Here is a 72089-nt window from a genome sequence, read left to right on the forward strand (position 1 = left end):
GGCGCCGGGGATCGAACCCGGTTCCTTGGTTCTACGTACCAAGCGTTCTGACCACTGAGCTACGCCGAATTCAATCCACAGCCTCAAATATTAATTGTCAATATTACAGATATTATTCTGTATGGCAAATTAATAAATCTATAATATTCTCATAGCTGCAGTGCATATGTCTGTACAGATTACTGTGCACTTAACTGCGGAATCCCGGCCAAACAAGTCACTCAGCTGAGTGCGCTCCTAGTATAATGGCAGTTGACATTGGACATATACGTCAACATATATGCCTAACTTCGAGTCAGGCCACAAAGGGAAACACTGAAGGAGGAGAATTCGGTCCGGTGCTGTGGATTGAATTCGGCGTAGCTCAGTGGTCAGAGCGCTTGGTACGTAGAACCAAGGACTCGGGTTCGATCCCCAGCGCCGGAGCGAATTTTTCTCCTCAAATATTAATTCAACATTCTGTTTTGGATTATGTGAAATATAAGCAGTTGACCTGGTATGGGCATGTGAGAAGAATGCCAGAAGGAAGGTTAACTAAAATGGTGCTGGAATGGTGTTCGCCTGGAGAAGAAGGAAAGGGAGACCTCGAAATTCTTGGTTACAAGAGATAAGAACATGGATGAGTGAGTGCAGACTGAACGACATGGATTGGATGGATAGAGAAGAGTGGAGAACAAGAATAAGACTTTTAGGCACAGAAAGATGTGTAAACATTAGAAATCTGTATATAAATAAAATTATTATTATTACTGTTATTATTATTATTATTATTATTATTATTATTATTATTATTATTATTATTATTATTATTACCGGTCCGGTCGTAGTAGCAGCCACAAGCAGCAGCTTCCTTCACGACTGACTGAGCAGATTTAACACGTCTGAAGGTCCGAGATTCTGAGTGCAATAAATAATGATTTTGTTTTCTGTAACAAGAGTTCAATTAAGCTGAGAGTACATTGACCCTTACATCAAGAGTGACGTATGACCACCAATAAGAAGCCGCCATCAATATCCCAGCAAGCTTCTGCACCAGTTCAATAAATCTCTGGGAAGCAGAGCAGAATTCTACTGCCGTCTCCTTTTTCTTCTGGATATGAATTAGGTTGGCTGCATGAAATTCCATGCCAGCGTGCATGGAGCATTCTTAGCTGATGGCACAACTTGCATTCAGTTGCAGTGCTTACTGGAGACTGCATTTCTTTACACTTCATAACACCGTGTATGTTCCGCTTCGTAATATTACGTTCTGGGTCGTCAATTGTTTAATTGGACGATGATTATTATTGTTATGAAGAAGCTAGTACTGCTAGGTAATTAACGTTAATACAGGATAATCCAGCAAAAAGAAGACAACTCCAGTCGTGCGTAAATTAAGTTTATAAATAATGTATTTATTTCAAATAGAATTCAATACTAGATTTACCATTGTTCTGTAGACTTCCTTAAAGCATGTTATACACATACATATTAAAGAACTGTTCAGAAACTTAAGAGTTCAATTTATGGTTGCGAGAAAAAAGGCTTGATCTTTGGGTAAGAATTTCTTTTTTAAGTAAAGGTTATTAAAAAATTACTTCAAATTTTAAATCGTTATAAATATTCAAGCATTAGGCAAACAATGGTGTTTCGTTTTTACAAAATATTGATAATATTTGCGCCTTCTTTTGTTTAACAAATGCCGCTCCTGCAACAACATGCACAACATTTCGGAGGCAATGTCTTGAACTATTCCCAATTTCCTACGATTTTATTTGCCACAAAAACTCGTTCTAGGTAACTTCACAACCAAACGTCGGTCGGATTGAGATCTGGAGATAGTGAAAGACATATTATTTGACAGTTCCTACAGGTGACATAATTGCAAAGATTTGTTGTAATTAGTTATTTTGCAGGAGTGGTACTCCATCTTCCATGAAGATTATGTTCTCCAGGTCATGTTTCATTAGTCTAGGAGAGATGAAACTCTTAACATATACTGTAGTAGCGCTCCACGTTTACTGTCAGTCTATTATTCTATTGTTGTTTTCCTGGAAGAAATATGGGCAAATGATGAATTGTGAAGTGAATATAATAGGGTAATATACCATATTGACAGACGGTATTGTTTCGATACCTGTGTAGGGTAATATACCTTATTGACAGATGATACTGTTTCGACACCAGTGTAGGGTAATATACCTTATTGATAGACGGTACCGTTTCGATATCGGTCTAGGATAATATACCTTATTGACAGACGGTACCGTTTCGATATCGGTCTAGGATAATATACCTTATTGACAGACGATACCGTTTCGATATCGGTCTAGGATAATATACCTTATTGACAGACGGTACCGTTTCGATATCGTTCTAGGATAATATACCTTATTGAGAGACGGTACCGTTTCGATATCGGTCTAGGATAATATACCTTATTGACAGATGGTACCGTTTCGATATCGGTCTAGGATAATATACCTTATTGACAGACGGTACCGTTTCGATATCGGTCTAGGATAATATACCTTATTGAGAGACGGTACCGTTTCGATATCGGTCTAGGATAATATACCTTATTGAGAGACGGTACCGTTTCGATATCGGTCTAGGATAATATACCTTATTGACAGACGGTACCGTTTCGATATCGATCTAGGATAATATAACTTGTTGACAGACGGTACCGTTTCGATATCGGTCTAGAATAATATACCTTATTGAGAGACGGTACCGTTTCGATATCGGTCTAGGATAATATACCTTATTGACAGACGGTACCGTTTCGATATCGGTCTAGGATAATATACCTTATTGACAGACGGTACCGTTTCGATATCGGTCTAGGATAATATACCTTATTGACAGACGATACCGTTTCGATATCGGTCTAGGATAATATACCTTATTGACAGACGGTACCGTTTCGATATCGTTCTAGGATAATATACCTTATTGAGAGACGGTACCGTTTCGATATCGGTCTAGGATAATATACCTTATTGACAGATGGTACCGTTTCGATATCGGTCTAGGATAATATACCTTATTGACAGACGGTACCGTTTCGATATCGGTCTAGGATAATATACCTTATTGAGAGACGGTACCGTTTCGATATCGGTCTAGGATAATATACCTTATTGAGAGACGGTACCGTTTCGATATCGGTCTAGGATAATATACCTTATTGACAGACGGTACCGTTTCGATATCGATCTAGGATAATATAACTTGTTGACAGACGGTACCGTTTCGATATCGGTCTAGAATAATATACCTTATTGAGAGACGGTACCGTTTCGATATCGGTCTAGGATAATATACCTTATTGACAGACGGTACCGTTTCGATATCGGTCTAGGATAATACACCTTATTGACAGACGGTACCGTTTCGATATCGATCTAGGATAATATACCTTATTGAGAGACGGTACCGTTTCGATATCGATCTAGGATAATATACCTTGTTGACAGACGGTACCGTTTCGATATCGGTCTAGGATAATATACCTTATTGACAGACGGTACCGTTTCGATATCGGTCTAGGATAATATACCTTATTGACAGACGGTACCGTTTCGATATCGGTCTAGGATAATATAACTTATTGACAGACGGTACCGTTTCGATATCGATCTAGGATAATATACCTTATTGAGAGACGGTACCGTTTCGATATCGGTCTAGGATAATATACCTTGTTGACAGGCGGTACCGTTTCGATATCGGTCTAGGATAATATACCTTATTGACAGACGGTACCGTTTCGATATCGATCTAGGATAATATAACTTGTTGACAGACGGTACCGTTTCAATATCGGTCTATGATAATATACCCTATTGACAGACGGTATCGTTGCGATATCGGTCTAGGATAATATACCTTATTGAGAGATGGTACCGTTTCGATATCGGTCTAGGATAATATACCTTATTGACAGACGGTACCGTTTCGATATCGGTCTAGGATAATACACCTTATTGACAGACGGTACCGTTTCGATATCGGTCTAGGATAATATACCTTATTGACAGACGGTACCGTTTCGATATCGATCTAGGATAATATACCTTATTGAGAGACGGTATCGTTTCGATATCGGTCTAGGATAATATACGTTATTGACAGACGGTACCGTTTCCATATCGGTCTAGGATAATATACCTTATTGACAGACGGTACCGTTTCGATATCGATCTAGTATAATATACCTTGTTGACAAACGGTACCATTTCGATATCGGTCTAGGATAATATACCTTATTCACAGACTATCGTTGTGATATCGGTCTAGGATAATATACCTTATTGACAGACGGTACCGTTTCGATATCGATCTAGGATAATATACCTTATTGACAGACGCTACCGTTTCGATATCGGTCTAGGATAATACACCTTATTGACAGACGGTACCGTTTCGATATCGGTCTAGGATAATATACCTTATTGACAGACGGTATCGTTTCGATATCGGTCTAGGATAATACACCTTATTGACAGACGGTACCGTTTCGATATCGATCTAGGATAATATACCTTATTGACAGACGGTACCGTTTCGATATCGGTCTAGGCTAATATACCTTACTGACAGACGGTACCGTTTCGATATCGGTCTAGGATAATATACCTTATTGACAGACGGTACCGTTTCGATATCGATGTAGGATAATACACCTTATTGACAGACGGTACCGTTTCGATATCGGTATAGGATAATATACCTTATTGACAGACGGTATCTTTTGGACAACGGTGTAGTATACTGTAGTATACTCAATAAACAATTACAATTCAGAACACATACATTATCTGATCTAATTTAATACACAACATAAAAACAACCCCTACCACCATAAGAGTAGCATACCTCCATTACTGACGACAGCAATCGCCGAAAAGCAAGACAGCAGGAACCGCAGTAGTTCGAGAGACACAGGTATAACAATATGATTTTAACACTTTCTGAAGTTTTAATTTTTATGAAATTTTTATATTAGTAGGCCTATTCTTCTTTACTTAGTTGGGAGACCGGAGGGAAAAAGACCTTTGTGGAAGCCGAGACGTAGATGGGAGGATACTATTAAAATGGATTTGAAGGAGGAGGGATATAATGATAGAGACTGGATTAATCTTGCACAGGATAGGGACCGATGGCGGGCTTATGTGAGGGCGGCAATGAACCTCCGTGTTCCTTAAAAGTCATTTGTAAGTAAGTAAGTATTCTTCTTTACTATTTTAAAATACATTGTACTAAATAGCCTGCTTGATATACAGGTGTTTCCGGGCTGATGTTACAAACTTTCAGGAATGAAGGGGAAGGGCACATGTATCAATTTGAGATAAGGAACCCTGGTCCGGAAATGATTGAGTCCAAAGTTATAAGCAAAAATAGTTGTGTGGAAATGGAATTGTAATTTCGCACCACGTGCACTCCTTCCCTTAACCTTTGGAACAGTCGTGGAAAGATGGTATTGGCCAGATGTCTCCTACGTAGGTACTTGTCCCGATATAATCTGTGAGCTTGTCTATTTTTCCCATTGGCTCATCCGTATTCGAAAATCACGTCTGCATATTCCACTCTCGTGTACTCCTCCATTTCACTAGGACTGATCGACTGGACACTGCAACTTGTACACATACACTGCTGTCTACAGACGTGCATATCAGGACCGACCATGTCCGTTACACATTACGCTATCTGCATTGATTTAGTGTAGTTTCCTGTCCCCACCTCTCAGACAGCGCACTGAATGAAATACTGTAAGTAGAAAACGTAAACAATGTCAGATGTAAGCCTGCAGATAAATACACATAAATAAGGTATACAGAGGAATAAAATTATTTCATTTCCACAGAACTATTTTTGCTTGTAATTTTCGACTCAGTTATTTCCGGACCAGGGTTCTTTATCTGAAATTGATACATGTGCCCTTCTCCATCATCCCTGAAAGTTTGTAACACTAGCCCGGAAACACCCTGTATACTTGGGGTATGACCAGTTGAAGCGGAACAAAACGTATGAAGTGGTGGGTGTATCGAAGAAATGCCGTAAAAATTGCTTCTTTAATAACATTTGATTGATTGTCTTCGCCTGAGTTCAATTCGCAAAATTCTACTATCGAGAATGAGATATAAGTGAGGATGTATGTTAAGATATTGAACAATTTAAATGAAACAATGTGAAGAATTCGAACAGTACCAAGAGCTAGCGGAATAGAAAACTGAAGCAAACACAGAAGGGGTGAAAGAAATAAAAAGGTAAATAAAGGTAAAGGTATCCCCGTAACATGCCATGAAGGCACTTGGAGGGCATGGAGGTAGAGCCCCATGCATTCCATGACCTCGGCACTAGAATGAGGTGGTGTGGTCGGCACCACGCTCTGACCGCCTTTTACCCCCGGAAAAGACCCGGTACTCAATTTTATAGGAGGCTGAGTGAACCTCGGGGCCGTTCTGAAAGTTTGGTAACGAGAAAAAATCCTGTTACCACCTGGGATCGAACCCCGGACCTTCCAGTCCGTAGCCAGCTGCTCTACCAACTGAGCTACCCGGCCGCCCCTGAAAGAAATAAACTATAAAGAAATCGAGCATGAAAAAAAAAATCAAGTGACAAGTCAGAAGCAGAAAGAAAGAATATAAGAGACTGCAAAAAATGGACGTAGCCTACAAATATAAACTCCCTACGGAAGTTAAATAAAATAAATAACACAATTGCGTATGTAAGAATTTTAATCCATAAGTTATCACATAATAATTTATGCGATGTTATTTTTATGCAACTGAACATTATGATTAGGACTTCACCTGCTATGAAGTAATTAATCACTAAGATTAATTTATATTGCTTGATTGCACGATACCGGTACTTAAAATGTAGATCGTTGAAAAAAATTTATAATGTATTTTTAATTTCTACACTTTTCGTTGCTTTGGGCAAAATTATGCGATTTAGTGATCCAGATGTCTTTTGGATGATTTATTGTTGACTAAAACAAGCGACAGGGAGCTGGGCGTGCGCGCTAGCTCTCAGCCATGGACGCGGACTTTGATATGTCACATTAGACTTTCGTTGTGATTAAAGTGGTAGCCTTTGGACTATTCTATTATCCATGTGCTAAAAAGATAAATGTTCATCTTCTCTCTTGCTTAAAAAAGTCCCTTGTGCAGACGCTTGTTTTTCCCTGTTTTGACTATGCTGACATTTTACTGACTGACCTCTCCAGCGACAACAAAACGAAACTTCAACGTGCTCATAATTTGTGTGTACGTTTTGTAAGCAAAGTTCACAAATATGATCATATTACCCCATCCCGGAAGCAATATGTTGGCTTAAATTAGGTAAGAAAATAAATTTACGTTCACTCCTCCTTCTCTTGAAAATATTGAACTCTTCTATTCCTTCGTAGGCAACCTGTCGTCTCGCTTCACTTACCTTTCTTCCCACCACAATCTGAACACACGCTCTCGCCATGAAACAATACAAACAATACCATCCCATCACACCTCCTCATACTCATCCTCTTTCACAATAGTCTTGCCAAGACTCTGGAATTCGCTACCTGCTAGCATCAGGGACGCAAACTTACTAGACTAGACGGCATTTCGGAAGGCGGTCAGCTGCTACATGCGCCGTAGCATTTCTGGTACGTGACGTCACAAACTTGTACAGTAGAACCAATCAGAATCAGTCTGTAACAAGTACTTCCAGAGTTCGTTTGTTCACGTGTGAGTGTTTCAATACATTGACTAAGTAAAACTAACATTTACTGTATATGTGTGAGATAAATAAATGGAAGAAGAGACTGTAAAAAGACAAGTATTGCACAGGCAGGCGCGGAAAATAGTATTTAAGATGTATAATTATTTTTAAAACGTTGACGAGCAGAACGCTGCCGGCCATCTTGATGCTGACTGCAACGTTGCCAACGCACAAAAACGACTGCAGAAGCATGTGGTGTGGGAATGAGAAACGTGTAAAGAATATTGTTAGTTTAGGAAAGAGGGTTTGTTTGGTGTGATGGTTACAGTAATCAACGGCTAAGGTCATTATTGTCTTTTGATAATTTAAATTCTCTCCTGCGCTATTTGTATTGCACGTGCGCGTGAAGAAGGATGTGGCAATGTTGTACGCTGCCTTGCTCTCACTATCTGTCTCTCTTGACGCAAACGCTAGCAGACTACCGCCTTCCGAATTGCCGTCGACTCTAGGCATTTGGTCAGTAACTGAGAGTTGTTCAGACATGGCTTCTTGTAAATAGTTATCTTATTCTATCACAAAATATTTCAATATCCGTTAATTTCATCACTATATATTTTTATTATCCTAGGTTTAATTTGTACTTAAGTAAAAAAAAAATCTTTCTTTGTTCTTAACTTCTATATTAAATTGTCTAATCTTTATTAATCATGTAATCTTTTAGTACTTTGATTTATATTGCAATTGTAAATTTAATATTAATTGTAATTGTTTTCTTAATATTCTAGTTGTAATCCCATGGTAGAGGAGAAGAGAAGGTCTGATGGCCTTATCTCTACCAGGTTAAAAATATATATAGTACAGTGTTACTAATAAACCGTGCATAGTTTTTATACGAGACTTATGCAGAGTTGAGAGAGAAAACTTTACTAATAAACCATGCATTAGCAATGGATGTATAAACAGGCTGTAACTATACAATGGGAATTGCTTTGCAGTAGTTATATACACGAAACCCCTTGTTTAAGCGTTGCATATAGAGAAAAATGGCCGCCCCTCTAACAGCTGTTCGTATCGACTGTCATTTTATGATGATTTTTGCCTGTAACCACAGAAGAATAAACCAAAGAGCACAAAATAATTAGAATAATATTGCTGTAGCTTGTACTCTTTGACAAAACTATAGTGTTTTAATCGATTAGAGCCAGTTGTAGCCCCATCGATACTTAACACGGCACACTAGAGCGCTCTACCGGATGCAATAGAGAACCTCAGATATTCTATTACCTTTCGTAATGAAGTAATGACGAAACTATGACGTAGATGTGCAACAGTTATACTGTTATACACGACGTATGTAGTGATTATTAGTAAGGAATGGAATTAGTAGTGGAATATGGTGCTGCATGTCGGGATTCTTACAGATTAGAACATATTAAGACACTGGAAAAGATTCAAAAACGGGCTCTCAAGTGTTGTCGGAAAAACTCACCATTAAAATGGGACACACTCAAGGACAGGAGAACGCGAATTCGATTAAGCGCACTGTTCAAAACATACACAGGTGAGCCTGCCTGGAGAGAAATAAAAAATAGGTTGCAACCGCCAAATTACTCTTCACGGAACGACCACTCATATAAATTGAGGGAAAGAAGACAGAGGACGGACACTGGAAAGTTTTCTTTTCTCAATCGTACTATCAGGGACTGGAATGCTTTACCTGCAGACTTACTAAAGGCTTTACCAACAACCAAAAACGTATTTAAAAATAGGCTTAAGGACTTTACTAATAGACGATAATTATACACAGTATGTAAAGGATGTAAATGATATTTTGTTATTGAAGTGTTGTATCAGTGAAGAATTATGTTGTGTCAGTGAAGTGTGTTGTGTCAGTGAAACGTGTTCCTGTCAGGGAAGCTTTATAGTTTATAGTGGCAGTGCAAAGTATTTGAACAGTGAAATGTGTTTGAAGTGTTAGTGAAATCAGGATAGAATCAGTGAAATGTGTCGTAGTTCCAGTGCAGTGAGTGAGTTGACAGCGAAATGAGTGTAATGTGGAAAGGTACTTGTGCAGATATGAACATATCATACTCGTGGGTTTTAGTTCGAACTTAGATTTAAGATAAAAATTAGATTTATTTTAAATGTTATTTTAAGTGATCGTGCTTCATTTAATTTAGGATGCTCCTTGTTATTATTCTTATTTTATTATTATTATTATCATTATTATTATTATTATTATTATTATTATAAATTATTGTTAGTATTAATTATTTGTATTAATTATTGGTATTATTATTAAGTGTATTTTTAATTAACAAGTTTATTATTGTCATTATTGAGTGTAATTAGTTACCACTGCCACCGGGTATATACCCATTGCAGTGTGAATACATACATACATACATACATACATACATACATACATACATACATACATACATATATACAAGGAATTTACACACGACGTATAAACGAGTTACTCATTGTAGGTATAAGTTAAACGTCTGTATATAGAGTTTTTATTAGTAAGACCGTAAATATGTAGCGGATCTAGTTTCTGTTCTTTTCAAACAAGTAGGGCTTTATCTCTCTTACGTGAAGTCTTGTGAATATTTTGTGTTTATTCCGTATTGTCTTTAACAATACTTACGTCAAGCTGACAAAGATATCCTGTCACATGCGACTTTCTTTTGGTAATTCATAATCCTCACTACATGAAGTCTGTAATAAGTTAAAACTCTTAAATTAGACCTGAAAGGACAATGATTTATCAACACTTAAGTTTATTAGATGGAAATTATACCAAATGCGAACATAAATACTTCATTACATGGCGCCAGTACGTTCATCCATCTCAAAAAATAAGAAAATAAAAAAGACACTAATTTCTTTCTGACAACTGGTTGGACGAAACTGGTTTCATTTAGGTTGTTGCTTTAATGTGACATAACATCCGTGCAAAATGTCACAACATTTAGGTAATGATCAAAAGAATTTAAGGCTATGTTTTCCATTTTGAGAAGCTGAATTAGAAGTTAAAAAATTGTAGTTATCAAGATTCTGATTGTAAGTTACCACATTAGAGTATTCAGAAGTTAACACTGCTCTAGGAATAGCGGTCGAGTGGTCAAAATTTGTATAACCACTCGTTTTGACTTTATTAAGGGGTTAGGTACAGCTTACAGCAGTAACATTTTTGGAAATATCAACATTTTTTTTCTCCATTAATGTATTCTTGTACAATAATATGAAAATTGGTATGTGTAAAACACTGGCCTTCTGCTAAATGAAAAAAAATATTTTTACGATTAAAAAAAATATTATTTTTTTTTTCAAAATTCAAAATAATGACAGTATACTGTGCAGTTATGAAGCTTTTCCCTCATAACTCATAAACTTGTTAACTTTTTCATGTTCTCTCTCTTTTATTTATTGCTGAAACTCATATTTATAATATCATGCTCTTTCAACTAAGTTCCTTAATAAATCATGTTTATTTTATTTTGTGTTAGAAGAAAATACTGATATGTGACCATTTTAAAAATGAATTTATTTTTTATCAGAAAATCTATCAAAGACAGAGAAGTGTTCTTGCATCATATTGTAGATATGACATGTATAATTACACACAAAAAATTTCATCACAGAATGTTGGATAGTTTTTGAGTTATGAGGGAAACGCTTCATCACTGCACAGTGAACTGAATTTTGAAAAAAATGTAAATAATTTTTTTAAATCGTAAAAGTATTTTTTTCAATATAGCGGAAGGACAGTGTTTTAATACTGATTTTCATTATTGTACAAGATACAGTAGGGGAGAGTCGGGTAGTATCGGACATCGGGTAATATCGGACAGTGAGTTTCTTTCATCTACCACACGATGATAGTACCTGATTGACATGGTTACGTTTCTGTGATGTCGCATAGAGAAACGTAACCATGTCAATCAGGTACTACCATATGGTGGTAGATGAAAGAAACGCACTGTCCGATACTACCCGACTCTCCCCTAATGGAAGGAAAAAATGTTGAATATTTAAAAAAAATTACTGTTGTAAGCTGTACCTAACCCCTTAACATGGGTGAAGAAAAAATTAACTTTTTTATCTGCCCCCATCAGAGCTTGTGAGCTAGAGACGTACTGCTTGAGATTTATATTTCGACCCATAACATTTTTTTTTTTCCCATGCGCTAAGGATTTCTAACGCCCTTAAAAAATTCATTACTCTCGCCAGGGTATGAACTCACGAACCCTGGATATAATGCCAAGTATAAATTATCTTACATGAAAGGTCATGCTGTAGGATTAACATTAATCATTAAAATGATATTCGTGTTATTTTTAAAACGATCAAATTTATTGATTAATACATCAGTATTATAAAAGATTTCAATCTTTTAATCGATTGACAACACAAAATGCTAGTTGAAGTTATTACAAACTCCGCTATTGTCTGGCACTGTATAAGGCTATCTTATTCATATATTCTGGCTTGTATTCCAGCAAATCCGTCAGCGGGAAGAGATCCCGCCTTGAATGATACATAACCCCTTACGTTATTTCATCTTGTATTCATCTAGTGAAATATACTATACCTTGCGCCATGTATGGTATTCCTAAATGCAATTCATCTTGCTTAACAATCTGTCATTATCTTATATTTGGAACATATATTAGGAAATTATGTAGCGGCTCGAAGCATTCGGTTGTTGGAATCAAAACCTCCAGTCACGCACGTTAAACCCCCACGAGTTCTCTTTCTCCTTATGAGATTCATAGAGGAAATGTTTTGTCTAGCAATTACTTCAGCTTCGGTTACAAATCATCGTATGTCCAGCCACGCACCGGGGTATAAACCCAATACTACTCCTATATAGCGGATTATGTCTTTCAGAAAAAAAGGTCGTTTATTAAAGGAGGAATATCTTTAAAAGTAGTCAGTAATATATACGTTACCTCTAAATGACATAATGTTTATACCTCAGGATATTTTATAATTGAGAGATACCGATTCAATAAGTGCTCGACTTAATTGTAATGATCTAAATAAGTGTTACATAAAACAAGATAAATTAAGAAAAGACACTGAAATAAAGTACCACGAAGTTGTTACTGTTCTAATTTTGAATTGTGGGTGTGGAAAAGGGGTGCAAGAAACTGTTATTAAATACAAGCACGTTGAAATTAATTATTTTAGACACCAATTCCTAAAAGTAGACATTTTAAAACTAGGCAATCGTGTTAAAAATGAATAATCTGATGAAACAAGGACGAAAAATGACTGTAATTTGGATCCCTTCTCATCAGGATATTCAAGGTAATGAAGCTGCAGATGATATTTTCAGTTTCTCCATCATAGGTCACTCAATTCATGTTAAAAACGTCAACATCCAAAAATGCATATGTCTTAAATTTTAGTCTTATTAATAAACCGTGTATACTTTTTATATTAGACTTATGCAAAGTTGAGACAGAAAACTTTACTAATAAACTATGCATAAGCGATGGATGTATAAACAGGCTGTAACTATACAATGGGAATTGCTTTGCAGTAGTTATATAGCCTACACGAAACCCCTTGTTTAAGCGTTGCATATAGAGAAAAAATGGCCGCCCCTCTAACAGCTGTTCGTATCGACTGTCATTTTATGACGATGGTTGCCTTGTAACCACAGAAGAACAAACCAAAGAGCACAGAATAATTAGAATAATATTGCTGTAGCTTGTACTCTTTGACCAAAATGTAGTGTGGTAATCGATTAGAGCCAGTTGTACTATCGATACTTAACACAGCACATTAGGGCGCTCTACCGGATGCAATAGAGAACCTCAGATATTCTATTCCCTTTCGTTACGAAGTAATGACGAAACTATGACGTAGCTGTGTAACAGTTATACTGTTATACACGACGTATGTAGTGATTATTAGTAAGGAATTCACACACGACGTATAAACGAGCTACTCATTGTATAAGTATAAGACAGTTAAACGTCTGTATATAGAGTTTTTATTAGTAAGACCGTAAAAGTAATAACAGTAAAACAGGTACATCACATTAAAAAAATTAATGTATGTATAAAAATGTATTAGGTTTAATTTGAAATCTTGCCTTCAGTATAATACAACAAAGCACAACTGATAACCACATCTTTTGAATTACGTAACACATTTAAATACAAAATTTATGATTAATTAAATTGATTTCTAATATAATAACACAATCAACACACTTGAACAACTTCTCGTCCAGTACCGTAATTACCGTCACATATACAGACTAACCAAGGATGTGGATATGCTGTAGTTTACCCTGATCACACGATGTTGTACACATTGCCATCTCTTTATTCAGTCTTCACATCTGAGTTATACGCCATCAAAAAAAAAAGCTTTAGAATATATTCTGGAAACAGAGACTGATAAATCTTATCTTCTTCACACTGATTCTCAATCAAGTTTACAAGCTCTTCTAGATATATTCTCTACCAACGCACTAATTCAAGAAATACATCAGCTCCTCACTGACTTGATAAAACAAGGACGAAAAATAACTCTAATATGGATCCCTTCTCATCAGGGCATTCCTGGAAATGAAACTGTAGATGCCGCAGCAAAAGAAGCTACACGACTTCCATTGCATTTTTTAACGTCTATTCCTCACACAGACGCCATTAAATACATATCCAGAAAACTGCACAACCATTGGCAAACATCATGGACAGAGTCATCATTCAGCAAACTTCACGGAATAGTACAGCATTCCAGAATGAAAGATCCACTACAGAATTTTAAACGTCAAGATCAAGTAATAATCACCAGATTGCGAGTTGGCCACACCAAAATTACACATTCTTATCTTCTAGACAGAACTCCTCCTCCAACATGCACCAATTGCCACAGTAGGATTTCTGTACGCCATTTAATTTCTGAATTTCCACTATATCACCTTCATCGAGATCAATTCCATATACCAACAGACTTATCAACAGTTCTAAACAACCCATCATTCACTTCAAACTTAATTAAATTTCTGAAAGCTATCAACATTCACAAATGTATCTACAATGATTATTGTAATACAGTAAACTAATGTAAACTGTAAGAATTGTTTATGTACTGTCGCGATATGACTTCCTACGTTAAAGCGACATAAAATAAATAAATAATAAAAAAAAACTTCTCATCCACACATAGTAGTCACATCGCAGTTCAGTTAAATGACTGATATGATTGGTTGTAATTTAGTCTTATTTTGTTTTTGTAAAAATATGCATATTTAATAATTCTACAAATTTAAATAGTAGTCCATAATCATTTTTTTCATGTAGGCCTACGTAACACATTAAAACACAATTTTTGTATTCTATTTAAATTATTCTTAATATGGCAATACAAGTGATATATGCATTTGATTAACAGTATCCATGTGCATTTATTTTAGCATAATATGATATGGTTACTCAACTTAATTCCGATTAAATATGCATATTTGAAATTTGATTTTAATTGGTACATCTAAGTGTTTCACCGTTTTTAAACTTTTTTTTTTTAATATTGACATCAACAATCTACGTATACTTTGATATTATGTAAAATTCTTTACTAAAATTTTAATTAGTGCTGTTGATCGATCAAAATATTTAACTATTTGAATTTAATCGATTAATCGATAGATTAATAGAGCTCTGATCGAGTTGAAAAAATGTTTTAATATACTGTAATACACAATTATTGTTAAATTTAACTTGTGTTCGGTGATAAGCATAAGTATTAAATGTTGTATATCTGTATATATGTATCGTTATATTACAAAACAACTATTTTAATTACTTACTAACATACATATTATGAGGCTTACAATTTATTGTGTCAATTTCTCCGGGAATTTTTGAGACAAACATAAATAACAAAAAGTATGAAGATTCACGTAGTTAATTCTGCTTCATCCATGATTTTAAACATGTGAGTGCATTCACATGCTCCGAATTAAGTGCCGCTCTACGTTTAGTAACAATGTCTCCTGCATCACTAAACACGAAAATTTTTTTTTCTGTCAAGCTCTTCTCCACGATCGTTCAATTTAAAACCAAACTTCACCAAATTTACCTCTCAAATTCTCATATGACATAATGGAGTTTACACTTTTCACAAATCTCAGAAAACTGATTTTTTTTCTTTATCAAACTAAGCACACAACCTTCATTTACAAACTCAATACAGAAACTACAACTGCAAAAGTACAGCGGTGGAAACAGTCGAAGACTTGCCCCTATTGTAACCGAATTACCAGATTTTAGAAAGAGAAGAAGGTAGTTACACTCTCACTTGCACACAGTGTACACATGGCTACTTTATAAGAGATGAGGGGGACGAATCCCAGAAAAGTACGTATTTCATATGCTACGAAGATGAGCTGACAATAAGGTGGAAGTTTTCTTGAAAAACCATAAAACTTAATAAGGGTTTCGCATTGTGTTTCAACTTTCAATAGAGGTAGACTAGGTCACTGTCCTCATATCTCCATCTCTTTCTGAAGTGTTTGTGCAAAGATTTTCCCTACACTACCTGGTTTACAATTAGAAAATAACAGTACCATTGTGCTTTTAAATGAGCAATTTCCGAAAGAGAAATATTGTTGGAATTTTTAATATGAGAAACAACAGAAATTGATTGATTAATCTATTAAATCCCACAAAACTAATTTTAATGCAATGTTTTTTCGTAAGATATCTCTAATTAATTATTTATCAATGCCTGAAGATGCCATACTGAATGGTGAAAATTTTAACAATTTTTAAATAAATGTAAATTTATAATGGCATAATTTACATTAAAGATAAGTCATATGATTGAATACAGTAGAACCTCTATTATCCGTGGTAATGAGGGGGGGTGGAGTGAACGGTTAATCGAAAAATTGGATAATCCATATTATAAAAGATTTTCATAAATTAAATGCATAATACCCTACCCAGTGACATCAGAGACTGTCGGAATTTAGTAGCGTTCAAAAGCAAGCTTATTAAGCATTTTATTACTGCGTAGAATAGGTTCAATTTGTACTTAATCAATAAAAGAATTGCTTCTCTCTTCTTAACTTCTACAATAAACTGTCTAGCTTTTATTAATCAGTTAATCTTTTAGTACTTTGATTTTTATTGTATCTGTAAATTTAATATTAATTGTAAATAATAATTATAATTGTAGTTGTATTCTTAATATTGTAGTTGTAATCCCCTGGTAGAGGGGAAGGGAAGGTCTGATGGCCTTATCTCTACCAGGTTAAATAAATAAATTAAATAAATAAATAAATAAATAAATAAATAAATAAATAAATAAATAAATAAATAAATAAATAAATAAATAAATAAATAAATAAATAAATAAATAAATAAATAAATAAAATACTGTTTCGTAATTTCCTCCGGTGATCTTTTGTTTTAATACGCTAGATAGTGAATCAGAAGTTCACTAATTTAAGTCTGAGTTTCAACGACCGGTTTTTAATGAAACTCCTTATGACGGCTGACTGTGGAAATATAGGAATAGTACACGTCTCATGTTGTAGATTTATATACCGATACTGTACAGGTATACACTTTATATTTGGTTTTCATTAAATCGCGCACAGTTGTAATTTTGTTTCATATTCTGATGCGAGATGAACCACAGTTTCTCTTCCCCCAAACTACTCAATTACTTGCACTTTTTTTTGTAGCACAATACTTTTTTTTTTTACATATGTGGAAGACATTTTGCATAGAAGTTAGACAGTACGGCCACTCGAAGAGTAGATGATACTGTGTAAGGGTAGGCCTAAAGGTTTAAAAAAAAAAAAAACATTGTATAGAAAAAAAATGTATACCAATATAATGCACAGTACTTTATATTTTTTCTGCATAAAAGGAAAGAGCGAGAGAGAAATACAGTCGGATAATCCACCAATCGGTTAATAGGGTGATGGAAAATCAGGGTTCTACTGTACCATTCTTTTTTAATTTATCACCAGTTATTTTCCCATTTATAATGTAATATGTAATTCATTTATCAGAACGGTCACTGAGATGAGCCGAGATGTTGCAACGTCGCCTTTTACCTTTAACTTCAGTTCATGTGACCTTACAAAAAGTTAAGTCACATAATGCTAAATGTATGCATTTCATAAGCTTTAACAGTATCGCAGTATCTACATGTGAAGTTTTCCCAATAACTTCTTCCTTTTATAGCAGCATTAAATAAGCCATAGACCACAGAACGTACATCTCAATCATCACGAATCTTTGCTCATTACCCACTGCATTCTTATTTCATTATATAGAGGTAATGTGGAACATAGTTCCTTGCGAAGGTTTACAATTTTTATGATATTGCTGATATTGTTGTGAATCATAGGACCACACACGTGATTGTGTTCCTTTGGTTCGTACAAACATCTGTGCATGGGCGAGTAATAGGGAACGAGAGAGAGAAAAAGAGAGAGAGAAAGAGAGAGAGACAGGAGAAAGAGAAAGAGAGAGAGAAGCTACGTGCCTTGATTTCTAGTTTCAACTTTACAGTAGAATGGAATTAAACCTAACAAAAAAATACAAAGAAACAAAAATAACAATATTCTTCAGTCATCAAAACAAACCGCGCACATTGATCGGCAATTGTCATGAACAGCGCATGCGTGTCTCATGTCTAAAGATGGCGATACTCAATTCCTAAAGAGCAGTTGCATTTTCTATTATCAAATGCAAGACATATCTTCTCTCGACTTGAAACCGAGAGAGAGTATATATAAAAAAAGATATATAAAACCTTCAGCTCCAAAATGATTTCCAGCGGAGGGAAACGTTACGAATCGCTGATAACTGACGGTAAAGTTGATGTTAAATTGATGAGTTCTGTTTCTCAGCAAAAGTTCAACGAACTGTATATTAGATGTTTCAACTCTTTCAGTATCCAAAGAGCGTATAACCGTAGATCGTCAAGCGTTTATTTGCTCGTAGACGTTGACAAGCCCCACCGGCGGGGCGAAAGTAAGATGGTGCACATGAGAAATGGATTAGATTTGTCTCCGGTTCAACTTTCTTATTCTAACACATATGCGACAGTCGTTTTTCTTTGCACTTCTCACCTTTTTGTTTGTCCGGTTTCTACAATACAGTGATATAGGAGGTCGAGACAAGATTTGCACCGAGTTCTTCTCTTGGATTGCCACTGCTATATTTCTATGTCTTAGGGTGTTGCTTTTCTCACCACATTTGCTTCCTCGAAGTGCTTTCGAACAAAGGCTCCTGTAATCCGCCAGATGTTAACCAACCACATGCCACACTTAAAAGCTGTTGCAATATTCTGTAAATAATATGTCATATATACGTTCCTTATTGCCAGCAGTGCATTCTATGATCAATGAAAAAAAAACAACTGACTTTTTTTTATAAAACGATGACAACGCCGTTGTTAACATAACATGGCAATAAATCTTATGTTAATCGTGAAACACAAATAGCAGAATACTTACTTATGGCTTTTAAGGAGCCCGGAGGTTCATTGTCGCCCTCACATAAGCCCGTCATCGGTCCCTATCCTGAGTAAGTTTAATCCAGTCTCTACAATCATATCCCACCTCCCTCAAATCCATTTTAATATTATTCCCCCAACTACGTCTCGGCCTCCCCAAATGTATTTTTCCCTCCGGCCTCCCAACTAACACTAAATATGCATTTCTGAATTCGCCCATACGTGCTACATGCCCTGACCATCTCAAACCTCTGGATTTAATATTCCTAATTATGTCAGGTGAAGAAAACAATGCGTGCAGTTTTGCATTGTGTAACTTTCTCCATTCTCCTGTAACTTCATCCCTCTCAGCCCCAAATATTTTCCTAAGCATTTTATTCTCAAACACCCTTAATCTCTGTTCCTTTCTCAAAGTGAGAGTCCAATTTTCACAACCATACAGAACAACCGGTAATATAACTATTTTATAAATTCTAACTTTCAGGTTTTTTGAAAGCTGACTGGACGACAAAAGCTTCTCAACCGAATAACAATAGGCATTTCCCATATTTATTCTGCGTTTAATTTCATCCCGAATGTCATTTATATTTGTTACTGTTGCTCCAAGATACTTGAATTTTTCCACCTCTTCAAAGGATAAATTTCCAATTTTTATATTTCCATTTGGTACGAGACATAATCCTATACTTTGTCTTTTCGGGATTTACTTCCAAACCTATCGCTTTACTTGCTTCAAGTAAAATTTCCGTGTTTTCCCTAATCATTTGTGGATTTTCTCCTAATATATTCACGCCATCCGCATAAACAAGCAGCTGATGTAACCCGTTCAATTCCAAACCCTGTCTGTTATTCTGTACTTTCGTAATGGCATATTCTAGAGCAAAGTTAAAAAGTAAAGGTGATAGTGCATCTTCTTGCATTAGCTCGCATTGAATTATTGGAAAAGCATTCAACAGTAACTGGCCTATACGGATTCTGCTGTAAGTTTCACTGAGACACATTTTAATTAATCGAACTAGTTTTGGGAATACCAAATTCAATAAGCATATTATATAAAACTTCTCTCTTAACCGAGTCATAAGCTTTTTTGAAATCTATGGATAACTGATGTATTGTATCCTTATACTCCCATTTTTTCTCCATTATCTGTCGAATATAAAATATCTGGTCAATAGTTGATCTATTACGCCTAAAAGCACATTGATGATCCCCAATAATTTCATCTACATATGGAGTTAATCTTCTCAAAAGAATATTGGACAAAATTTTGTACGACGTCAACAAAAGTGATATTCCTCGAAAGTTACTACAGTTAGTCTTGTCCCCCTTCTTAAAGATAGGTACGATAATGAACTCCTTCCATTGTTCTGGTGCAATTTCCTTTTCCCAAATAGCAAGTACAAGCTTATAAATTTCGTCAGATAATGCGCTTCCACCCTCTTGTATTAATTCTGCTGGAATTTGATCGATACCTGGAGAATTATAATTTTTCACAATTTCTATCGCAATTTCGACTTCAGAAAGTGTGAGTTCGGGTATAAATGACTCAGCAATTTATATATGAATTTCGTTATGTTTTGTGGGACCCGTACATAGGGAGGAGAACACAAGGCAGGCCAAGAAGAAGATGGGCATATACATTCAAGCAGCAGCTGGGAGGGAACTGGTCAACCATCGCCCGCAACAGGAACGAGTGGAGCCAGATAGTGAACAAACTCATATAGAACTAAAATTTGACAAACTCTAGTGCATCTCACATAGTGAATTTGAATGTAAATATTATTCACGTGAAATAGCTCATCATGTGAACCACACTAACCGAGCTTCCCCTCCTGTAGGAGGCCCTAGTCCTTCATGAGACACAGTGGCTTCATTCATTCATTATTTTCACTTGGCCTATATACATTTAGTTGTTATCCAAAATAGTTTTTCTATCTGTTCAGGATTGAATAAGACATGTCACCATTCTCATCCTTGATCACGTTTACCTTTCCCTGATATCCGTTCTTAAATTCGTTTATGCTCTTGTATAAATTGCTAATGTTTTTATTCTTACTATTTATTTCTACCTCACTGAGGTTTCCTTCAAATAATCTCTGTTTATACAGACATTATATGCAGAAAATTGTTTTAAGGATTAAACGTGTATATACAGTGCGTTCGTATCTCGGCCGGACAGTTATAACATAACCTAAATAATATAAACAAGTAGAAAAGTTTTTATTAGGAATGATGAAATAAACAAGAAAACTTTTGATTAAGGATGATTAAATAAAAAATAAACATGAATAATTTTAAAAGGAACAATAAATTGAAAGTACAATTTTCAAATTTGAATGTTTTAGTGGTTCGGCCAAGCTACGAACGCACTGTATATACACGTTTAATTCTTAAAACAATTTTCTGCATATAATGTATGTATAAGAATAGATTACTTGAAGGAAAACTCAATGGGGTAAAAACAAATAGTAAGAATAAAAGCATTAGAGATTTATACAGGGATATCATCCTATTTTTACTTCAATTTTTAATTGTACCTGAGTTTTTGAATGTACTTCACTCCCACCCCTTCTACTAATGAAGTTCAACCGCCCACCACACAGATCCAAGACCGCATATACCTACAGTCATAGTAGCCTTACGGTCATACTAAACAGTCCGTTCCAAAAATATGTTCGCGTTTTCCAGTGAAGAAAGAGCTTTCAATATTGCATCATTTGCCATTTGCCTACGTCGCATCCCTGTTTCCCCCACCTGATTCTATTCGCCTCTCTGAAAATGCTAGTGGCTGGGCTGTCTCAGCTCTTTTCTGAGAACATTAATTTCTGTTAGGAATTGGACGTCTACGTAATATTATACCCATACAATGGTTTAAAATAACTTAAATAAAAGAACCTCGTTAAATAATTAATTGTCACGTGATTTCCTTCCTTTCTACGACGCTGCGACGTAACCACTTGAACGGACAGTAGATAGCATGTTTGAATAATTTTATCTTTTAGGATCGGGCAGAAGTGAAAATTGAATTTACAGTACGTAAGGTCTCTTTTATAGAGTAAGTACAGAATTATTTCAACATGAGTTACTGATACGAAGTACGAACCTGGTAATAGGAATTATGTACAATAGTCTATAGTGCGATAATATGCACATTAGAACTGAAGCCTGTATCGAAATGAATGGTCACCATTTTGAAAAATGTGTATAATTATTTTTCAATTTAACTTCATTCTCTATAGTGTACGCTAATGTACTGTAAACAGTATAATATACACTGCATAATGAATACGTCCACATGGAAAGCTCAGTTCGTGAGTAAAAACACTCATTGTTAATACTGTACTGTATTTTGATTAAACAAAAACCGAATGAAAATTATCAAACTCAAAATCGCGATATTTCCTAGTTTACGTAAATGGATGAACTACTTTTCTTCCCTCCTATACCTAGTAAAGTGATTTGTTTGTATATTATGCCAGTATCATCGAACTTCAGTCGTGGAAGGGGGTAGCAAACGACGTTTCCAGTTCTTAATCGTTAATCCAAAGGTATAGCCAGGTTAACCCAGATATGCCTACTGTCCTATTAAAAGGACAGTTGTAAATGTTTCAAATTACCGTCTCTACATTCAACGGATTTACTTTCTCACAGGTGCCACTATTACTGGTCTTAATTAGAGGCTTGCCAGGTGTGGTAACACTGGTATTTAGAGTTCTGGTCATCGTTGAGTTTGAGATGTGGACGTGAGAATTGTTCGTTTATTTCAGCTATGTCATCCGAGACGCAAATCAGATAAGAATGTTAAATATTTTTACAGTTCGGAATTATTTTACAAATTGTTGTAGATCAAATGATTCCTAATAAACATAAATATAATGTGAAACCACAATTTGTTCGAAATATCTATTCACTGCGACATGACAATGACGAAAACTTATGTGTCCTTTTAAAAGGACAGTAGGCATATCCCCATACATTTTGAAATTGTTTCGCTTTTTCAATTTTAGTGGATTTTCCCTGCATGAAATGCTATCTACGTTTTAAAATTATGCTACGGGCGAAATTTCATCTCAAATACAGACATATTACTGTAATGCAGCCTACAAATGCCACACAGAGTTCGTGTGAATTCAAAATTGGGTTTCTGGCGTCTTGTCAGCCCACTGAGGTGTGTGGATATGAAGGGAAAAGTTGAGACAGTGTCGGGTGTAGTTGCTGTGTAGCTAGTCGGCAGAGCGTTGGTGCGCTAAGTCAAAGGTCCCGGGATCGATACCCGGCTCCGGAACAATTTTTCCTTTGAAATTATTCAAGTCTGCTTCACAGGGAGGTATACCTGAAAGCCAGATTTGAACAGCAAGATCTGTTTACAAGTGGAGGACTGAACAACAATAATAATAATTGTAAATTACAACAATTACATTGTTTCCTTTCATGTAAGCGTAGTATAGTAGAATTATTCCTCAAAATGTTGTTGTTGTTTTCTAATGCCAGGCGTTTGACAATAAAGTCATTTGACCTCTTGCACTCCAATATTTTTCAAAGATATTATCATGGCCAGCCACTGAAGCACAGATTTTTAGGTGTTCCGAATCCATTTCTTGGTTAAATGGCAAGTTGCAGCCGATTTAAGTGAATACCATATTTTAACGTTTTGGTGGCTACTTCATTCACACACAACCCCCAGAATGTCTGGAGGACCACACCTGCTGTTGGTCGACGGGTCCATTGGACCTAGCTGGGAGATCTTGTTGATCACCAGCTTTCCCTCCTTAAGGCACTGGAGGGCGATTTTAGTGCCATAGCAGGTCAGCACTAGGAACAGAAAAGTAGAAAGGGGAGGAAGGAAAGGGAAATGAACCCCTGGCCTCGAATGCTCTAATGCCGTCGGGGTCGAAGAAAGTAAGAGTTCAGTCAGAGGACTGGATAGGAAAGGGTAAAGAGGGAATTAGGTATTGAATAGAGGAAAATTATACCAAATTCAGTCATTAACTCATCAAGCTGACCAGTGCTAATTGATGAGTAGCCCCTCCCTTTAGTTCAGCTTGTAAAATTATGCTTACTAACAGCTGCACCACTGGAAGGTAGGGATGGGACGTTGGGTATTTGTCCAGGTTGGTTCCTTAAAGCCTTCAATGGGAAGGATTAGTGACTCTCCCCCCTGTATCCGACAGATACCCTTTTGCAGCCATTCCTCAAAATGTATGCTCATATGCCTACTGTCCTTTTAAAAGGACACCTGTTTCTAGTTCAACTAGTTACAACTAGAATGTTTCGACACCATACAAATACTTCAGTTACATACTGCATTAAATGAGATTTGAAAAATACACAAAAATTGCAAAAAAATATATTTCAGGCATATCTGGGTTAATATTAGGAAAGTTAGTAAAAATAAAATGATGTCCGTGTACAAGAGCATAAAGGAATTTAAGAACGGATATTATGCTAAGCTTACACCTAAAACAAATGACATCACACTGAAAAGAGATAAAGAGCCATGCTCAATGGAAATACTGGAACCCACAGTCACAGCTTTGCGCAATGCACTGTAGCTGCGCATACACCACGGCCAGTCTGGTTATTACTCCGCAATTATAATGCGGAATACCGTACATTTAAGAGATGTTATTACCGCGGTACCGCCTACTCGACTATAACTCACTGCGAAATTCTGGGTGTGGCGGAGCTTCGGCAAGCCGATATGTCTTCATTAGCAATCCGTGATCTTTATCAATAAACGAGGGTATTTCGAAACTTTATTCTGCTCAAAGTCTCTAGAGGGCATAGTCCTCTAGCGGCTCCGAAGAACGGTCAAGTGGAAAAACTGAATCATAGGCCTACTTTGTTGCAGCGCTTCAGGATTGACAGCTGCAACATTCGCAGAATCTGTCCGGCCGGATTCTTTGAAACGTCAGGAACTAGACTTCACGTGGAGATTCCTTCATTCAACCACGCTTCATCAAATTCCTAAATGTGCTTCTTTTGCCAATGACTAAGTGACGTGTTATGTGATTATTGTTTACTGGAAAGGGGAGACTTACATTGAATGATAAGTGGAATATTATCTCTCGTCACATGTCATCTCATGTTCTGGGCAATTTGAAAAACCCCTGTTTTTTATGTTTAAAAGAAATGCTGTTCAAGAGAATTTCAGAAATTCATATCACATATTCATAATTCACTATAAATAGCTAGTTCATGTGTTTCTGCGATAGTACGAGAAGTTGTAGTTAATGCAATTAATAAGGGTATATGAATAGTTTTAATTTTGTCTGTATATATTCAGGATTTATTTCTTTTCTCTCTTTTTAACATTACTCTAACATGCAACAGAGCAAACCAGGCTGCAATAAAAGAAAATACTTACTTACTTACAAATGGCTTTTAAGGAACCCGAAGGTTCATTGCCGCCCTCACATATGCCCGCCATCGGTCCCTATCCTGTGCAAGATTAATCCAGTCTCTATCATCATATCCCACCTCCCTCAAATCCATTTTAATATTATCCTCCCATCTACGTCTCGGCCTCCCCAAAGGTCTTTTTCCCTCCGGTCTCCCAACTAACACTCTATATGCATTTCTGGATTCGCCCATACATGCTATATGCCCTGCCCATCTCAAACGTCTGGATTTAATGTTCCTAATTATGTCAGGTGAAGAATACAATGCGTGCAGTTCTGTGTTGTGTAACTTTCTCCATTCTCCTGTAACTTCATCCTGCTTAGCCCCAAATATTTTCCTAAGCACTTTATTTTCCAACACCCTTAACCTATGTTCCTCTCTCAGAGTGAAAGTCCAAGTTTCACAACCATACAGAACAACCGGTAATATAACTGTTTTATAAATTCTAACTTTCATATTTTTTGACAGCAGACTGGATGATAGAAGCTTCTCAACCGAATAATAACACGCATTTCCCATATTTATTCTGCGTTTAATTTCCTCCAGAGTGTCATTTATATTTGTTACTGTTGCTCCAAGATATTTGAATTTTTCCACCCCTTCGAAGGATTTTTAAGATTTATTGGGTTATTTTACGACGCTGTATCAACATCTAGGTTATTTAGCGTCTGAATGATATGAAGGTGATAATGCCGGTGAAATGAGTCCGGGGTCCAGCACCGAAAGTTACCCAGCATTTGCTCGTATTGGGTTGAGGGAAAACCTCGGAAAAAACCTCAACCAGGTAACTTGCCCCGACCAGGATTCGAACCCGGGCCACCTGGTTTCGCAGCCAGACGCGCTGACCGTTACTCCACAGGTGTGGACCCTTCGAAGGATAAATCTCCAATTTTTATATTTCCATTTCGTACAATATTCTGTTCACGAGATATAATAATCATATACTTTGTCTTTTCGGGATTTACTACCAAACCGATCGCTTTACTTGCTTCAATTATTAATAATTAATAATATTAATTAATAATAATTAATACTAATAATAATAATAATAATAATAATAATAATAATAGCTATAATATCACTGTTTCATATCATATATGGTGTTACGTATTTTTCCTTTTTATTTGTCTTTTCTGTGTATTGTATATAATATGTCTATGTCTCATGTGTTGAACATGCATTAGTATGTCATGTCTATTTCATGTCATTTTTATGTCATATACGTCCTTAAAAGTAATAAGGCCTATGAATATTTCTACCAAATGCTCATTTATTTTTTTTTTATTTTTTATTTTAAGTAAGAAGTCTGTGTGTGATATGTCCTGGGAAAGTACTGTATGTAATATGTCTGCATTTCATACATTGTGTATCTATTTCTATATATTACCGGTCTTACTAATAAAAACTCTATATACAGACGTTTAACTGTCTTATACTTCTACAATGAGTAGCTCATTTGTACGTCGCGTGTAAATTCCTTACTAATAATCACTACGTATGTCGCGTATAACAGTACAACTGTTACACAGATACGTCATAGTTTCGTCATTACTTCGTTACGAAAGATAATAGAATATCTGGGGTTCTCTATTGCATCCGGTAGAGCGCTCTAGTGTGGCGTGTGAAGTATCGATAGTACAACTGGCTCTAATCGATTACCATACTATATTTTGGTCAAAGAGTACAAGCTACAGCAATATTATTCTAATTATTCTGTGCTCTTTGGTTTGTTCTTCTTTGCTTACTAGGCAACCATCATCATAAAATGACAGTCAATACGAACAGCTGTTAGAGGGGTGGCCATTTTTTCTCTATATACAACGCTTAAACAAGGGGTTTCGTGTATATAACTACTGCAAAGCAATTCCCATTGTATAGTTACAGGCTGTTTATACGTCCATCGCTTCTACATGGTTTATTAGTAAAGTTTTCTGTCTCAACTCTGCATAAGTCTAGTATAAAAACTATACACGGTTTATTAGTAAGACTGTATATCTATTTTATATTATATCTTTGTATTTGTATAATATAAATATGACTTTTATTGTCATACACATTTAATGTAATATGTGTATTTTATGTCATAATTATGTATATATTTTATGTAACTATTTGTTCAGGGTTATAATATGTATGATTTAATTACAGCCCCAATATACCTTCGGGTAAAATAGGGTTCTATAAACTTGCAAATTCAATAATAATATTATCTTGTGTTGTTTTACTTAGCGACGGATACAACAACAAAGTTTCAAAATGGAGAGATTACTAATTTGCGGTAAATAACGAGTTTGGCAGGATTTTAAAATGGTCTGTTTCTCGTTCAGTTTGAGCTTTTAGACGTCTTATTCAGTTTCTGCAAGGTATTCATGATTTCTCCATATTTTACTTGGTCTTCCTACATTTCTCCTTCCTTTCGGTTGGTGTAAACAATAGTTTTATTAATCATGTGTCGGTCGTCCTACCTAGATGCTTTTCCAGCTTTGCTTTATATTGTGGAAATCTTTCATTGCGATATCCTCTGTGGTCTAATGGTTAACATGTTAAAAGTTGGATACCAGATTCGAGGGTTCAAACCAGGACTGACAAGGGCGATGAATTAAAATAATTGGGATGGCTTCCTTCTGGAAGGAAGTAAAATTATGTTGTAGATTTACAGCAAATAACAGGACTCTATTCCTCATATGAAACTGCAAGAAAAAATTATTTGGCACTAGCCCTCGTATTTCGACATTGAACTGCTGCTGCTACTGCTGCTACCATCAGTATAACTGCAACAAATACTTGTACTACAACTACAATTACTACTACTACTATTACAACTACAATAATTACCACTACTACAAAAATTATTATAAATACTACTAGTACAAAATATTATTACAACTACAGAAACATTGTAACTACTACAACTACAATAGTTATAATTGCTATTACTACCACTACTACAGTTACAACAACTACAACTACTACTTTTACAAGTACAGATATATTACTATAACAAATACAACTACAACTACTATTACTATTACAACTACAACAATAATTACTATTACTATATAATTACAACTATTACTTCTACTACAATAAGACTACTATAACCACTAGTACAACAACTACAGCTACTTCGTTTACAAGTACAAGTACAACTATTACTATAACAAGTACAACTACAAAAATTGCCATTACTATTAAAACTACAAACATTGCTATTACTATTAAAACTACATAAATTGCTATTACTATTAAGACTACAAATATTGCTATTACTATTAAAACTACAAAAATTGCTATTGCTATTAAAACTACAAAAATTGCTATTGTTATTAAAACTACAAAAATTGCTATTGCTATTAAAACTGCAAAAATTGCTATTGCTATTAAAACTACAAAAATTGCTATTGTTATTAAAACTACAAAAATTGCTATTAAAACTGCAAAAATTGCTATTGCTATTAAAACTACAAAAACTGCTATTGTTATTAAAACTACAAAAATTGCTATTGCTACTAAAACTACAAAAATTGCTATTAAAACTGCAAAAATTGCTATTGCTATTAAAACTACAAAAATTGCTATTGCTACTAAAACTACAAAAATTGCTATTGCTACTAAAACTACAAAAATTGCTATTAAAACTGCAAAAATTGCTATTGTTATTAAAACTACAAAAATTGCTATTGCTATTAAAACTACAAAAATTGCTATTGCTATTAAAACTACAAAAATTGCTATTGTTATTTAAACTACAAAAATTGCTATTGTCATTTAAACTACAAAAATTGCTATTGTTATTAAAACTACAAAAATTGCTATTGCTACTAAAACTACAAAAATTGCTATTGCTATTAAAACTGCAAAAATTGCTATTGCTATTAAAACTACAAAAATTGCTATTGTTATTAAAATTACAAAAATTGCTATTGCTATTAAAACTACAAAAATTGCTATTGCTACTAAAACTACAAAAATTGCTATTGCTATTAAAACTATAAAAATTGCTATTACAACTACAACTTCTACTACAGTAATACTACTGTAACGAATACGGTAATAGGCCTACTGTTACTGCAACTGCTACTACTATTCTCTTTTTACCCAAGAGATATTCATTCTTTTTCTTATGTCTGTTTTACATTTTTTCTTGTAACGATGCACTTGTCACTGATCTGGTGATCCTCATGTCTGCCAGCTCTATTTTCCTTCTATTCTAGATTGCTGTAGTTGATCGAAAACCAATATATATTATGCAACGATATAGTCTTAAAATTTCAATTGTTCGTCTTCCAACTACTGTACGAAGATGGCTTAGTTATTCATTTAAAAGAAACTTGCATAATAATACAACAATTATACGAATACACATTAGCCTTACTGAAGTACTATAAAAATCGTAAAGAGAAATTGTTCATTTGAAACACTTAAAATGTTTACAACCTTCTGTAGAGACTCGTAAAGCATGCAGTGAATATAGTTTGATTTATTTAAAGTTTGTACTGAGATTTATGTCTTCTCTCAATTGTTATTTCAACCTTTAATTAGATCTAAAGTATCTACATGCGGTTTTACTTATTGTAAAAAAATAATCTTTTATTGCTGCCTTTCAATAAATACTTTGTTACTGTTATTAAATCCAAGTGACATACTGTACAAGAGTACTATATCTTGTGTTGACACAGGTATGCACTAATAAATCGATGTAGACTCACAACGCCGGAGCGTGCGGGGAGTCTGCTTTACTGCAGACTGAACTGCTTTGATCAGCAGTGCTCTCCGTACCTAGAGAAGCTAGTTATGTTCGCCGTACACCTAACTTGTATTCAAAGTGACCAAACGCAGGGCTCTACTCAAAATATTTCCAATGTTAAATAGCCTTTGTAATTAAAAATTTTGTTAAAATGAACTGCAAGTTTCCAGTTTTTAATAGAGTGCGACTTCAAACTAAAAGGAATTCCGGCATGTATAATTTCACCATCCAACGGTGCTAGTGTTGTGTAATTTAATCGATTAATCGATCAATTTCTGTTTTAAGATTAATCGATCAAAAATATTTAATCGAATAATCGAGTCGATTAAAATTAATCGGTTGTAGTTGATATTAATTATTACTTTGTTAATACAAATTCATACCGGTACTAAAAATTCCGACAATATTTCTCTCTCGAAAATTGCTTAGAGGAGAGTCGGGTAGTATCGGACAGTGCTTTTTTTTCATCTACCACCATATGGTAGTACCTGAATGACATGATTTCGTTTCTCTATACGACATTACTGAAACGTAACCATGTCAATCAGGTACTATCATCGTGTGGTAGATGAAAGAAACTCACTGTCCGATATTACCCGATGTCCGATACTACCCGACTCTCCCCTACTTAAAAGCACAATAGTACTGTTATTTTCTAACTGTAAACCAGGTAGTGTAACGAAAATCTTTGCACAAACACTTCAGAAAGAGATGAGATATGAGGACAGTGACCTAGTCTACCTCTATTGAAAGTTGAAACACAATGCGAAACCCTTATTAAGTTTTATGGTTTTCCAAGAAAACTTCCACCTTGTTTTCAGCTCATCTTCCTAGCATATGAAATACATACTTTTCTGGGACTCGTCCCCCTCATCCCTTAGAAAATAGCCATGTCTACACTGTGTGCAAGTGAGAGCGTAGGCCTAACTATTTTCTTCTCTTTCTAAAATCTGTTAATTCGATTACAATAGGGGCCAGTCTTCTGTTTCGAGCGCTGTACTTTTGCAGGAGTTGCAGTTTCTGTATTGAGTTTGTATATGGAGGTTGTGTGTTTAGTTTGATAAAGAAAAAAAAATCCGTTTTCTGTGGTCTGTGAAAAGTGTAAACTCCATTATGTCATATGAGAATTTGAGAGATAAACTCGGTGAAACGTTTGGATTTAAATTGAACTATCGTGGAGAAATGCTTGACAGAAAAAAGTTTTTTCGTGTTTAGTGATGCAGGAGACATTGTTACTAAACGTAGAGCGGCACTTAATTCGGAGCAAGTGAATGCACTCACATGTTTAAAATCATGGATGAAGCAGTATTAACTAGGCGAGTCTTCATACTTTTTGTTACTTATGTTTGTCTCAAAAATTCCCGGAGAAATTGACACAATAAATTATAAGCCTCATACTGAATATGTTAGTAAGTAATTAAAATAGTTGTTTTGTAATATAACGATACAATATATACAGATATACAACATTTAATACTTATCCCTATCACCGAACCCAAGGTACATTTAACAATAATTGTATATTACAGTAGAATTAAAACATTTTTTCAACTCGATCAAAACTCGAATAGTTAATCGATTAAATATTTCGATCGATCAACAGCACTAGTTAGTACACTTCATTATTCACGATAAAGACAGAATTGCAGAAGACAGTCGATCCATCTAGAGCAAGTCTTCCTTGACATGACAGAACTACAAGTGTGTGAACAGTTAAGGAGGAGATTTGTGTGTAGATATGCTGTTGGTTTTGCTGATAGCTAGAGGCCGTCAGCAGTCAGGCCGCTTGTGGTTCCTGTTGCAATAACAGGTTCTCTTATTGTTCGACTCAAAAATATTGCACCAGGGTTCAAAGGTAAATGCAGCCTCCCACAAAATACCTGAAATTGAGCCATCTTACGTCCCTTTAACGTTATGTAGAAAGTGTGAACCAAGTACGAACTGGGAAGAGAAAAAAAGCTAATTAGTAATGGACATTTTGCGCTATAACACTACCGACACCTGCAGTTTCGAAAAGGAAATTATTCATTATTCTTGTATTATCTTATTTGTATGATTAATGGGATGTTATGCAACATACGCGAAATCTACAGGAAATGTTAAACGTTATGAAATAAATTATCTGATTTCACCGCCATTCAGAAGATAATTTTTGTGTGGTTAACAATTTTGCAACGATCCTAGTTGGGAAATTAACAAACATCGTATTATGATCACTAGAGTTCGAATTTTTAGATTATAAAAATGAGATTTTAGGTGTTTAAGATAAGGTCAATAAAACTATGAAATAAGCTCTAAACAACTTAATTAAAACAGGCTATAAAAATCATTTTATTCAAAATTCATAAATATCTCTTATATTATCTAATCTATTATAAATTGAAGGGGGATAAGACTAACTGTGGTAACTTTCGAGGAATATCACTTTTGCTGACGTCGTACAAAATTTTGTCCAATATTCTTTCCAGAAGATTAACTCCGTAGCCTACGTAGATGAAATTATTGGGGATCGTCAGTGCAGTTTTAGGCGTAATAGATCGACTATTGATAAGATTTTTTTGTATTCGACAGATATTGGAGAAAAAATAGGAGTATAAGGATACAGTACATCAGTTACTCATAGATTTCAAAAAGGCATATGACTCGGTTAAGAGGGAAGTTTTATATACCATTCTTATTGAATTTGGTATTCGGAAGAAACTAGTTCGATTAATTAAAACCTGTCTCAATGCTTTTGTAATTCACTGCGGGCTAAAGCAAGGAGATGCACTATCACCTTTACTTTTTAACTTCGCTTTAGAATATGCCATTAGGAAAGTTCAGGATAACAGGCAGGGTTTGGAATTGAACGGGTTACATCAGCTGCTTGTCTATGCGGATGACGTGAATATGTTAGGAGAAAATCCAGAAACGATTAGGGAAAACATGGGAATTTTACTTGAAGCAAGTAAAGCGATAGGTTTGGAAGTAAATCCGAAAAGACAAAGTATATGATTATGTCTTGTGACGAGAATATTGTACGAAATGGAAATGTAAAAATTGGAGATTTATCCTTTGAAAGGGTGGAAAAATTCAGATATCTTGGAGCAACAGTAACAAATATGAATGACACTCAGGAGGAAATTAAACGCAGAATAAATATAGGAAATGCGTGTTATTATTCGGTTGAGAAGCTTTTGTCATCTAGTCTGCTGTCAAAAAATCTTGAAGTTAGAATTTATAAAACAGTTATACTACCGGTTGTTCTGTATGGTTGTGAAACTTGAACTCTCACTTGGAGAGAGGAAAAGAGATTGAGGATGTTTGAGAATAAGGTTCTTAGGAAAATATTTGGGGCTAAGAGGGATGAAGTTACACAACGCAGAGCTGCACGCATTGTATCCTTCACTTGACATAATTAGGAATATTAAAACCAGACGTTTGAGATGAGCAGGGCATGTAGCACGTATGGGTGAATCCAGAAATGCATATAGAGTGTTAGTTGGGAGGCTAGAGGGGAAAAGATCTTTAGGGAGGCCGAGACGTAGATGGGAAGATAATATTAAAATGGATTTGAGGGAGGTGGGATATGAGGATAGGGACCAATGGCGTGCTTATGTGAGGGCGGCAATGAACCTCCGGGTTTCTTAAAAGCCAGTAAGTGTAGTAGTAGTAGTAGTAGTAGTAGTAGTAGTAGTAGTAGTAGTAGTATTAATATAAGCTAGATTTTTTCTATTATAAGAGACGCAGTGACCCAGATCATTGAAAGAGGATATTTGTTTTAGGATTCCATTTTGCAGCACAATTTTGCACCTCGTATGATTATTTCCTATGAAAGCCACATGTCTAGGCTCTTTCATTGTGAACAAAGAAAATTAGACAGATGTGTGTATACAACAATTTTCGTTTCCTGTTCGCGTTGTAACTTCAGCAAATATATTTTAGCTCCTTCGTCCTGATATTAGATGAACATCTGGCGAGATTTCCGTGGGTTAATGCACTATGATTCCGGCCTCCATCTGTAGCAACACTTCACATTGACAAATGACACGCGTTCATGCGGTAACGAAGTCGAAGTCAAGACCATGACTTTTACAGAACATTAAAGTTTCGCTCTTTACCGTTATATACACCATGACCTGCGAAATGAATAAAATTCATCATTCGATTATATTTATTGGAGAACGCTGGGTTTGCAGTGAAAAACCTGCCCTTGGGTAGAATTCTGTGAATGAATAATGTACTGCCAGCATTTTAAATAATTAATATATCGATGACCAGGAAAGAGTGAAGAATGTTTGCAGACATGAATTCCTTAGTATTAAATTTGTTTTTTCTCCGTGTTTTATTTATTGAATTTATGTATTCAACATCAATATAAGTATTAATTATAATGTTTATCTATATAAAACAGGTTTCTGTTATACAGATAGTAACATACCTCATCGTACATGATTGAAAGCTGTAGGTAGAACATTTTTGTCTTCATCTTTGGTTTCAGAAGCTTCTTTTCCGTCAGCTATTGCCATCTCGCGGAGAGAGTTCGATTTACTGGTTTACAACTTGCGTGCAAGAAAAGGCAGTAATGCAAGGTTTTCTGAACTTTGTTTGTAGTTCTGAATTTGAAGTCTCTTAGTATATTCGACAATATTTTATCAGAAAGATAGCGGGATCATTCCAAACACAAATTATAAGTTTCGCGTCATCTTGGGACGCTTTATAAACTCAATCGCTCTGTAACAAAATGGCGGAGTGTTAGTTGTCATGAAAATTAAGGCTAAAACATAATGCTAGCAAATCTTATCGAAATATTTTAAATTATCGGTTATTGAAAGAGTTTACGATAAAATCCTTAGAATGGCTTCTTTCTGGAGGGAAGTAAAGTTGGAAGGCCTGTATCTTAGGTTTATGTAGACTCCTCTCCTTCATAGAGGGCTCCAGGCAAAATGTATAGGCCATTTCTCGCCTTTAGTGAATTTCAACCCTAAATAATCTATGCAGTTGAAAGCGTCATTAAATAATACACAGGTGGTCGAGTAGCTCATTTGATAGAGCAATGTCTACGGACGGTTCAATCCCAGAAGGTGGTTGGATTTTTCTCGTTGCTAAAAATTCCAGAACAGCCCCGGGGTCCACTCCGTATATCAAATTAAGAACCGGGTCCTTGGAGCGTAGGATACGCCACCTCATTTTAGTGTCGTCATGAAAAGGTGAGGTTCTACTTCCATGCCTTCTGTTCGCCTTACCTTATTACTATTATTACTACTAATACTACTAACAATTTGTTATTTAATATCATCAGTCAACATTATCATCATCATAATCGCAACTATGATTTCTTTCATCTGATTTTCAACTGTCACCATAATCGTCATCATCACACTGATCATGGCCATTATCATTATAAATTCCACCAAAATGATACCTCTTCATCACATTCTCATTAACTCCACCATCATATAAATTCTAAGCTTACCTATTCACCATAGTCGCCATAATTACTAACTTCTTTACTAACACATAAAAATTTAATCATTATTAGGATTTTAATGTAGACCATCGCCACTACTGCAACTTCATTACCACTGCCATCATTGCCATTGCCAATATTGTCATCATTATTGCCACTGCAAATATTTTCATCAGCATTGTCACTGCCAATACTGTCATCAGTATGGACACTGCCAATATTGTCATCAGCATTGTCATTGTCATCATCATCATCATTACCAGCGTTTGTCATTATTGTCATTGTCAATGTTTGTCATTATCATTGTCATTGTCAATGTTTGTCATCATTGCCATTGCTAGTGTTTGTCATCATCATTGCCATTGTCAATGTTTGTCATCATCATTGTCGCTGTTAATGTTCATTCATCATCATTGCCATTGCCAATGTTTGCTATCATTTTTGCCTTTGCCAATGCTTGTCATCATCATTGCCACTGCCAATGTTTATCATGAACATTGCCATTGTTAATGTTTTCATCATCATCATCATCATCATCATCATTGTCATTGTCGATGCTTATCATCATTGCCAATGTCGATGTTTGTCTTCATTACTGTCATTGCCAATATTTGCCGTCATCATTGCCATTGTCGATGTTTGTCATCATCATTGCCATTATCAATGTTTGTCATCGTCATTGCCATTCCCAATGTTTGCCGTCATCATTGCCATTGTCAATGTTTGTTATAATCAGTTCCTTTGCCAATGTTTGTCATCATCATTGTCATTGTCAATGTTCGTCATCATTATTGCCATTGCCAATGTTTGTCATCATCATTGTCATTGTCAATGTTTGCCATCATCATTGCCATTGTCAATGTTCGTCATCATTATTGCCATTGCCAATATTTGTCATCATTGTTATTGTCAATGTTTGTCATCATCGTCATTGTCAATGTTCGTCATCATTATTGCCATTGCCAATGTTTGTCATCATCATTGTCATTATCAATGTTTGTCATCATCATTGTCATTGTCAATGTTTGCCATCATCATTGCCATTGTCAATGTTCGTCATCATTATTGCCATTGCCAATATTTGTCATCATCATTGTCATTGTCAATGTTCGTCACCATTATTGCCATTGTCAATGTTTGTCATCATTGTCATTGTCAATGTTTGCCATCATCATTGTCAATGTTCGTCATCACAATTGCCATTGTCAATGTTCGTCATCATTATTGCCATTGTCAATATTCGTCATCATCATTGCTATTGCCAATGTTTGTCATCAGCATTACCACTGCCAATGTTTACTATCATCATTGCCACTGTCAATATTGTCATCTTCATTGCCATTTTCAATAATATAATCATCGTTATCATCAGCATCATCATTATATGCATTACGTTTTGTGTCGTCGCTGCCTTTGTTTCTTGTTATAACGATTCATATTTGATTTTCTTTAATTTCCTAAGATACATTAAGTTATAAATTTATTCTATCACAGTTTGTTCCTGGGAGGATCCCGTATGAGATAATGCAACCGACAAAGCTACTTTGAAATAAGTGTCCTTCAGGTATTTCTGTTTATGTTTTATTTTCATCTCTGAAACATGTACTGAGAGAGGCGTTGAATAAAGAATGAACATTTTAATTACATAAGAAAACCAATGCCTCTATTTAAAATGTTTTCATTAATGTACACAAAAAAATTCAAATTTTAATTAAATTAAATATATAAGAATTTAAAAGAATGAAATACGATCTCTTTCACACCAATATCTAAATTATTAACTTATAAATCTAAATATATTTATCATAACAGTTTTCCTCCAATTGAGACACTTTCATTGAATGCATAATCAATGAATACTGAAAAGTAATGTCAGAATGAAATGTAATTTAATGTAATGTAAATATAACACTGCTTTTGTCATCAATTGAATTAAAAAATGAACTAAAATTCACTGAAAGATTGCATAAACCTTACAAACGAAACATGAATACCAATCTAAAGCGAAGAATATAAAATTATACGGCTTTTTTATCCGCTTACAAGACCAAATGCCACTGTTTCACTACATCTTCTGATTTCATGTCACACCACTTACGAAGTCTTGTTACAGAGCATTTCATCTTCATACTTATAAGATCTTTGGAGTTCCTTTTTTCCATTACATCAGAAAGCACGTAACTAACGTGGTTGCCAATTGGCTAACTCCTATTCAATGTTTCGCAATTCATCGGCAGCTTTTAATCGACAATCTTTATTTTATTTTTATTTTTGTTCTTTTTTTTTTTATTAAGTTTCCTCGGCCGCATGCCTGACATTTACAACTCTGATGCCTTCCCAAACTATGAAAGAAGGTAGGTCTAATGAACAACTCCCAGAATTCTAACAAAGCAATGCACTAACATGCTTTAACTTCAGAGATGCTCTTCAACGACATATTAGAAAATCAAGAGAAGATAACTTTTCTGATCATTGGTGGGTGTAAATTACAAGATTACTGTATCATGCATATGGTCAATAAAATTAGGAGACAATGGCTTTTGAAATGGTATTCAAGTTTACATTATTTCACATAAAGTCAATTCTAGAATAATATTTTCAACAGAAGAAATATTTCACATTATTATTATTATTATTATTATTATTATTATTATTATTATTATTATTATTATTTTCCTCGTTCTTATTTATATTCGCTTTAACATCTTTGGTCATATCGCGAGTTAATCTTTGGTTGAAATCCGAAGGCCTGTATACCATTGTTGAGACTGGTTCTATTGTTGTGAACTAGATAGTGACTGTATGTATATATATATATATTTATTACTGATTTGTTATGAATATGATTTCGGTGATGAATGAAGCCGGTGATTTTCAGGGATGTTGTGGCCCGAAATTCCTGGCATTTGCCTTACGGTTGAGGAAAAACCCTGAAAAACCTCAACCAGGAAATTCAACCCGACCGGGAATCGAACCCGGGCCCTCTGCGTAAGAGACCAGCATGCTAACCCCTACACCACAGAGGTGCTCTATTATTATTATTATTATTATTATTATTATTATTATTATTATTATTACAACCATGAGTAGGCTACCGTTGTGTCCACATCTGTGGAGTAACGGTTAGCGCGTCTGGCCGCGAAACCAGGTGGCTCGGGTTCGATTCCCGGTTGGGGAAAGTTACCTGGTTGAGGTTTTTTCCGGGGTTTTCCCTCAACCCAATATGAGCAAATGCTGGGTAACTTTCGGTGTTGGACCTCGGACTCATTTCACCGGCATTATCACTTTCATCTCATTCAGACGCTAAATAACCTAAGATGTTGATAAAGCGTCGTAAAATAACCTACTAAAATAAAAAAACTACCGTTATTATCAAAACAATGCGGATTTGCTGAGGCGCGAAGAAACGTGTGAATAACCGTAGAACTCTGATAATGGAACGTATTAAGACGTTCGATCCGTGAAATTGGTGCTTATAGAATATAGTAGTATCAAATAAATCCGTCATTGACTTATCCTATAGTATCAAAGAATAGAACTCTTATATTACATATTTTACAATTTGTATTAACGTTTCCGTCGTCATCGCGATATCATCAGATACATGTAATTGCCAATATACAGGGTGTTTCCGAGGTCGTGTTACAAACTTTCAGGGATGATGGCGAAGGGTACATGTATCAATTTGAGATAAGGAACCCTGGTCTGGAAATGGCCGAGTCGAAAGTTACAAGCAAAAATAGTTGTGTGGAAATGAAATAATTTTATTCCTCTGTACACCTTATTTATGTGTATTTATCTGTACATCTTACACATACTGTATTCATCTGACGTTGTTTACGTTGTCTACTTACAATATTCCATTCAGTGCGCTGTCTGAGGAATGAGAACACCACACTAAAGCAATGCAGATAGCGTAATGTGTAACGGACATGGTCGGTCCTGATATGCACGTCTGTAGACAGCAGTGTATGTGTACAAGTTGCAGTGCCCAGTCGATCAGTCCTAGTGAAATGGAGGAGTACTCGAGAGCGGAATAAGCAGACCTGATTTTCGAATACGGATGAGCCAATGGGAACAGTAGACAAGCTCACAGATTGTATCGGAGCAAGTACCCACGTAGGAGACATCCGGTCCTTATCATTTTTCCACGACTATTGCAAAAGTTAAGGGAAGGAGGGCACGTGGTACCAAATTACAATTCCATTTCCACACAATTATTTTTGCTTATAACTTTCGACTCAGTCATTTCCGGACCATTGTTCCTTATCTCAAACTGATAAATGTGACCTTCGCCATCATCCCTGAAAGTCTGTAACACCACCTCGGAAACTTCCTATATTAACCTCATTTGAAAGGCATTTGATTAAATAAGTAGAATAGAATGTTAACATAATATTGAAGGTAAATGCTAAAAGACTTAAATTAAGTTAAAAGTTAAAAAAAAAAAAATTAAAAGACATACTACGAGCGTTCGCTTACTAATGAAACAAACATTTTTTTAAATATCATTTGTTACACCTTTCACTGCTAAAGATTCTACTCATAGATGAACGTTATTCCTTTCTTTTTTTAATTTTTGGAATTTTCTAAACAGTGGTTACGAACTGGTTTTTAATATGCTGGTAAGTAAAGTTGTATGCACTATGTCTATGAAATAAGCATGGACTCATTTTTCAGTATTTCATGATTATTTATAAAGAATCTTCAGAGTATTGCAATTAATTGATCGAGTAATGAGAAATATTTCTGCACACACGTTTCTTGTATATATATTGTCAGCGAAAGAGGGATTCGAAGGTAAAAGGAGGAAAAAAGAGAGAGAGAGAGAGAGAGAGAGAGGGATAGAGGGAGAGAGGGGAGAGGCGGAGAGGGGGACGGGGAGATGGGGAGGGGGAGAGAGGAAGACGGGGAGAGAGGGAGAGGAGGAGAAGGGTAGGGGGAGAGAGGGAGATGTGAGAGGGGGAGGGGGAGAGAGAGGTGAGAGATAGAGAGGGGTGGGGGAGGGAGAGAGCTCAACTGTAATATTAGCCCATGTAAAATGATTACTTATAAAATATGAAGCTGCAATGTAAAGAAACGATTACAACAACTCTTCACAATGTGAAAGAGTTGTAGCCTATATTTGACTTCGGTATTTTGCTATTTGCTTACTATTCCACAAAAAATAGTCGGCCGGATACAGGTCTGGAGATCGTAGAGGTCATATTGTTGGAAAATGCCTACTGATGATACGATCATCAAAAATCCTTGCAATTAATTGTTTTGCAGGGTTGTAATGTGGGACGGTGAGTCATGTAACATGAAGATTAAGTTTTCCAGGTCGTGATTCCTAAGTCTAGTGTGACGAAGTTCTGTAACACACTGTAGTAACATTTCCAGTTTACTGTGACAGTCTTTGTTATTCAGTTATTATCTTATTAAAACTAGGGGGTAATTTTCAGACCAAATTCTTCATTTACATGCGTCAACTCACGATATTAAGAAAGAAGTGTGATTCAACTATCCAGAAAAACTTTGTCCAGTCAATTATTATTAAGCTGAATTTATGGTGGTACAAATAAACTAAAATAACATCTTTTCTACCTGTCATTTTAAGTGCGAATACTGGTTTTAGTATATATGGGTACAGACTATGACATTTACTAAAATTTATCCAAACTGTGCTACAACTCACTTGAAAATGCCTGGACACCGACTAACAATACTAATTCCATAATAATTATTTCTACTTATTTCAATACTTGTCTAAAGTGCCTCAGCAGCAGTGATATCATTGTTAAATAATCTTTGATTTTCCAGGTTTCTTCTCATCAACAACATAACCAGTTCCATTTTACATGCTGATTAAATCCCAGCAATTACGAATGGAATGTGGACTCTCTCTTAAATCGTTGAGTGTTCTAAATTTTCTCAGACCTAGAGAAAGATCTATTACTTTCATAGTAGCATTGAACCAGCTGTATTCTAATATTTCATAGTACAACCACGGCTCGAAACTTCAAAATGATTCGAGTACTAATAAAATCATTAATGTTTCACTCAAATAAACCGTAACTATAGAAATGCAAAACTAACAATTGAAGTCCCATTGTTTGCACAACACAGTATGTTTTAGTTTTTATTTTCTACCTCAAATATTGTAATATTTAAAGCGGTTTAACGTTTTAAGTGACTTTTGAATGTCCTTATAATTGTCATGTATATGTCTTACTATTTGATTTTTCTAATTGAGGTTCTGACTGATAAGTATATCTATTATTACCGGGCAGTACATCTCACTTGACGATATGTGTCAGAGGAAGAACAATATGTTTGCATACATTTTAAGTCTGAGTAGCCCAGAACTAGCCGTTAACAGCTCAATAAAATTGAGGTATTGCAGACTACCCCTTAACTCTTCCTCCACATTCCCCCGGACCGATACTGTACTCCAATCACGAGAAAGTCTTTGGGGAATGAGACGAAGCGGGGTAATGCTGTGAATGAATGTTGAAGTCATAAGATGTCATAAGGTCACACACGTGGGTACTCTTATCTCTATTGGCTAGCTCTCACAGCACAAACCATAACATTGATACACACACATTGATACTACCCTAGTTACAAAATTAGATCACTTTTAATCTCCTGGTCTTTTAATCTCTCCATACAGGAAATAACATATGCAGGAGAGCGCATGATTTTTAAACTGACGTTATAACGGTAATATTATCTATCTACTTCGTTCCAATAGATGACGCAATAGTAAGCACATTCCTTTCACGGTTGATCTTCTGGTTGGAGAACAGTACGAGCAGGCCAGAAGGCAAGCATTGCTGTGTGATGGATCGCATGAGGCATGCATCATAGCTTTCGGCTGTCGTCGGTTGCCTAAAATCCACCACTGATACACAGTGCTTTAGTATGTGATCGTTTCTAAAGCGGTGAAGCGGAAAAGATGTAGGCGGGAATATCTCTTTCTCCTTATATAGCTGGATTAGCCTAGTGAGGGTCACGGAAGAATTGTTTCTAAACAGCAAATATTGCCGTCTTGTCAGTGTTGCCAACTGCTACCAGATATCACACAATCCTAGACCTTACCGTACTTTACCTTTATGTTGAAAGGTTATTCTAAATAATTCAATAATTTGTAACATATATTAGTAGGAAAACTATACGAGAAAGGGATCAACATGTTAGATATTTTGTCTGGCAATATGAAATTCGTTGGTTTGACTAAACATTGATTCACGAAACCTAACCTAAAAATGTATTTTGTTTGACCAAATGAAATTATTAGTACTAACTTAAGAAAACTTACCTGATTATAATCTTGAATTATAACCACAACGCAACACACAAAATAACTATTATGTATTAATATTAATACTGATATTAATTAATTATTATTAAATTCAAATTTCACTAGCTTCCAGTAACCGGCTCAGAAATCTAGAACAATTTTAATTCCGTGGCACTCCAGTACCGACAACGTTTGTTTCAGCTGCCAATATACCAGTTACAAAATCATTATCATTTGTAGTATTTGTCAATATCGAAATTCGAAACGAAGTTGACAAAAGAAAATTCAACTTGCAAACTAGAAAATCGCCACAATTCACTAGCATATGTAGTAATGCGGGAAAAATGGTTAGGCTTCACCCTTAGGGTATGAAGTAAGCCGACCCGGACTATACTAGTCAGCGATGCATGCAACGGAGGGAGAAAGGAACTGGTCAGCCTATCCAATTATCTCCTGGCTTAGTTTCCTCATGGGTAACGCCTTATTGGTGTCAGTTATGAGGTTTCAACCAGGCTTCGGGCTGTTGACTAAAAAACCGGACTTATTTAATGGGTATGTGTAATTTAATGAATCGTTTACATTTCATTAATAACATTAATTCATTCACAGTGTTCTGCCCAAGGGCAGGTCTTTCACTGCAAACCCAGCATTCTCAAATCTTTCCTATTTTCTGCCTTCCTCTTAGTCTCCGCATATAATCCATGTATCTTAATAATGTCTATCATCTGATATCTTCTTCCATCCCGAACTATTCTTCCGTTTACAATTCCTTCGAGTTCATCATTTAGTAGGCAGTTTCTTCTCAGCCAGTGACCCAGCCAATTAATAAGGTAGTATAACAAAATTTGTATTGCGAACGTTCACAAAGTATGGTCCGCAGCCAGTAGCGGACGGTGGGTTTGAAAGTTGAGGAGGCCAAGACGTGAATGATGAGAATATAAAAATATAAGACCTGTGACGTACCTCATTAGCAAGCGCAGAATTTATAGATTTTAAGAAATTAAAATTAGATTTTCCAATTTATGTTTTAGGATTTTAAGTCTTATGTTTAGGAATTTATATGATTTTACGGGGGGGGGGGAAATAAAAATAAACGACATACTGTTAATATATTACAACGACTTGGTGAAGATTGCTGCTCTTTGGGACACTAAGTCCTAACCTACGAATTAGGTCTTTTTAGGTCATATTACATTTAAGAATGTTACTCTTTGCTACATAAAACGAACAAGAAAAGCAATATTTCGAGAGTACCGGTAACGAGATAGCAACAAAATTGATTCGAACCTAAGAATCCGGGGCTTGCTCATTAATATTACATAGTCTAATTTTACAGCAAATTAACTCGACGATCCTCTTTCTTCGCAAACCGATCAAATAGGTCACAACATACTGAATAACTGCTACTAGAAGAAGCTAGAGACAAATCTGAATTTGTTTCTAAACTCTCGATGCATTTAAAATACTGTATAAGTGAATACATCTCGTAACACAAAAGAATAAAATAACAAAAACACCCGCAAACAAGAGAAAGAGAGAGACAGCTTCCCAATACAGCCGAAACCGGCAGTACAGTTGTCAGCGGTGGGTAGGACGTCTCCAAATCGGCTCCCTTCGCGCGTTCTAGTCAAGTTTACACACTCTTCTAACCAGCTATCTTATTGGTTGAACTGCAGTTGTCATGGTTACCGGGGAGAAGCGTCATGTAGCCGACTCCTCTCTCCCGATCGACTACACAGGTTACAGCGCTATCTGTTATTTTTCAGTACGAATTATTTGTACTAGCTACAGTATAGCGAGCGACCATCACCAACTGAATGTGGTCGACTTTACGTAACTTACATCTTAGTCGTAGTGAATAGTAAAATTAATATAAAAGGAAAAAGTTCGTCATTTGCTGTAACTTGTTTGTGATCTTAATTCAGCTGGAATTATTACTGCCATATTGCGTTCTGGTAAAATATTAGGGGAGGCTTGGCCTCCCTTGCCTCCCCTGAAAATCCGACGCTGTCCGCAGCTCACTTTTATAATATTGGGAAATCTCGACGTAGTTATTGTTGTGTGGCTTAGGTTTCCAGGCATTTTAGTGTGGCGAGGAGGTGCGTGGATGTAACGCCAGGTAAAGATGGCGGCGGGGGGTTATATTCGTATGATAAAGTTGTTTGGTAACTCATAAACATGTCACATGGCGTTGAGGTGCTCGGCCGCTAGTATACGAGCTGCGGTGTCCCGAAACAAAAAATACCACGAGAGCCATTATTTGATTAGTTTACAGGTGGGAAGCAAGTATTGGTGATAGCATCATCAAGCGGCCGACACGGAAATTAATATTCCGCTCTCGTTCCATTTTTACTTCCAACTATTCCGTTCAATTAAGACAAAAGTAGAGATCGTGCCTAATAAGTCCGAGTCATTCCCTGCTCCAAGTTTCCTTAAAATAGGCCTATCCTAATAAGCGGGTTGCACTTATATGGAGCTTAACTGTGCGGACTCCAACCTATGGACCTCAGGAATAACATTAAACGAAAAAAAAAGAAGAGAAGAGAAGAGAAGAGAAGAGAAGAGAAGAGAAGAGAAGAGAAGAGAAGAGAAGAGAAGAGAAGAGAAGAAGGCTAATGGGAGATAATAATAATAATAATAATAATAATAATAATAATAATAAATAATAATAACAATAATAATAATAATGATAACACTAATAATAACAATAACAACGATAACAATAATAATAGTAATATAATTAAATAATAAATAATAATAATAAATAATAATAAATAATAATACTTACTTACTGGCTTTTAAGGAGCCCGGAGGTTCATTGCCGCCCTCACATAAGCCCACCATTGGTCCCTATCCTGAGCAAGATTAACCCAGTCTCTACCATCATATCCCACCTCCCTCAAATCCATTTTAATATTATCTTCCCATCTACGTCTCGGCCTCCCCAAAGGTCTTTTCCCCTCTGGCCTCCCAACTAACACTCTATATGCATTTCTGGATTCGCCCATACGTGCTACATGTCCTGCCCATCTCAAACGTCTGGATTTTATGTTCCTAATTATGTCAGGTGAACTATACAATGCGTGCAGCTCTGCGTTGTGTAACTTTCTCCATTCTCCTGTAACTTCATCCCTCTTAGCCCGAAATATTTTTCTGAGAACCTTATTCTCAAACACCCTTAATCTCTGTTCGTCTCTCAAAGTGAGAGTCCAAGTTTCATAACCATACAGAACAACCGGTAATATAATTATTTTATAAATTCTAACTTTCAGACTTTTTGACAGAAAACTAGATGACAAAAGCTAATAATAATAATAATAATAATAATAATAATAATAATAATAATAATAATAATAATAATAATAATAATTTATTTAATCTGGCAGAGATAAAGCCAATAAGCCTTCTCTTCCTCCCAGCCAGACTCTATAATTCTAATTGGATATAATTGGCTTACTTACAGTAGTTATTACATTAATATCTAGATCGTAAAACAACATGAAAGTTGAGAAGAGAAGAGAAGAGAAGAGAAGAGAAGAGAAGAGAAGAGAAGAGAAGAGAAGAGACTTTTTTTTACTTGGTTATTTAATGATGCTGTATCAACTATGAGGTTATTTAGCGTCGATGGGATTGGTGATAACGAGATGGTATTTGGCTAGATGAGGCCGAGGATTCGCTATATATTACCTGACATTTGCATTACGATTGGGAAAAACCTAGGAAAAAACCCAACAAGTTAATCAGCCCAAGCGGGAATCGAACCCGCGCCCGACTACAACTCCGGATCGGCAGGCAAGCCGACAGAGCTACTCCGGTGGCTGAAGAGAAGAGAAGAGAAGAGAAGAGAAGAGAAGAGAAGAGAAGAGAAGAGAAGAGAAGAGAAGAGAAGAGAAGAGAAGAGAAGAGAAGAGAGTTTGCTTAACGGTTTTCTATGCAATAATCCGAATTCAATACCGGCCAATATAATGAAATTTATAAGGAAGAATTACGGTGCGGCGTTAGGATAAGTTTTATTGAGGCATTCGTACTTTCTCTTCCATGATTCTACAATTTTTCCGGTCATCATAATTTATTAAATAAAACAGAAACGAAAATTCTTACTGTTATTGTGATGTACCCACGGTTATGGCGGTCTAGTCTCGGACATATTTAACAATTACCACCCATGACAAAGATTCACAGACATGGTACAGTTGATGTAGGAAGAGCTGTGGGCCTACATACTGTACACACGCGCGTACTTCTAAGTAGTCAAAGACTAGGCTATAGATTTCATTATAGAACAGAACTAATAGGTTAGTGCATAAATTTTGCAGCGTACTTCACTAAATAAAAAATTATTAATTTCGTATAGATAAAAATACATAAACTAACAATATTTTCACCGTTACAATTACACATATATAAACACTAAATATAAACATTTACATAGAGATAAAAAATTTTACAGGAGAAAAAGTTCGTCCAAAGGGCTGGACTCTGGAAGAGTACCCAAAACGCTCATTGCATTTCCGCGTTGAATAGCAATGCTTAAGCGTTGACGCAAATAAGTACGGCGATCACCAGTAATGGAGATCAAAATTTGGCCGATTTGAGATACCAAAACTTTAGCGTCATGATTCCAAGGACCGAAGATCTCCACAGCAAATGGGACAAAGATATAATTGTCTAAAAGATGAGCATATTTATTGATTTTCTTCTTCACGGCTAATTCAGCAGCAGATGCTGCGTGTCTGGAGGTATTCGGCAAGTGAGATGGAGCTAAAGTGTCAACGCAAGTGGAGTCCCAAATTAAAGATTTTCCTCTAGACCATGGAATTAAGGTGAGACCATCGGGTCGTTTACCATCTGCGCGACTAATACCTGGTGGTTCCAAAAGAGACGGGAGAAGTCAGAGATCTTCAATAACTAATATATCCTCCTATATTATTTGTGACTAACTCCAATGTCCTGGCAGTTTTTGGATTTCACTCCAGAATAAATCGTCAAGCCAATTTCTAAGAACACCTTCGTTTTTAAAGGACATTGCCGGGAGATTGTCGGAATAAGAACGGAATAGATAAAGACCTGATGAAGCAAAATCAGAAAAATAGTGTGAATGTGGGATAACTTCTCAACTGAGCTTTTAGATAACATTAGCAGGATGCTGAAAAATCACTTGATGCAGTCTTCCCGGTCGTTTTTCTTGAATTGCGGCCTCAAGGGGAACTGAGTTATTGGTAATAAATCTCAGCAGTGATGGTTGTATTCCTCGGAAGCAATACATAGTAGATTACTCCTCCTATGTTCCACCAGATGCATATCATTAGATTACGCGGACACCAGCTTTTGCACAGGGAGTTTCCTTTCTATTAGGGCTCAGCCAACCCTGACTGATCTTGATGTTGATGTAAAGACACCAGTTTTTGTGGCAAGTAACAATCTGGGACAAAAACGGTCGATGTTGTTGACGAGCTAAACGATCAACAAAGAAGCACAAATGGTAACAATTTTATTTTTATTGTTTTTCCTCAAAAGTTACCCACACACCAAATTTTTAAACACTGTCCATGAAATGCGAATGTCCTACGATGGTTGTTTCGTCACAGTTCATCATACTGATGAATTCCCAAGTTAATTTACGTGAATCATCGTGAATTAAAGGGTTTAAATATTCTCTATCAAAAGCTGACGGTCGTCCTGAACGTGGAGAATCATTCATGTCAAAATGACCCTATTTGAAACTAGAAAGCCACTTTCGTGCCGTATTTTCCTCTATGGTATTCTCCCTTTAAACAACACAAGTGATTCTAGAGGCCTCCGATGTAGATTATTTACTTCTGAGTTAAACGCGAGCAAAGAATATGTCGGAAACGTCAGTCATTTTTCTTTTACATGACACTTATATTTTTCAGTCCACAATTAACAGGAATTTCCTTTAAAATGTATAATTGAAGACGTATTTAGTAAAACCATAGTCTAGTATATACAGTCACGAAGTTGTGAGGGTGCTATGAACAATAGACTGTGCCGGTACTATTTCGCATTGTCTGTAATGAGACGATATTAGCGATCCTAGTGGTTAGCAACTATCTATGGATGCATATTTACTTCGTATTGAGCTTCGTGACTGTATATACTAGACTGTGGCAATACAATACAATGACGTTAAAATGATAAATGATACAAACGCAAAGCAATTTCTTACAATGCCCCGTTGCCATGGTAAACAAAAACGCTACGAACTTTTGTACCAACTGGCAATATTGGCAGTTATTTTATTTCATCACATATCTGTCGACTGCCTCCGTGGTCTGTTGGTCAGCAATCTGGCTTCCAGATCAGGAGGTCCCGGGTTCGATTCCCGGGCTCGGCCCTCGGTGAATTTTTCTTGAAGAAGAAGAATTCCCTGGGTGTCTAGAGTCTGGAAATTTATATGAATCATCACAAATATAATAGTACATTATGCAACGAGCCTATAATGATAGTAATTAAGAAGCGAGTATGGATGTTTATGAAACGAGCGCAAGCGAGTTTCATAATTTTCATATGAGCTTCTTAATTACAATTATAGGCGAGTTTCATACGACTTTTTATGCTCGACCATATTTCTAACTTGAAATTATTCAGATGTATACATTTTATTTGTATCTGACAAGATCGGAAGTGACCTTGTTCTAGGTCGTGAATTGTGAGATGTGCGCAGACGCGAAAGTATTGATTTTTTCCGAGGAACAATAATGTCACTGACCTTGTGTAATTCCGTTAAACTTGGTATAACCTTGATTATGGAATTCGACATTGAAAAACGAGGTGAAAAATTGAATTTATTTGAATATTATTTACAATTAACGCTAATTATTATAGTAACAGAACATAACCTTCTGCAACAGTATTGGATTTCCAGCCTCCGTGACTTTTCGCTAATTCTCTTTCGATTGCATATCCGAGAATAATCGATACTTGCGTTTTTATAACGGTACAAAGCTGACTTGTTATTGGCTGAACACCTGTAAGCTGAGTTGTCATTGGCTGGAAACCCCTGTACTTTAACGAGTAGGTGTACTTTAATGACATGCATTGAAGGACTGCTACCAGGTGTATAATTACTACATTTCGGCATGGTCGAGCATAAAAAATACATCAGGACTGTCGCTGGGCAGTAACCTGAACACACGTTTCAGCGTCACATTGTTGACAAGTAACTCCATCTGTTAGCACAACCATAAAGCATAATAGATGCTATAGAGTCAAACTCTAGGCCTACAATGAACGTCACATACCCTTCCTGGTTGCTCATATTCAAGATCTACAGACTTCATACAGAAATAAGCTACTTCATCCTGCCAAACCTTTACTAAGAGACATAACATAAATTCAAGAGTTACCAACAACGAAAAAAAAAAATCACATATCTAGCCGTCATTTATTACAGTAATATCTTCCGCAATTACGAGCATTAAAAGGGATATATCCGAAAGCTTCAAGAACAATAGAAATGCATTAATGGAGATTAGATAAGGCGTGGAAAGGAATGCCTTACAAGCTGACATAAATCATGGAACAAAAGTTGAGAATTGCATCTCAATAGAGATCAAAACGCTTTCACCGATTCAACTGTTTTAAACAACTGTTATCTCTGAATCACACTATTGGAAAATTTATTTCTGATCGAGAATTCATTATTTTATTGTGGAAGTATCCATTGTTCCATTATATTAAGTTTAAAAGGTATAGTAGCAGCAGTAATAATGATGATAAAAATAAGTATAAATAATAATAGGAGAGTTTCGTGGTACACGCTGACATTTTAAAGCCCCGTTCTTCATGACGCATGCGCTGTAATGCGTTTCTCCCCGTTCTTGAGAAACGTATTTATGTGTTGTGTGGATGATGCTATAATACAAAATTCCCTTCACATATCAAGAACAAAGAAAAGAGAAAAAAGGGAGAGCAGCCGAAGGCGTTCCTATTTTTTTCTCTTCTGCGTCATAAGTTATAAAATTTCCGTCCACGCTGACTTTTTCTTATGAATAATCTGAGAGGCTACCAATTTTTCCACCTTGCGTCACTGAAAAAAATTCAGTTCCAGTAATAGCTTGTAAACGTGGGTAATTTTTAAGTAATATTTTATATTCTCCCTGGCTCGCATTAGCTGTCATTGTGGGCATGCTTGGGGCGGAGCTGGGGAGAAGGGGGGGGGCGATAACACTCGAGGATTTATATAACGAGTCGATTCCAAAGAAAACGAAGTCTCTACGTCATTTGATAGGCTTCTTGTTTCTTGTTTTCTTCATTGTTATGAAAACAAAACTCCTTTTTCACTTCAGGAATTGAATTTCTCTTCTCCGTACCATTGCTACAACGTTACGAGAACATTTTAAGTAGGTTTACAAAAAAAGACAATCTTTAATTCTTATGACTGAAGTCCGAATTTTTATAACGTCATTCTTTTCATGAGTCAGAGTCATTGCTAATGTATTTACAAATCTACTTATCGTCTTCATATTAAAATTGCACGATTATTACGAATTTGTAGGGGAGAGTCGGGTAGTATCGGACATGGGGTAGTATCGGACAGTGCGTTTCTTTCATCTACCACCATATGGTAGTACCTGAATGACATGGTTACGTTTCTCTATGCGACATCACAGAAACGTAACCATGTCAATCAGGTACTATCATCGTGTGGTAGATGAAAGAAACTCTCTGTCCGATATTACTCGATGTCCGATACTACCCAACTCTCCCATATATTTTTTTCCACATTCGAAATATACAGTAGGCCTACCTAGTAGTAGTAGTAGTAGTAGTAGTAGTAGTAGTAGTAGTAGCACAGTCTAGTATATAGTCACGAAGGTCAACATGTAGTAAATATGCATCCATAGATAGTTGCTAACCACTAGGATCGCTAATATCGCCTCATTGCAGACAATGCGAAATAGTACCGGAACAGTCTATTGTTCCTAGCACCCTCACAACTCAAGCTTCGTGACTGTATATACTAGACTGTGGTAATAGTACTACTCGGTAGATTTAGCGAAGAACTGTTTTCAGAAGATATGAGGGGTGATAGTAGGAGAAAGAATAATAAAGTGCATAATATTTTCTGATGATATGGTGTTGTTGGCACAAGAAGAGACTATACTAAGCAACATCATGCTGGAGCTAAATGACAGCTGAGAGCAGAATTGGGTGAAAATAAATACAAACAAGACGAAGACCACGGTTATTGAAAGAAAAATAAAGACAATAAACTTTCGAATTCCAAATGAGGCAGTGTAACATTGGACTGCTTCTAACTCTTGAGGTGTACTATTTAAATATTTCGGGCTAAGGAGGATGAATTTACAGGAGAATGGAGAAAGTTACACAACGCAGAAGTGCACGAATTGTATTCTTCGCCTAACATAATTAGGAACATTAAATCCAGACTTTTGAGATGGTCAGGGCATGTAGTACGTATGGGTGAATCCAGAAATGTGTATAGAGTGTTAGTTGGGAGACCGGAGGGAAAAAGACCTTTGAGGAGACCGAGATGTAGATAGGAAGATAATATTAAAATGGATTTGAGGGAGGTGGGATATGATGGTAGGGATCTGATTAACCTTAATCAGGATAGGAATCGATGACGCCTTATGTGAGGGCGGCAACGAATCTCCAGGATCTCTAAAAGCCATTTATACGTAAGTACTATAAGTAGTAACATGAACTGCTCCAGAAAGTTAAATAAATAAATGAATAAATAATTGAATAAATGAATAAATAAATGAATAAATGAATGAATAAATGAATGAATAAATGAATAAATCAATAAATGAATAAATAAATAAACAAACAAATAAATAAATAAAATAAATAAGATAAAATAAATAAATAAAATAAATAAATAAATAAAATAAATTAAATTAATTAATTAAATATATAAATTAAATAAATAAATAAAATAAAATAAATAAATAAATAAATAATAATAAATAAATAAATAAGTAAGTAAGTAACTAAATAAGTAAGTAACTAAATAAGTAAGTAACTAAATAAGTAAGTAACTAAATAAATAAGTAAGTAACTAAATAAATAAATAAATAAATAATATAGGAAACAAACACATAGAATGGACATACTTGCCAACATAACCAAACCCAAAAGTATCTGGATGCTAATGAGGAGCACTTCGAGCTCTTGTAATATTAATGTTAAGTATGTCTCACAGTCATCCCGTGATGTGTGTATCAATTTAGTTGTAATGATTTTACTAGAGTTTTCAGTCAAAATATACTATGCCTGACCGGTATTCGAACCTTGAATGACGATGGTCTAGAGTCTAGACTACGAAAATTATTAGGATACCTTGGTTACAGGATTACAGCTGAGTAACTTTACGTTTTAGATTTTGTATTAAAAATCTTTATCTTTACCTTAAAATTAAACCTTCGGGGAATCATTGCTACATGTAAGTTACATTATTTACTTACAACACCGAAGTCATTTATATTATCCATGACTTACGTCTGTGAGTTAAGGAGTAATATTTAATTGGTTGTACTTACAACAGGCCTATCGTAGCTGAAATATAAAAGTAGTTTCGTTTGTGTACATTATTACTAGTTTGGGAATATTATTATGTTTTCCTTCACGTTTTCTTTTCCTATAACGTCTCATGTATTCTACACGACTACCTTCTGCAGATATGTTTATCTTACACAATGCTATCTGTCCTTTCATCTCGCATCTTTTCATGGTTCTGACAAAGCAACGTCTGTCCACTTCACTTTTAATATAGGCAAATGGTAATAGACTACATTTTATTGGGAATTTTGATTAATGAAGAAGTACAGTAGGTGTAAAATGACAGCGATTTTTATTTTATTGAACTACAATCGTGATGTAAATTTTCGATTGGATTATTCAAATGTTTTTCTGTAACACCAGGTAAAGCGATAAAAATATTCGTACAGAGTATTAACCCACGATACCACAGCATTCATTTGTAAAAGCTTCTTGAAAGAACATTTGCCATTTATCCTGGAAAGCAAAAAGATCACGTGAATACACTTCTTAGACTGAAGTTATTTACCGCTACAGCTTGCGGTAGGTAGATCTATGCAATCTACTGCCATATAAAGTTTTAAACAACACTTTTGAACAGTTGAGTAATTGCACGCTATCCCATAACGGATTACAAGTTCAAGCAAACTTCTACTTGAATTATAAAAGTGAAATCAAGAGTAGTTCACGTCGGATGCGAACCTAGGATTTCCTGGCTGTCGTGACTGGCTACTGCCGTGTTAACAGGACAGGAAAACATTCGACATTACAAATAGTTGCATCGCGTGAGCCATCTGGTGGAGTGAAGAGGCACTTGTCACTCGGGTTAAAGGTTACATTTGCACACGTGCATAGCATTTCCCTATACTCTCCTCTCGTACCTTATACTCAGACTTCCAAGAAGTGGACAAGCAACAAACGCAACTTTCTACAAGTGTCAGAACACCAGGCGCCACGAACATGTAGTGCGGACTGACATCGGGAACATGTGAGAAATGTCACGAGAAAATTCTTGCCAGACTGACATTAATTTAACATAGGTAAATAATGCGAGAAGTTCTGAATTTTACCCATAGATTTCACAGCAATTTTAGTGAGTAAATTTATCTAGGGAAAACCAAAACTATTAGTGATATTTTCAATAGGTGTATTTAAGAATATTGTAATTTATAATACCAACTCTTCCCGACCAACCAAACCAAACCAAACCAAACCAGAAACCAAACCAAACCAAAAACCAAACCAAACCAAAAACCAGACCAAAAACCAAACAAAAAACCAAACAAAACCAAACCAAACCAAACCAATCACATGACGTGACTCATAACAGTTATGCATTTTTGTTTCAAGTATCACACCAAAAGAGGTGTTTGCCTTGTCAGGTTTCCAGATCAAACATGAGGAGACCAACCTCCAGTAATACAAAATCATTATAATAAAAATTCAGTGGACTTTCCTAAGTTCGACGGAACAGAATTGAAAGTTCAATCCAATAAGGGTAGTGGGTGTGGCAGGTGAAATGAATACAAATTCTTATTGGTTTTCCATCAACGAATATAGTACTGTACTTGCATTTCCTGCCTGCCCCGAGACTTGTGTATGCGCTTCTAGTACCACAGTGGGTTTCGACAGTTCCGTCTCACAAACGGCACAATTCTCAAATAGAAAAATAAGAATTCATTAGTTTAAAATCAGTGATTAGATATGAATGTCCTAATCAATAAAATATTCTGTTTTCCTTTAACAAAAGTATCACTACAAGACATAGAACCAATTCCCATCCAAATGGCAAACCCATTTCTTAGTGTCCGTATAGGGGCGTGTCTAATTCTCTTACGTAAGCAGTCGAACTATAGAATGTCGAACTTGTTTCCTGTCGAACTTAAGAGCTTCCAGTGTATATGAACACAAAACAAATGATGAGTTTAATTGGCTAGTGAAATTTTGATCATCTGAAAGGAATTTTTTTTTAATTCACCTATAATTCACCTAATTGAAACTTCAGCACAATAGACATTTCAACATAATTCTTAATGATCGACAGGGTGGAGTTGCACTGGCTTATTGAAAGGCTGAATTGTCGTCATGACTTCTTGTATTGAACATACTAATAACGACACTTGCTTAAAAATGTCCTTAAGTTGTAATAGAAAGTTTTGGATGTTAAAAGAACGAAGCAATTTTTGAAGTTCATGTAATTCTGTCTGTAACGGTTGAGATGTTTATCTAGATGCTGAATGAGAATTGATAGGAGCTATTTTCGCCCAACTTAAAGTTGAGACCGAAGGTGACGGGGATTGCATTTTGGGAATCCCATAAATGCCCTATCAGTTCCTTTAAACTTCCGTAATTGTCAAAATATTTACGTATAACTAAACATGATATTCTAAACTGTCTACGTAGGAAGGAATGATTACCAAGGAGTATCGATAAAGCAAAATCGGTAGTTTATAACCGTAATACTGGAGTGACAGATGGAGCTGATTGGTTGAAATTCGATGGATTCTTACTCCATTGGTGCATAGGTACCGTACACGAGTACATCATGGATAAGGAATATTCTTATTACATTGTAGGATATGCTTTAAAACAAACAAGAAAGAAGTTTTATAACGATAAAAATTCAACTCGAAATCACTTGAATTTATCTACAAAAATGGCCGAGACATATCCTTTCTAGTGAATTACTGTATCCTGGTACTTTGGGCTCGAATATTTTTAAAAACTAATCTCGAATTTAAGTTGTTGCAGCAACAGTATGTCTAAATATAAAACATGATAAATATGCGTCAATTATTAGGAAAAAGAATTTGGAATTATACCATTATCTCCTCTTAAAACCATTATAATTATGATGAACAGAGCCCGGATGTTTAGGCATTTAGAACAGTTAAAATAGACAGGAAAAAAGGCAATAAAACGTAAAAAATAGCCACAATAAATTTTGAAAAAAAAAAAAAGCATTATCTTAAATTAAAAAAAAAGGCATAATATATTTAACAATCAATTTAAATTATATCAACATAACTCACATATTTACTTCGTAGATGACACATGTTAACTTATAATAGTACATTATGCAACGAGCCTATAATGAAGGTAATTAAGAAGTGAGTATGGATATTTATGAAACGAGCGCAAGCGAGTTTCATAATTTTCATACGAGCTTCTTAATTACCATTATAGGCGAGTTTCATACGACTTTTTATGTTCGACCATATTTCTAACTTAATATTATTAATTTTCTTTGTATCTGACCTTGGCCAATGTCCCGTATGTTGTGAGATGTGCGCAGACGCGAAAGTATTGGTTTTTTCCGAGGAACAGATGTTCACATTGATCTTGCTAGGCCATAAGAACCTACACAGATAACATTGAAATTAAATTAGACATTGAAAAACGAGATGACAAGTTGAATTTATTTGAATATTATTTACAATTAACGCTAATTATTATAGTAATAGAACATAACCTTTTGAGACAGTATTGGATTTCCAGCCTCCGTGACTTTTCGCTAATTCTCTTTCGATTGCATATCCGAGAATAATCGATACTTGCGGTTTTATAACGGTAGAAAGCTGATCTGTCATTGGCTGAACAGTTGTAACCTGAGTCGTCATTAGCTGAAAGACCTGACCTTTAACCCATTACTGCATAGCGTCCTAAAAATGGGACGTGCGTGAAATACTGATTTCTATGGAACTTTCTCTTGTTTAGTACAGTTGGAGGCATTGTTTAGAAGCTAAATTATTACATTGTATTATGGTGATGCAGTATTTGAATTCCGCGAGAACATTTGTTCACACCAGCTAATTTTTTACAAGATGGCAGGATAACAGTATGTTGTGACGCACCGCGTGTAAGTTCATTGTTAGTTACTCTGTAATGGTGATACAGAAATCTGATTTTTATTTTCACATAATGAGTTGAATACTTCAGTTTTCATGTGGTATATAACAACATTAAAATTTTCTTATATGTTGCTAGGTACAAGGTGAAATAAAGTGCCGTCCTAAAAATAGGACGCCATGCAGTGTGCACTCCTGTAGTATTCTATAATATGTACAGTATATGGTTTCCATTACATTGTTTTATTTTCAGTCTAACCGTGAGTGAAATTCTGGGGTTAATGGAAAATCAAAATAATAATAATAATAATAATAATAATAATAATAATAATAATAATAATAATAATAATAATAATGAGAGTCTAATATATGGACCCCTCCAGAAGATTTCCATTATACAAATAAATACAGTGATAAATCGGACGACGAGCATGAGGCTTATTTGAATAATCTTGGCGGTAAAATGCGACTTAGTAAAGCGGAATTAGAAAAAAAATGTAATGATGATAATGAAGATGACATTGTTGATGAAAGTATGCCAGAGTCTTCTAACATAAAAGCTGCAACAAATGATTTTGAGAGTACATTAGACAAAAAATGGAGCTGAGGTTTCTCGCACAAGTTATTGCCGTCCGAAAAGAAGGAAGCTAATATATGAACATTTCCAAGACAGGGAAGGTAATTCCAGGTAGAAGGCCATCATACTACTACAACTACAAGTACTATTATTACTATTATAACCACCAACGTACCGCGCCGTGGCATCGTGGTCTAAGGCATCCTGCCTCGGACTCGCGTTACGGAATGCGCGCTGGTTCGAGTCCTCATGGGGGAAGAAATTTTCTCATGAAATTTCGGCCAGTGTATGGGACCGGTGCCCACCCAGCATCATCATGCATTTGTGGAGCTACGATAGGTAGCGAAAATCCGGTTTCGGAAACCAGCTATAACGGCTAGGGGGGGAATCATCGTGCTAACCACACGATACCTCCATTATGGTTGGAGCATAGTCCACCTCTGTTTCGGCATGTGGACGTGAGACCAGCAGCAGGCTGGTCGGTCTTCGCCCTTCATAGGCTGTAGAGCTACGAATTTTTTTACAATCACCACCATCAACACCAGCGCTAGCAGCAGTAATAGCAGCACCATCACTAGCAGCAACAGCAATATCAGCGCTAGCACAGAAACAGCAGCACCAGCGTTAGCATTACCGATGTTAGCAACAGCGGCAACAACAGAGTGGTGGTCCATCTTCGCTTATTTTCTTGATGTTGCCGTAGTAAATTCTTTGTTTCTGTACAGAAAAATGAAGCCTCAAAACTCTTCAGAACCGCTCCTCAACTTTTGCCGTCTCCTGGCTTTTACAGTACTGAAAAGACATGGGGTGAGTTCCCACTAAGGAAAAATTGTTCCCATTCCATCAGGAGACATACGATTTGATGGTCAACACCACTGGCCAGTTGAAAATGAAACTCAGCGAAGGTGTGCTAATTGTACAGGGAAAGCAAAGTTCATCTGCAGCAAGTGTCAAATTGGACTCCACCCTAAATGTTTCTACCCTTACCACACAAAATAGTGTTGTGCAATGCGCAGGCTGTGTGAGGAGAGCAGTTGAACCACTGATTCTAATATGTGTATATGTATTTGCTACATAATAAATACATAAATACTATTTGAACTAAAAGAGGGGTTATTCTATTCAGCTACTGTATCACTGACCACTATGCATAGCGTCCTATTTATGGGGCGGTCCTTAATTTTTATCCCAGAAAGTAAATAAAGATAAAAATGGTAAGAAAGCATTCTTAAGTCACCAACTAGCAAACTTAAACTCAGAAACGCATTTTTCAAGTCATTAATAACTTTATGCAGTAATGGGTTAATGAGTAGGTGTACTTTAATGACATGCATTAAAGGTCTGCTACCAGGTTTATAATTACTACATTTCGGCATGGTCGAGCATAAAATACTTTTTTTTTTCCGTGATTAACTTCTTTTCACAAAGTATTTAAATGTTATTGACACTGTAACGCTTACGTAACAAAACTGTTCCATCGGTTGAAAATACAAGGGCACCAAATTCACTAACGTAAACATGATGTACTTTTCAATGTTTACTGAACTAGCATTTTTGCTAACCGATCTTATACCTTCTGTCACCCGACAATAACTCAAATTTCTTTCTCCTACAATAATAAACACGTGTAGCACAAAATTGTAACAGAAAGATTTTAAAATATGATAACGAACAATTGAAAATGCTACGTGACAACTTCTATGAGAACGAGCTCAATACGCGGGTGATCGTGTAAAGGGGGTTAAGTCAAATTGTAAGGTATGTAAACTTCTCTCCTTTGGTACTGAACAAAACCCCTTTGTCATAAACTATGGAGCACTGTAACTGCATCATAGATGGAAGAATGACTTAACCCCTTTAACACAAGAGGAAAGTAACTGTGGATAGTTCAAATCTGTACTTATTCCAGTTTAGCCAAATCATACTTAACCCCCTTTATGCGAGCACCCGCGAATATATTTAAAACTAGCCGTACCCGTGCGTCTGTTAGAAATAAATTTAAAGTAATTACATAATTGAAATACGACGTTTGATCCAGGGAACATTCGTGTTTGTTAGAAGGATAAATCGTGTGTATTTTAACACGATTCAATTGAGCATAGTTAAAATTTGAATTATAAAATAATGGATTGCTAAGCTAATGTACTATTACTGCATACTAAATCAAGACACTCTCGTTGTTCGTTAATTCTCTAAGATTAAAATGAGTGTGTACCTAAATATTATTTTAAGAAATACAGAAAACGAATGTACAAAATAGCCTATCAAATTTTCTGTGCATAAGAAGCTATTTTAATCTTACCTGTCCTCGATTTACTCAGAAGTTACTGTAATAACATTATAGCATTATGTCCATCTAGAGAAACTACACTTTCCAATGGTGAAATAATAATTAATTATACAAATCGGTTAATATAGCTTCCGATATTACTTCCTGCAAACACAGAAACATCCTCTGTAGGCTATGTTTAATAGCTTTCGATTGTTGTTGTCCAAGGCCCCTTATAGACTAAGTCATTTATTTCATTTTACGGTCCTAGATGGCGTTATTTTAATTTTTTTTTTCGTTGTTGGTAACTCTATAGCATCTATTAGATGCTTTATGGTTGTGTTAACAGATGGAGTTACTTGTCAACAATGTGACGCTGAAACGTGTGTTCAGGTTACTGCCCAGCGACAGTCCTGACGTATTTTTATATTGTGATGATTGGTTAATTTATATTAACCCGGCACACTCACAATCACATTCATACAAATTTCCAGACTCTAGACACCCAGGGGATTCCTCTTCTTCAAGAAAAATTCACCGAGAGCCTAGCCCGGGAATCGAACCCGGGACCTCCTGATCTGGAAGCCAGCATGCTGACCAACAGACCAAATTATTTTAATTTTAAAACTCATTTATCTCATTAAATATCAGTCCTATCAAAATTTTGTGAAGAATAAAACTTATCGCAAATAATTTTTAAAGAAACGTTTTTTATGTAATATTTTTTACAAAAATCAATAATAAGCGAGATATTTCGATTTATTTAATTCAGCCCCCCTTATAACCCCCCCTTTTAAATAATGTATTTTGAATGCCATATAACCTAAAATCTAAGTTACAACGAACTTAATTTATATTCCAATTGCATATAAATCGGTTCAGCCCTTATCGCGTGAAAAGGTAACAAATATCCAGATAGACATACAAACAAAAATTTCAAAAAAGCGATTTTCGGTTTCAGGGTGGTTAATTATATACAGTATGTTAGGACCAATTATTTTTGGAAAATCGAAAATTACCAGAAAAATTTCGGCTACAGGTTTATTATTAGTATAGATTATAAAGCTGATTGTTGATATCGTGAAGAGGTGACATTATATTTGTGCCTGTGGATTGTCGATCATTATTCATATTACACCAATAGTATTAAAACACGATTATTAGCAGATTAAGCACTGAAATAAATTACTTTTATTTACTATTGTTAGTAAAGTGTGTCGTTGTCAGGGGCGTATTTTGCGGGCTACCGGGGCTACCGGCGGTAGCCCAAGGAAATTACAAAAGAAAAAGTTTATAATATAACATAATGTAATAATTTTGTATTATTAGTTTTACCATAGTAATTAAAATTAAAGTAATTGTTAGATATATTTTGTGTAATAATAGGGTCAGCGGTAGCCCAACCAGTATACGCCACTGGTCGTTGTTTCATATGTTTATATTCAAATATCATACACATTACATTACAATTAATTAGAAAATTGCAAGTAAACAAGAAATATTGCTTTAAAATGAACAAAAAAAAAAAAAAAGGAATTTATTATTGAATTAGTATTAAAAAGGCAAAATAGGCTAAATAAAAATTGGCCCTATCACTTTGATTTACCCCAAATCACATTTATATCTATGAAAATACTGGTTTACTTCCACGCAGTAAAAAAGGCATTTTGCCAAACATCCAGGCTCTAATGATGAATATCAGACAGTTAAATCTGTAACCGGAAATTTACAATTAAATTACGTGAGCTAACCAGGATGTAGATCTGTAACTTCCTAACGCGTTCATAAATGGCGCATACATTGGCAAATCACAATGTTACGTTTCTTAGAAGGAAATTAAAATGAGTGTAAAGTATAATTTCGGAGTCAGCCATTAACTTGCAAGCACACACCAAGTCTTAACTTCCGAGCCTAAGCATTTGGTTTCCAGACTTTTTGTGCAGCTTCTTCGTCCATGTAGCAAAGTAACACGTGTTAGTGTAACAGCCTAGCAGATCGAATAATTCCGCGGAGTGAAGAACCATATAAAATGTTGACTTATAGAAGCGTTTTCATGTGTGGTCGTATTTTCCTTTACTGAAGGTTGATATTTTCGGTCTATATTATTACTAGAAAGTATAGGTTGAGCATATAAAATTACACCAATTGGAAACATAACCACAAACATCTTCTTATGAGTGAAGGGTATACATAGTGTTAATTTTAAGAAATAAACTAGGAACCAAAAAAAGTTAACACGCAGGTCACATGACTGACTAGGTATCACGACGCTTTTTCGTGCTATTAATACATTAGAAGCTCAACGGCCGATTTCCCTAATGTCCGTTCGACATTTCTCCATGTACTGATTTAAACCTGACGTAAAAACAGCGGCTTCGTGTACTCATCAAAGGGTCTCTATCATTTCTATCGCTCTCTTCCATTCAGATGTTTTCTTCTTCTTAATGATAATAAGTTTATTTCTGTGTGGTGTAGTTCATTCTATATAGACGAAGTATTTCAAGTGTTGAGCTGACATTCTTTTTGAAGTTTTACCGATGCGATGGAGAAGAAAAACAATAATAACTGATACACACCTCACGTAGCTTAACGTGCGTTTGTTGCTCTGTAAAATGTTAATGGAAAATGGAACTTTTTATAAAGTAGGATGGAACAGTGTAATCTTCAGTTATTAATCTATACTCCCTTCCGTTTCCTTTAAGAAGATGTAATTGTTTCTACTTTGTAGAAAAAGTATAAAGAACTGAATAAAACAATATTCTGCAATTCTGTCCTGTATGAGGGATATACCGACATACAGGATACGTTTTCCAGTTTCGGGAAGGAAACTACAGTTATGCTGGTGTGAGTATTTTTGTTTCGATTTATAACTGGGATTATGGGGAGTATGAAGTAAAATTAATGAAGGGCTTGCAAATAATTTTTCTCTTCACGTAATAATAGGCCTACTTTCTTATTGCTAGAATGAAAAGAGGGAGAGAGGCAGAGAGACAGACAGAAAGAGAGACAGACAGAGACAGACAGAGACAGACAGACAGAGACAGACAGACAGACACAGACAGACAGACAGAGACAGAGACAGAGACAGACAGACAGACAGAGACAGACAGAGACAGACAGAGACAGATAGAGACAGAGACAGACAGATACAGAGACAGACAGAGACAGAGACAGAGACAGAGACAGACAGAGAGAGACAGAGACAGACAGACACAGACAGACACAGACAGAGACAGACAGACACAGACACAGACACAGACAGAGACAGAGACAGAGACAGAGACAGAGACAGAGACAGAGACAGACACAGACACAGAAACAGACACAGACACAGACACAGACACACACACACACACATATATATATATATATATATACATATATATATATATATACGGCGGCCGGATAGCTCAGTTGGTAGAGCAGCTGGCTACAGACTGGAAGGTCCGGGGTTCGATTCCAGGTGGTGACAGGATTTTTTTCTCGTTGCCAAACTTTCAGAACGGCTCCGAGGTTCACTCAGCCTCCTATAAAATTGAGTACCGGGTCTTTCCCGGGGGTAAAAGGCGGTCAGAGCGTGGTTCCGACCACATCACCTCATTCTAGTGCCGAGGTCATAGAAAGCATGGGGCTCTACCTCCATGCCCCCCATATGCCTTCATGGCATGTTACGAAGATACCTTTACCTTTTTACCTTTATACACCGTGTTCCGCTTATAAGTATAACAAAAGAAATAGCTATAACTTCTGAATTAATACAAGTATATAGTTGAAACCAACTGCTACAAAGAATGAAAACTGGGAATTTTTGTTACCTTATGTTCCATAAACCTCAACATGGCTTCCATTGGTGGCACGGGAAATATCCAACCGGTATTCAACCTCGACCCAAGTGTTATGAAGCATCTGTGGTGTAACATTGTTGACAGCAGCATAAATTCTTTCTTGTAAGTCTGCCAAATCACGTACTGGCGTCCTGTAGACCTGGTCCTTAACAAACCCCCACAGGAAAAAATCAGGTGGTGTTAGATCTGGTGATCTGGCAGGCCATGTGATGTACGGTGATCCTCTTCCGATCCATCTTGCAGGGAATTGTTCGTCTAAGAATGTGCGAACCATGTTGGCAAAGTGTGGTGGAGCCCCATCTTGCTGGAAAATTGCTCCATCTGGGAGTTGTGGCACAGCATACAGTTGCAACATATCCAGGTACGTGTTTGCAGTGACTGTCTTTTCAGCAAAGAAATAGGGACCAATGATTCTGTCACGCATGATCCCACACCAAACATTCCATTTAGGGGAATCCCGTTGGTGTTCAATTACGACACTTGGATTTTCCGACCCCCAGATGCGACAATTGTGTCGGTTTACTTTTCCACTGACGTGGAAGGTTGCCTCATCTGAGAAACAGACTCGAGTTAGAAATGTGTCGTCATCGTCCACTTTATCCAGCATTGTTTCTGCAAAGCGTTTTCGTTCCAGTTTATCATTCGGCGTAATCATCTGATGAAGTTGCAGCTTGTACGCTCGCAAACGCAATCTTTTATGGAGCACTGTATGCACTGTTGTTGGTGGGATGTTCAACTGCACACTAGCCTGTCGAATGGATTTCCGCGGGCTTCTCTGAAATGCCTCGCGAATGCGTTCGACATTTTCGTCAGACACTTTACGCTTGGAATGTTTACCTGCATTAGACAACAAACTTCCTGTTTCTCTGAGCTGCCTATCCCATTTCATTATTGAGACGTACGTCGGTACAGCTTCCCTCGGTCTAAGATTGTACTGACGGCGAAACAAGCGCTGTACACGAATTATGGATCTATGTTCTGCTAATGACAGCACACAAAAGGCTTTCTGCTGTGGCGTCCACATGCTGACTGACTAAAGATACGATACGAATTCTCTTATTTAATGATCTGCGCATGCGTGAGTCTTCTAAAAATAAGTAACAACAATGGATTAAAACTTCCCAATTTCCTCTTTACAATGGTACCAATCTTAACCCATTTGCATGCATTGTTATGAAATTATAACTATTTCTTTTATTATACTTATAAGCGGAACACGGTGTATATATATATATATATATTTGTAAATTGAATTAATTTGTTTACTATGTGTTCTATATGTTTGTATAGTTTGGCTGATGAATTGTATATGCGTTTAAAATGAATAGGGGAGTTAGGCCTAAAATGACATACTTGGGTAAAATGACATACTATGTGTTTTGTGAAAACACTGTAAGCTGAGTTTGAATTTACAGCTCTATAGTGTACAGAAGCTGGAAACAGTGGTTACATCCAAATTTCAGCAAGCGAAGGCGCTTTTTGGTGAAGCAGGTGCAACTAAAGGAAAAAAGTGCAAGACGATATAATATTGTTGAGGTATGTTATGTATTTTTTGTCCTTTTAAGCTTCAGATATTAGTGAAATAATGTTCATGACTGAAAACATGAATATTCCCACCATAAAAAGTATTACAATATCCAAATTCATAAAGAGGTTAGGTCGTACTAACACTACTTGTTATTCTTCTTCATTTCGGGTAAAATGACATACCACCTACTTGGCTAAAATGACATACTATGTCATTTTACCCAAGTGCATGTTTCTGACTGGAAATGAGAAGCCATAGCTATATTATGAGCGATAGCGATTGGCAAAATTGGTGTCAAATTTGTTTACAATGGCTGATTAGTGATTACTTCTGTGAAATTACGTAATATATAGTGGCATCTCTCTCATTGCTCGACTGAATTTATCGTAAAGCTAACTGATTTGAAAATAAGTGAGATGGGGATTTCTTTAAAATATATAAAACCCTACAATTTCTAAAATAAATAATATTTATATGCACTGAATTTTGTTACTCTGATTTATCCTCTTATGAATGAGCTAGGCTTGGCGAGTCTGAAGTTTACTTGCACCTACTTCACCAAAAAGCGCTTATGTGGAAAACATTGTAAGATGAGTTTGGATTTACAGCTCTATAGTGCACAGAAGTTGGCAACAGTGATTACACGTCATGTTAGCCTTCCCTCGTCACTGCACCCACCGACTCCAGCCACTTAATGTCTCTTTCTTCGGGCCTTTGAAAACATATGATCAGGTCGTTATAAAGTGGCTGAGGAACCATCCTGGATGGGTGATAACACAGTTTCAAATTGCGGACTTATTTTCTGAAGTCTATGGAAAAGCTGCAACCATCACCAATGCATTGGGTGGACTTTCTTCAACAAGAATTTGTCCACTCAATTCGGACATATTTTCTGATCACTTATTTAGTCCACAGACAGACCTCTAACGAATGCAGTCCCTACAGACGGTCCAAAGGGTGCAACACAGAAGAGCAGTTCAACAACAAGGAATGCAAAAGAACATAGGATAGAGCCATCACCAACAACTGCTCCAGCAGCGGAAACGTCACAAACTAGGCCTTCACCTCATGTGACAAGCAAGAGATCTCCCCTATTCCCTCTGGCACTAGATCTGTGGAGAGAAGGAAGAGAACACATGAAGGGTCTCAATCGAGCATCTCTTTTATTAACCAATTAAAATTAAAGGAAGCTGAAGGAAGAGCTGTAGAAGAAAGATGTTCAGCAAACAGAGGGAAAACACAGCTTCAGTTTGATCTAAGCAATGGGGACCAAGATGAAGAGAGTGACTTCGATGGTGATGTTACGAACGATGCATCTTGTCTGTACTGCAATGAATTTTACAGCCAATATAAACCAGAGGAAACATGGCCACATTGCAAGAAATGTTTCTCATGGGCACACAATGAATGTGCAAGTGTATCTAAGGGAACAAAAGTTTTTTTGAACTATGTAAAAATTAACTTAAATGTGTCATTTTACCCTAGTAACTTGAGTAAAATGACATAGTTTGTCTATTTTCAAACATACCTTTCAGTTAAAGATTGACAGTATTTTCCACTTTCTGTTGATTTTAATATATGTGTTAATGTTGTAGTATCAGTTATATATAATTGACCAAAACAAATTTGGTAAGAATACATATTTTTTTCTAGATTTCCTTAAGGTATGTCATTTTAGGCCTAGTTCCCCTAGTAGTCTGTATAGCTCTACTGATGAATTGCATATGCTGTAAACTGAATAGTAGTCTGTATAGCTCAACTGATGAATTGTATATGCTGTAAATTGTATAGTAGTCTGTATAGCTCAACTGATGAATTGCATATGCTGCAAATTGAATAGTAGTCTGTATAGCTCAACTGATGAATTGCATAAGCTGCAAATTGAAAAGTAGTCTGTATAGCTCAATTGATGAATTGTATATGCTGTAAATGGTAGAGTAGACTGCATAGCTCAACTGATGAATTGCAAATGCTGCAAATTGAATAGTAGTCTGTATAGCTCAATTGATGAATTGTATATGCTGGAAATGGTAGAGTAGTCTGCATAGCTCAACTGATTAATTGCATATGCTGCAAATTGAATAGTAGTCTGTATAGCTCAATTGCAGTAAATGGTAGAGTAGTCTGTATAGCTCTACTGATGAATTACATATGCTGTAAACTGAATAGTAGTGTGTATAGCTCAATTGATGAATTGTATATGCTGTAAATTGTATAGTAGTCTGTATAGCTCAACTGATGAACTGCATATGCTGCAAACTGAATAGTAGTCTGTATAGCTTAATTGATGAATTGTGTATGCTGTAAATGGTAGAGTAGTCTGTATAGCTCTACTGATGAATTACATATGCTGTAAACTGTATAGTAGTCTGTATAGCTCAATTGATGAATTGTATATGCTGTAAATTGTATAGTAGTCTGTATAGCTAAACTGATGAACTGCATATGCTGCAAACTGAATAGTAGTCTGTATAGCTTAATTGATGAATTGTATATGCTGTAAATGGTATAGTAGTCTGTATAGCTCAACTGATGAATTGTATATGCTGTAAACTGAATAGTAGTCTGCATAGCTCAATTGATGAATTGTATATGCTGTAAATGGTAGAGTAGTCTGTATAGCTCAACTGATGAATTGCAATTGCTGCAAATTGAATAGTAGTCTGTATTGCTCATTTGATGAATTTTATATGTTGTAAATGCTATAGTAGTTTGTATAGCTCTACTGATAAATTGCATATGCTGTAAATTATATAGTAATATGTATAGCTCAACTGATGAATTGCATATACTGTAAATTGAACAGTAGTCTGTATAGCTTAATTGATGAATTGTATATGCTGTAAATGGTACAGAAGTCTGTATATCTCAACTGATGAATTGCATATGCTGTAAGTTGAATAGTAGTCTGTATAGCTCAATTGATGAATTGCATATGCTGTAAGTTGAATAGTAGTCTGTATAGCTCAATTGATGAATTGTATATGCTATAAATGGTACAGTAGTCTGTATAGCTCAACTGATGAATTGCATATACTGTAAATTGAATAGTAGTCTGTATAGCTCAATTGATGAATTGCACATGCTGCAAATTGAATAGTAGTCTGTATAGCTCAATTGTATATGCTGTAAATGGCAGAGTAGTCTGTATAGCTCAACTGATGAATTGCATATGCTGGAAATTGAATAGTAGTCTGTATAGCTCAATTGATGAATTGTATATGCTGTAAATGGTAGAAAAGTCTGTATAGCTCTACTGATGAATTGCATAAGCTGCAAATTGAATAGTAGTCTGTATAGCTACACTGATGAATTCCATACGCTGCAAATTGAAAAGTAGTCTGTATAGCTCAATTGATGAATTGTATATGCTATAAATGTTAGAGTAGTCTGTATAGTTCAACTGATGAATTGCAAATGCTGCAAATTGAATAGTAGTCTGTATAGCTCAATTGATGAATTGTATATGCTGGAAATGGTAGAGTAGTCTGCATAGCTCAACTGATTAATTGCATATGCGGAAAATTAAATAGTAGTCTTTATAGCTCAATTGCAGTAAATGGTAGAGTAGTCTGTATAGCTCTACTGATGAATTGCATATGTTGTAAACTGAATAGTAGTCTGTATAGCTCAATTGATGAATTGTATATGCTGTAAATTGTATAGTAGTCTGTATAGCTCAACTGATGAATTGGATATGCTGCAAACTGAATAGAAGTCTGTATAGCTCAATTGATGAATTGTATATGCTGTAAATGGTATAGTAGTCTGTATAGCTCAACTGATGAATTGTATATGCTGTAAATGGTATAGTAGTCTGTATAGCTCAACTGATGAATTGTATATGCTGTAAACTGAATAGTAGTCTTTACAGCTCAATTGATGAATTGTATGTGCTGTAAATGGTAGAGTAGTCTGTACAGCTCAACTGATGAATTGCAAATGCTGCAAATTGAATAGTAGTCTGTATAGCTCAATTGATGAATTTTATATGTTGTAAATGCTATAGTAGTTTGTATAGCTCTACTGATAAATTGCATATGCTGTAAATTAAATAGTAGTCTGTATAGCTCAACTGATGAATTGTATGTGCTGTAAATGGTAGAGTAGTCTGTACAGATCAACTGATGAATTGCAAATGCTGCAAATTGAATAGTACTCTGTATAGCTCAATTGATGAATTTTATATGTTGTAAATGCTATAGTAGTTTGTATAGCTCTACTGATAAATTGCATATGCTGTAAATTAAATAGTAGTCTGTATAGCTCAACTGATGAATTGTATGTGCTGTAAATGGTAGAGTAGTCTGTACAGCTCAACTGATGAATTGCAAATGCTGCAAATTGAATAGTAGTCTGTATAGCTCAATTGATGAATTGTATATGCTGCAAATTGAATAGTAATCTGTATAGCTCAATTGATGAATTGTATATGCTGTAAATGGTACAGTAGTCTGTATAGCTCTACTGATGAATTGTATATGCTGTAAACTGAATAGTAGTCTGTATAGCTCAATTGATGAATTGTATATGCTGTAAATTGTATAGTAGTCTGTATAGCTCAACTGATGAATTGGATATGCTGCAAACTGAATAGTAGTCTGTATAGCTCAATTGATGAATTGTATATGCTGTAAATGGTATAGTAGTCTGTATAGCTCAACTGATGAATTGTATATGCTGTAAACTGAATAGTAGTCTGTATAGCTCAATTGATGAATTGTATGTGCTGTAAATGGTAGAGTAGTCTCTACAGCTCAACTGATGAATTGCAAATGCTGCAAATTGAATAGTAGTCTGTATAGCTCAATTGATGAATTTTATATGTTGTAAATGCTATAGTAGTTTGTATAGCTCTACTGATAAATTGCATATGCTGTAAATTAAATAGTAGTCTGTATAGCTCAACTGATGAATTGTATGTGCTGTAAATGGTAGAGTAGTCTGTACAGCTCAACTGATGAACTGCAAATGCTGCAAATTGAATAGTAGTCCGTATAGCTCAATTGATGAATTTTATATGCTGCAAATTGAATAGTAGTCTGTATAGCTCAATTGATGAATTGTATATGCTGTAAATGGTACAGTAGTCTGTATAGCTCTACTGATGAATTGTATATGCTGTAAACTGAATAGTAGTCTGTATAGCTCAATTGATGAATTGTATATGCTGTAAATTGTATAGTAGTCTGTATAGCTCAACTGATGAATTGGATATGCTGCAAACTGAATAGTAGTCTGTATAGCTCAATTGATGGATTGTATATGCTGTAAATGTTATAGTAGTCTGTATAGCTCAACTGATGAATTGTATATGCTGTAAACTGAATAGTGGTCTGTATAGCTCAATTGATGAATTGTATGTGCTGTAAATGGTAGAGTAGTCTGTACAGCTCAACTGATGAATTGCAAATGCTGCAAATTGAATAGTAGTCTGTATAGCTCAATTGATGAATTTTATATGTTGTAAATGCTATAGTAGTTTGTATAGCTCTACTGATAAATTGCATATGCTGTAAATTAAATAGTAGTCTGTATAGCTCAACTGATGAATTGTATATGCTGTAAATGGTAGAGTAGTCTGTATAGCTCTACTGATGAATTACATATGCTGTAAACTGAATAGTAGTCTGTATAGCTCAATTGATGAATTGCATATGCTGTAAATTGAATAGTAGTCTGTATAGCTCAATTGATGAATTGTATATGCTGCAAATTGAATAGTAGTCTGTATAGCTCAATTGATGAATTGTATATGCTGTAAATGGTACAGTAGTCTGTATAGCTCAACTGATGAATTGCATATGCTGCAAATTGAATAGTAGTCTGTATAGCTCAATTGATGAATTTTATATGTTGTAAATGCTATAGTAGTTTGTATAGCTCTACTGATGAATTGCATATGCTGTAAGTTGAATAGTAGTCTGTATAGCTCTACTGATGAATTGTATATGCTGTAAGTTGAATAGTAGTCTGTATAGCTCAATTGATGAATTGCATATGCTGTAAATGGTACAGTAGTCTGTATAGCTCAACTGATGAATTTTTTGTGATTATGTACAAATTTGTATAGCTTAATGAAAGTAACTTATGCTTGTAAACTGAATTAATCTGTTTACTTTTATTGTATATGTTACTATAGTTTTGGTTGATTAATCGTATATGCTTTAAATTGAATAATAATCTGTATAGCTTTATTGATGAATTGTTTGTGTTTGTAATTTGAAGTAGTTTGCATGATATGTATTATCAATTTCTATGTATTACAACTGATTGAATTGTTTATGACTTAAATTGAATTAACTTACTTGTTTTGCATTATATGTTATAGATCAGCTGATGAATAATCGTTTGCGTTTGTAAATTTAATTAATCTGACTGACTATGTCTATATTTTTAGTATAGA

The sequence above is a fragment of the Periplaneta americana genome, chromosome 5 (genome assembly GCF_040183065.1).
Source record: "Periplaneta americana isolate PAMFEO1 chromosome 5, P.americana_PAMFEO1_priV1, whole genome shotgun sequence".
Taxonomy (NCBI): Eukaryota; Metazoa; Arthropoda; class Insecta; order Blattodea; family Blattidae; genus Periplaneta; species Periplaneta americana.